This window comes from Chiloscyllium plagiosum, unplaced genomic scaffold (genome assembly GCF_037043375.1).
Source record: "Chiloscyllium plagiosum isolate Xiang-an unplaced genomic scaffold, Cpla_swu_hap1 HiC_scaffold_5, whole genome shotgun sequence".
Taxonomy (NCBI): Eukaryota; Metazoa; Chordata; class Chondrichthyes; order Orectolobiformes; family Hemiscylliidae; genus Chiloscyllium; species Chiloscyllium plagiosum.
Window position 1 is genome coordinate 101132515 of NW_028270143.1, and position 72089 is coordinate 101204603.

Here is a 72089-nt window from a genome sequence, read left to right on the forward strand (position 1 = left end):
CCTGGGATGTTAAGGAAACAAGGAGACCAATGGGAGAAATTTGACATAAGGAGAGGGGGGTGATGGTAGTAGCTGGAGATGAGTGCGTTTTCTGCAGTCATTGCTGCATGCTCTCGATGAGGGGACTGTACATCATGCTGGTGGGTATGATCAAAGTGCAGTGAAATGGTTTGGGGAGGAAGGATGAGAGTTGGACTCACAGACTGAGGTGGTGGGTGGGAGGATATGGAGGTTCAGTAGAGATTGGCTGTCCAAGAAGTGGCAGATCAAAAGGAACATGGAGGTTCCAGTGGGTGGCAAGGGGATGTGGGGGAGCTTGATGACCAGGCAAACATGGAATCTCTCATGTCGTGCTAAATGTGACCTATGAATTAAAAATGGCTGTGACCACATATGGAATGGGTGGAGTCAGTATCTGTTTGCTGTGCAAAAACATGGGCTCCATTTCTGAGTGGTGGGAGGCCCTTTGTGGCACAATTGCACTGTTCATGCTCTTGTAGAGTACAAGTTGAAGTCACTTGCAATAGTTTCATTCTACATGTGAAATGCCTGCACTATATAAGTGTGTGCAAATGCTGGTCACAAGCAATCTTGACCAAATCAGTGGTCCTTGCAGGTTGAAGACAGTCTTTTCTGTGAAGCAGAGCTAATTCCAGGCAACCAAAAAAAATGTATCTGTGAGATCCAGAGCAGCTCATTCCATACACATACCACCCTCTGCATGAAAAGTTGCCTCTTAAGTCTCTTTTATATCTTTCCCCTCTCACCATAAACTTATGTCCTCTAGTTCGGGACTCCCCAATCCCAGGGAAAAGACTTTGTCTATTTATCCTATCCATGCCTCTCATGATTTTGTAAACCTCTATAAGGTCACCTGTCAGCCTCTGACGCTCCAGGGAAAATATCCCCAGCCTATTCAGCCTCTCCCTATAGCTCAAAAAACTCAATCAAGTTTGTGAGACATGATTTCCCATGCACAAAGCCAAGCTGACTATCCCTAATCAGTCCTTGCCTTTCCCAATACATGTACATCCTATCCCTCATGATTCCCTCCAACAACTTTTCCACCATTGACGTCAATCTCACTGGTACCCCCTGGCTTTTCCTTACCACCTTTCTTAAATAGACAACAGAAAGGCTGCAATAGTGGGTACAGTGGATTCTTTCTTGATTATATGTTTTTGGAGATAAGTCTCTTGATTAAACTTAAAATATAAGCCATAAATATTAATTTAACCTGGGGAAGTGTTTGTAGAGGAATAAGACGGTGTTATTTTCTGGGTCTGTAGATTGTGAAGGAGCAAAAATGGCCTTTGCAGTGATATGTACTTCTTGTCAGATGTGGGAGTTTCAAGAGAGTTTAAGGGTTACTGCAGATTATATCTGCCATAAATGCTATTGGATGCAAATCTTATCAGATCGAGTGGATTGGTTGGAGAGACAAATAGAAGCGATGAGGAATTTGCAACAGCTACAGTATGTGATGGATGGCAGTTATAGAAAGGGGGGAATGTCTCAGATACAGTCACATAGATGGGTTAACTCCAGGAAGGGTAAGAGAGGTAGGCACCTAGGGCAGGAGTCTTTTGTGGATATACCCATTTCAAACAGGTATGCTGTTATGGAAAATGTAGGGGGTGATGGATTCTCAGGGGAACGTAGCACGAACAGCCAAGTTTCTGGTATTGAGACTGGCTCTAATGCAATGAGGGGTACGTCGGCTTCCAAGAGATCAATTGTGTTAGGGGATTCTGTAGTCCGAGGTACAGACAGATTTTTATGTGGCCAGCAGAGAAAAAGCAGAATGGTGTGTTGTTTCCCTGGTGCCAGGATCAAGGATGTCTCAGAGAGGATGCAGAATGTTCTCACGGGGGAGAGGGGCCAGCAGGAGGTCATTGTCGACATTCGAACCAATGACATTGGAAGGGAAAAAGTTGAGACTCTGAAGGGAGATTACAGAGAGTTAGGTAGAGTTTTAAAAAGGACGTCCTCAAGTGGAGTAATATCTGGATTAGTCCCAGTGCTACGAGCAAGTGAGGACAGGAATAGGAGGATAGAGCAAATGAATGCATGGCTGAGGAGCTGGTGTATGGGAGAAGGATTCACATTTTTGGGTCATTGGAATCTCTTTTGGGGTAGAAGTGACCTGTACAAGAAGGACGGATTGCACCTAAATTGGAAAGGGACTAATATACTGGCAGGGAAATTTGCTAGAATTGTTTGGGAGGATTTAAACTAGTAAGGTGGGGGGGGGGGGGTGGGACCCAGGGAGATAGTGAGGAAAGAGATCAATCTGAGACGGGTACAGCTGAGGACAGAAATGAGTCAAACAGTCAGGGCAGGCAGGGACAAGGTAGGACTAATAAATAAAACTGCATATATTTCAATGCAAGGGGCCTCATACGGAAGGCAGATGAACTCAGGGCATGGTTAGGAACATGGGACTGGGATATCATAGCAATTACAGAAACATGGCTCAGGGATGGGCAGGACTGGCAGCTGAATGTTCCAGGATACAAATGCTACAGGAAGGATAGAAAGGGAGGCAAAAGAGGAGGGGGAGTGGCATTTTTGATAAGGGATAACATTGCAGCTGTGCTAAGGGAGGATATTCCCGGAAATACATCCAGGGAAGTTTTTTGGGTGGAACTGAGAAATAAGAAAGGGATGATCACCTTATTGGGATTGTATTATAGACCCCCCAGTAGTCAGAGGGAAATTGAGAAACAAACTTGTCAGGAGATCTCAGCTATCAGTAACAATAATAGGGTGGTTATAGAACATAGAACATAGAAGAATACAGCGCAGTACAGGCCCTTTGGCCCTCGATGTTGCGCCGATCCAAGCCCACCTAACCTATACTAACCCACTATCCTCCATATACCTATCCAATGCCCGCTTAAATGCCCATAAAGAGGGAGAGTCCACCACTGCTACTGGCAGGGCATTCCATGAACTTACGACTCGCTGAGTGAAGAACCTACCCCTAACTTCAGTCCTATATCTACCCCCCCTTAATTTAAAGCTATGCCCCCTTGTAATACCCGACTCCATACGCGGGAAAAGGTTCACACTGTCAACCCTATCTAACCCCCTAATCATCTTGTACACCTCAATCAAGTCACCCCTAAACCTTCTTTTCTCTAATGAAAACAGCCCCAAGTGTCTCAGTCTTTCCTCATACGATCTTCCTTCCATACCAGGCAACATCCTGGTAAACCTCCTCTGCACCCGTTCCAGTGCCTCCACATCCTTCCCATAATATGGCGACCACAACTGTACACAATACTCCAGGTGCGGCCGCACCAGAGTCTTATACAACTGCAACATGACCTCAGGACTCCGGAACTCAATTCCTCTACCAATAAAAGCCAGTACGCCATATGCCTTCCTCACCGCACTATTTACCTGGGTGGCAACTTTCAGAGATCTGTGTACATGGACACCAAGATCCCTCTGCTCATCCACACTACCAAGTATCCGACCATTAGCCCAGTACCCCATCTTTTTGTTATTCTTCCCAAAGTGAATCACCTCACACTTAGCTACATTGAATTCCATTTGCCACCTTTCTGCCCAGCTCTGCAGCTTCTCTATATCCTGCTGTAACCTGCCACATCCTTCCTCACTGTCAACAACTCCTCCGACTTTCGTATCATCCGCAAACTTGCTCACCCAACCTTCTAACCCCTCTTCCAGGTCATTTATAAAAATGACAAACAGCAATGGTCCCAAAACAGATCCTTGCGGAACACCGCTAGTGACGGCACTCCATGAAGAAACTTTGCCATCAACTACTACCCTCTGTCTTCTTCCATCCAGCCAATTCCTAATCCAAACCTCCAACTCACCCTCAATGCCATATCTCCGTATTTTCTGCAGTAGCCTACCATGGGGAACCTTATCAAACGCCTTACTAAAATCCATATATACCACATCTACCGCTTTCCCCTCATCAACCTCCTTCGTCACCTTTTCAAAGAATTCAATAAGGTTTGTGAGGCATGACCTGCCCTTCACAAAACCATGCTGACTATCCTTGATCACATTATTCCTATCCAGATGTGAATAAATCCTATCCCTTACAATTCTCTCTAAGACTTTGCCCACAACAGAAGTGAGACTCACCGGCCTATAGTTACTAGGGTTATCCCTACTCCCCTTTTTGAACAAGGGAACCACATTTGCTATCCTCCAGTCTTCTGGCACAATTCCAGTAGACAAAGAGGACATAAAAATCAAGGCCAATGGCTCTGCAATCTCCTCCCTTGCTTCCCAGAGAATCCTAGGATAAATGCCTTCAGGCCCAGGGGACTTATCTATTTTCACCTTTTCCAGGATTTCCAACACCTCTTCTCTACATACCTCAAAGCCATCCATTCTACTTATTTGTGACTCAGTATTCACATCGACGACAATGCCCTGTTCCTGAGTAAATACTGAAGAAAAGTATTCATTCAGTGTCTCCCCAATCTCTTCCGCCTCCACACGCAACTTCCCACTACTATCCTTGACTGGACCTATTCCTACCCTAGTCATTCTTTTATTCCTAACATACCTATAGAAAGCCTTAGGGTTTTCCCTAATGTTATGTTAGGGGATTTTAACTTTCCAAACGTCAACTGGGTCTGCCACAGTGTTAAAGGTTTAGATGGAGAGGAATTTCTTAAGTGTGTACAAGACAATTTTCTGATTCAGTATGTGGATGTAACTACTCGAGAAGGTGAAATGCTTGACCTACTCTTGGGAAATAAGGCAGGGCAGGTGACTGACGTGTCAGTGGGGGCGCACTTTGGGGCCAGTGACCATAATTCTATTTGTTTTAAACTAGTGATGGAAAAGGATAGACCAGATCTAAAAGTTGAAGTTCTAAGTTGGAGAAAGGCCAATTTTGACGGTATTAGGCAAGAACTTTCAAAAGCTGATTGGAGGCAGATGTTCGCAGGTAAAGGGACGGCTGGAAAATGGGAAGCCTTCAGAAATGAGATAACAAGAATCCAGAGAAAGTATATTCCTGTCAGGGTGAAAGGGAAGGCTGGTAGGTATAGGGAATGCTGGATGACTAAAGAAATTGAGGGTTTGGTTAAGAAAAAGAAGGAAGCATATGTCAGGATAGATTGAGTGAATCCTTAGAAGATTATAAAGAAAGTAGGAGTATACTTAAGAGGGAAATCAGGAGGGCAAAACAGGGACATGAGATAGCTTTGGCAAATAGAATTAAGGAGAATCCAAAGGGGTTTTACAAATATATTACGGACAAAAGGGTAACTAGGGAGAGAATAGAGCCCCTCAAAGATCAGCAAGGCGGCCTTTGTGTGGAGCCACAGAAAATGGGGGAGATACTAAATGGATATTTTGCATCAGTATTTACTGTGGAAAAGGATATGGAAGACTTAGACTGTAGGGAAATAGATGGTGACATCTTGCAAAATGTCCAGATTACAGAGGAGGAAGTGCTGGATGTCTTGAAACGGTTAAAGATGGATAAATCCCCAGAACCTGATCAGGTGTACCCAAGAACTCTGTGGGAAGCTAGAGAAGTGATTGCTGGGCCTCTTGCTGAGATATTTGTATCATCGATAGGCACAGGTGAGGTGGCAAACATGGTGCCACTGTTTAAGAAGGGTGGTAAGGACAAGCCAGGGAACTCTAGACCAGCGAGCCTGACCTCGGTGGTGGGCAAGTTGTTGGAGGGAATCCTGAGGGACAGGATGTACATGTATTTGGAAAGGCAAGGACTGATTCGGGATAGTCAACATGGCTTTGTGCGTGGGAAATCATGTCTCACAAACTTGATTGAGTTTTTTGAAGAAGTAATAAAGAAGATTGATGAGGGCAGAGCAGTAGATGGACTTCAATAAGGCGTTCGACAAGGTTCCCCATGGGAGACTGATTAGCAAGGTTAGATCTCACGGAATACAGGGAGAACTAGCCATTTGGATACAGAACTGGCTCAAAGGTAGAAGACAGAGGGTGGTGGTGGAGGATTGTTTTTCAGATTGGAGGCCTGTGACCAGTGGAGTGCCACAAGGATCGGTGCTGGGCCCTCTACTTTTTGTCATTTACATAAATGATTTGGATGCAAGGATAAGAGGTACAGTTAGTAAGTTTGTAAATGACACCAAAATTGGAGGTGTAGTGGACAGCGAAGAGGGTTACCTCAGATTACAACAGGATCTTGATCAGATGGGCCAATGGGCTGAGAAGTGACAGATGGAGTTTAATTCAGATAAATGTGAGGTGCTGCATTTTGGGAAAGCAAATCTTTGCAGGACTTATACACTTAATGTTAAGGTCCTAGGGAGTGTTGCTGAACAAAGAGACCTTGGAGTGCAGGTTCATAGCTCCTTGAAAGTGGAGTCGCAGGTAGATAGGATAGTGAAGAAGGCGTTTGGTATGCTTTCCTTTATTGGTCAGAGTATTGAGTACAGGAGTTGGGAGGTCATGTTGTGGCTGTACAGGACATTGGTTAGGCCACTGTTGGAATATTGCGTGCAATTCTGGTCTCCTTCCTATCGGAAAGATGTTGTGAAACTTGAAAGGGATCAGAAAAGATTTACAAGGATGTTGCCAGGGTTGGAGGATCTGAGCTACAGGAACAGGCTGAACAGGCTGGGGCTGTTTTCCCTGAAGCATCGGAGGCTGAGGGGTGACCTGATAGAGGTTTACAAAATTATGAGTGGCATGGATAGGATAAATAGGCAAAGTCTTTTCCCTGGGTTTGGGGAGTCCAGAACTAGAGGGCATAGGTTTAGGGTGAGACGGGAAAGATATAAAAGAGACCTAAGGGGCAACTTTTTCACACAGAGGGTGGTACGTGTCTGGAATGAGCTGCCAGAGGAAGTGGTGGAGGCTGGTACAATTGTAACATTTAAAAGGCATTTGGATGGGTATATGAATAGGAAGGGTTTGGAGGGATATGGGCCGGGTGCTGGCAAGTGGGACTAGATTGGGTTGGGATATCTGGTCGGCATGGACGGGTTCAACCGAAGGGTCTGTTTCCATGCTGTACGTCTCTATGACTCTATAATGGCAAGGTTCTATGCAGAGTCACTCCATGGTGCTCTTTGTCTGAGTGTTCCATTGCCCATTGCATGGAGGAGAATGTTACGCTATCATTTGTAAGTAATGTGAACGCTGACAGTTTACTTCACCTGTTCAGTTCCTTACATTCCCCAAATAGTTTCCCTATAATTGTGACTGCTGGATCCAGCCACAGCTGAGATTAGCATCACTACTGCTGCAATGCCACAGAAGTGCAGAAAACTGAAGAGGAGCAGATATTTTCAAACATCCATGACCAGCATCAACCTACAGCAGATGCGAAGCCGCATCCAAATGAAGAGTTTGCAGCTGAACTCCCTGTCAGGCTGAAAATGAGAACCAGAGTCTATCAACCTCAATTTCCTCTACTGGGCAAAGCTCAGTGTCACCAGAAGCCAAGAAGGTCCTGGGACTCTTTACAAACTCGACCAAGTGTTGGAGCAGGCCCTACATCCTGAAGGCCAGTGTTCCTTCCAAGGATCCAATTGAGATCTTTGTGGGATCTCTCAATTGTCTACGCATAAATACATTGATGATTTATTTAATTTGTCCCAGATCATAGTGCTTCATTTTGTTTTACCGTGATGGGGTATTTGTAGAGTAGATGAGAAGCCTCCTCAAGATGAGGTTCCACTGCTTGGCTCAATCTCTAAAGATCTTGCAGTACAGTCCAGGCAAAGTGGACAACATAATCCCACAACCAACGGATGAGATCTAAGCTCTGCAGTTTTGGAAAAGTGGGGGGCAATTAACAAGTCACTGGACGAGGAGGTTCCACAATTAAAACACTGGCATTTGCCTTACAATGTATGTCCTATACACAAAAAAATGACAAATTCAACCCAGCTAATTGCCACCCTGTCAGTCAACTCTCGATCATTAATAAAGTGATGGAAAATGTTACCAACATTGCTATCAAGCAATACCTGATCAACAATAACCTGCTCTGCTTGAAAAAGGAGCCTCCTCTCACTATTGGATTAGAAGCTGCTTTCTGTAAGAAGGTAGCGAGTGGTGGTTGATGGAAAATATTCAGCCTGGAGTCTGGTTACTAGTGGTGTGCCACAAGGATCTGTTTTCTCTGGAGCGTCAGAGGCTGAGGAGTGACGTGATGGAGGTTTACAAAATTATGAGGGGCATGGATAGGGTAAATAGACAAAGTCTTTTCCCTGGGGTCAGGGAGTCCAGAACTAGAGGGCATAGGTTAAGGGTGAGAGGGGAAAGATACAAGAGAGATCTAAGGGGCAACTTTTCCACACAGAGGGTGGTACGTGTATGGAATGAGCTGCCAGAGGAGGCTGGTACAATTGCAACATTTAAAAAGCATTTGGATTGGTGTATGAATAGGAAGGGATATGGGCCGGGTGCTGACAGGTGGGACTAGATTGGGTTGGGATATCTGGTCAGCATGGACGGGTTGGACCGAAGGATCTGTTTGCATGCTGTACATCTCTATGACTCTATGACTGCTGTTTTTCATTTTTATACATGACTTGGACACAGACATAGGTGGATGGGTTAGTAAGTTTGCAGATGACACTAAAGTCGGTGGAGTAGTGAACAGTGTGGAAGAATGTTGCAGGTTGGAGAGAGACTTGGACAAACTGCAGAATTGGGCTGAGAGGTGGCAAATGGAATTCAAAGCAGATAAATGTGAGGTGATTCACTTTGGGAAGAATAACAGGATGGCAGAATACTGGGTCAATGGAAAGATTCATGGTAGTGTAGATGTGCAGAGAGATCTTGGACTGCATGTACATAGATCCCTGAAAGTTGCCACCCAGGTTTATAATGCTGTTAAGAAGGCATACGGTGTATTAGGTTTTATTGGTAGAGGAATTGAGTTCCAGAGTCGCAATACCATGCTGCAACTATACAAAATGCTAGTGCGGCCGCACTTGGAATATTGTGTACACTTCTGGTCGCCCCTTACAGGAAGCATTGGAAAAGGTCCAGAGGAGATTTACCAGGATGTTGCCTGGTCTGGAGGGAAGGTCTTATGAGGAAAGGTTGAGAAACTTGGGTCTGTTTTCATTGGAAAGAAGAAGGCCAAGAGGGGATTTGATAGAGACATACAAGAGGATTAGAGGATTAGATAGGATAGACAGTGAAATTCTTTTCCCCAGGATGATGACGTCACCTTGTAGGAGGGGGCATAACTACAAATTGAGAGGTGACAGATTTAAGACAGACGTCAGAGGCAGGTTCTTTACTCAGAGAGTGGTAAGGGTGTGGAATGACCTCCTGCCAAAGTAGTTAATTCAGCCACATTAGGGAGATTTAAACAATCCTTGGATAAGCACATGGATGATGATGGGATAGTGTAGGAGGGCGGGCTTAGATTATTCACAGGTCGGCGCAATCTTGAGGGCCCAAGGGCCTGTTCTGCGCTGTATTGTTCTATGCTCCACGTTCCATATTCTAAACCTATGCCCTCGCGTTTTGGACTCTCCTCTCCTGGGTAAAAAGCCTTGGCTATTCACCCGATTCACACCCCTCGTGATATTATAAACCTCAATAAGGACACCCCTCAGCATCTGGCAGTCCAGCGAAAAAAGCCTCAGCCTATTCAACCTTCTCTGTAACTTAAATCCTCCAACCCTGGCAACATCCTTATAAATCTTTTCTGCACCCTCTCCCATTTAACAACATCCTTCCGACACAGGATGAGCTAGAATTGGACACTATTCTAAAACAAGCCTCACCAATGTCCTGCACAGCTGCAACATGACATCCCAACTCCTATCCTCGATGTTCTGACCAATAAGTCAAGTGTGTCATATACCTTCTTCACCATCCTATCTACCTGTGACTCCACTTTCAAGGAACTATGCACTTGCACCCCTAGGTCTCTTTGTTCAGCAACACTCCACAGGGCCGTACTATTAACCGTGTAAGTCTCGCCCAGATTTGCCTTCCTCAAAATGCAACACCTCACATTTATCTAAATTAAAACTGTCCCCTTATACTCTGAAATAATCTTCTTCACTGCACTACCAAGGTAGTATCCTAGGTCCAACCATTTTTTGCTGATTCATCAATGACCTCCATCATAACATCAAAATTGGAAATGTTCACCAATGATTGCACAGTATTCATAATCATAAAGTCATAGAGATGTACAGCATGGAAACAGACCCTTCAGTCCAACTTGTCCATGCTGACTAGATATCCCAACCCAATCTAGTCCCATCTGCCAGCACCTGGCCCATATCCCTCCAAACCCTTCATATACCCATCCGTAAATGCTGCATTTGTACTAGCCACTTCCTCTGGCACCCATTCCATATACGTACCACCGTCTGCATGAAAAAGTTTCTCCTTAGGTCTTTTTTATAGCTTTCCCCTCTCACCCTAAATCTATGCCCACCCTCCATGGAAAAAGACCTCTTATATTTACGCTATCCATGCCCCTCATGATTTTATAAACCTCTATAAGGTCACCCCTCAGCCTCCGACACTCCAGGGAAAACAGCCCTAGCCTATTCAATCTCTCCCTTTCGCTCAAATCCTCTAACCCTGGCAACATCCTTGTAAATCTTTTCTGAACCCTTTCAGGTTTCACAACATCCTTCCGATAGGAAGGAGATCAGAATTGCATGCAATATTCCAAAAGTGGCCTAACCAATGTCCTGTACAGCCACAACATGGCCTCCCAACTCCTGTACTCAATACTCTGACCAATAAAGGAAAGCATACCAAACGCCTTCTTCACTATCCTATCTACCTGCGACTCCACTTTTAAGGAGCTATGAACCTACACTCCAACGTCTCTTTGTTCAGCAACACTCCCCAGGAGTGTTACCATTAAGTATTCGGCTTCATCCTCAACACAGCCCAGCCACCACACAAAACAGTCTCGCAAGCATGAACTTAATTTATACTTCCCGCATTATCAGGAAAGCAGGCAACATAATTGAAGGCCCCTCCCAACTCCATCAGGCAGAAGATATAAAAGTTTGAGTACACATGCGAACAGATTCAAAAATAACTTCTTCCTCACTGTTATAAGTCTTTTGAATGTTAATGTGGAACTCTCTGCACCTTCTTTGGCAGTGTTAACACTGTGATAAATCAAATCAAATCCATAGATATTGAAGCAGTCCATGTTCAAATGCAAAGTTTGGGCTTTCAAAAGGCAAGTAACATTTGTGGCACACAAATGCCATGCAATGACGATCTCCATTAACCACCACGCCTTGACATTCAATAGTGTTATCATCACTAAATCCCCCACTATCTTAGCATGTTGCATTCTGCACAACTGGAGCAGGTAAAAAGGGAATGTGGTGTGGACTGAAAAGCTGGGGAAGCAGTGTTCTACCGAGGAGAGTGCAGACATTGAGAAGAAAGAACATTACCATCAATATGATGGAGCAATGCAGCATTCAGCACATTGGCCAAGCAGAGCTTGACTGACACTCACTTTTAATAGCTGAGATCTGGGTACTGTACTCATTGACTGTAAATTTGTTGGCCCTTGAAAGGCAAGAAGTTACTTTCTGTTCAAAGAGGCTAATGCATTTTCTGTTTGTTTGATCTCTGTTCGCTATTGGTGTTGGCGAATAAAAGTGATAGTTTTAATGCAATTAATGGCTCACCAATGGCATCATATTGAACAATGAAAAGATGCTGTGCTATAGTGGACACTGAAGAATGAGTCAATGTGATTTCAAGAGGTTGTAGGATTGGCAGTAGCGAAGGACAGGTGAGCTGTGTGTCCTAGTGCTTGAAGTGCCAGCTGTGCCACCTAGTTGCCATATGAAGCATTGGTTTGTAACTGGTGTGCCACCACACTGATGGTGAAGACTGACACTGGACTGCCAACATTTACTGGGCTGCACATCTGAGGATTCAAGCTGGGGCTGGCAACAGGCATCTGAGGATATCCCATGATTCCTTCTACCTACAGGAAGTGGGAGAATTGGACTAGCATCAGATGAGAGGGGCACCACAGCTTTGTGGTATCTGTTAATGAGGTTAAGTTGGGACATGGCGCACGAAAACTTGAAAGGCCCCACGGAGAGAAACCATCCGTGAAACTCAATGAAAACAACACTTAGCTGAATTCCAGTAAAATTCAGCCCCTTGTGTTTTTTTAAAAAATTGCTACATTATAAACAATAATTTCCTTCTGTCCATTAAGGTTCATTAGTGGTATTTAATTCCAGAAGCAATTTGGCAGTATCAACAAAAATAAATGCCAACTGAATTAATGGCAAATCAAAATTGCTGGTATGCAGAAAGACTTTTATTGATGACACAATGAATATTTAAAGTGCTCCCACAGATGATCTAAGAGATTTTTAAAAGCAGGTGTAAAAAAGGTGGAGTTGGTATGATTAATCATTAGATGAAAAATAATATAAGCTTGAAGGTAAAGAACAATTTAAATCCCAGAATTATATTTCCACTATTTGAAGCACAGTGCACACAGAATAAGTAACACATGCAATATGAAGTCCGTAAAGATATCTGAAGATATGAGAAGGCTACTGACACAGTTTAAATGAGGAAAGCTTTGAGTTATTATGATAAAGAATCACTTCCTTTACTTTAAGGAGGATTCAAAGTCTCTTATTCAAAGGCTTCAAAAGCCATGAGCACATTTACAAAGTTTGATCAAATTGAAGCTTATAAAACAGCCCAGAACTGTTTCCTATCATCTATTACTTTAAATGATGTCCATTCATTCATTTTTCAATATATATTTTTATATCTGGGAGTGAATTTTCTTGGAACTTCGCTGTGTAGCTCTATTGTTTTCTGTTACATTTTCTTCTGAGTTATGTCGGTATTGCAGAAAGCAATTTGAGGCATTACATAGAAGCTGAGAATCTTAATAGGAAAAGATAACTTTGGACTTATTCTATTGGATTTGAAATGTTAACTCTGTTTTTCTCTCCATAGATGCTGCCAGACGAGCTGATTTTCTACGGTATTTTCTGCTTTTATTTCTGATTTTCAGCACAAACAGTATTTTGCTTTTATTTAGACCCATTATATAGTCAAAGAGTTGTACAGTGTGGAAACAGTCCCTTTGGACAAACTCATCCACACCGACCAGATATCCTAGATTAATCTAGTCCCATTTGCCAGAATTTGGCCCAAATCCCTATAAATCCTTTCTATTCATATACCCATCCAGATGCCTTTTAAATGTTGTAATTATACCAGATTCCACCCTTCCCCGGTAGCACATTCCACACATGTACCACCCTCTGTGTGAAAATTACCCCTTACGTTCCTTTTAAATCTTTCCCTTCTCACCTTAAACCTATGACCTCTAGTGTTGCATTCCCTTACCTTGGGAAAAAGACCTTGGCTATTTACCCTATTCATGCCCCTCATGATTTTGTAAACCTCTATAAAGGTCACCCCTCAGCATCCAACTCGCCAGGGAAAAATGCCGCAACCTACTCAGCCTCTCTGTATAGCTCAAACCCTCTAACCCTGGCAACATCCTTGAAAATCTTTTCTGAACTCTTTCAAGTTGCACAACATCCTTCCTATACAAGGAGGCCAGAACTGATTGCAATATTCCAAAAGTGGTCGAACTAATGTCCTGTACAACAGCAAAATAACATATTAACTCCTATACTCAATACAATGATCAATAAAGGCAAGCATACCAAAAGCTTTTTCTAATCACCGTGCCACCTGCGACTACACTTTCAAAGAACCAAGAACTTGCATCCCAAGATCTTTTATTGTTCCCAAGACTCCTTGTCAGTGAGATTTCCCTGTGTCTACCAAAGATTAATTGATGGCAATTGATTGCTATCATTTATCAAGAAACTTCATTGTAATATTATTGTGTAATTACCATAATGGAAGAGGGAAACTAGATCAAGTTAAGGATATTAAAAATAAGGAGCAGGAGAAGACCATACTGCTGTTGAGCATACTCAGCCATTGGCTAACCTTCTCAAACAAAAAGGGAAACTCAGCAGGTCTGGCCACATTTATGAGATTCTGAACAAGGATCACTAGACTCAAAATGTTAACTTTTCCTTCTCTCCACAGGTGCTGCCAGACCTGCTGAGTTTCTCCAGCAATTCCTGTCTTCACTTCAGACTTCCATAGTGCTTTGTTTTATTTTAGGGCTGATCTTCACCTCTATTTTACTCCTCATGTCCATTGATTGACCAAAACACAAATTTTTTTTATTCCAGCCTTAAAAATCTTTTATGATGGTATATCCACAATCTTCTGGGGTCAAGAATTCTCATGCTTCACAGCATTTTGAGTGAAGTAATTTCTGTTCGCTTCAGTCTGCGATATTCAACTCCTTATCCTGAAACTTCACCCCAATATTCTAGATTTCCCAATCATGGGCAATAGACATCAGGATCTCTGTCAAGCCTCTTCATAACCCTAAATGTTTCAGTGAGATTGCTTAATCTTCTAAACTTTGAAGAACACATTCCCAAATTATTCAGCCTTTCAGCATATGACAACGTTCTCATACCAGGATCCAATCTTGTGAACCTTCATTGTCCTCCCTCCAAGGTAAGTCCATCTATCCTTAAATATGGAGACCAAAATTACACTTAGCATTTCAGGTGTTGCCTCATCAAACGCTGTACAATTTTAACAAGACTTCTTTATTCTGATACTCCAATCCCCTTGTAATAAATACTCATATGCCATTTGCTTTACTTGATGCTTGCAGTACCTACATATTTAATTTTGGCTTGACTGAGAGTAGAGTTGGTTCTGCTATAACATGTGTTTCTTCAACGTAAATTGGCTTTAATGTGATTGAAGAATTTGAACCGTTATTTGTAGAATGCAAACTTTTCTTACCTGCATTGGCTATAACATAATTCCAGCCCCATTAGTTTAAATGGCGCACCTATTGCATGATTTTCTTCAAACACGGGATTGCATGAGAACAGAACTATTGCTTTATATCAGAACCAACTGCATATCATGTCCTTTTGAAAATCAACACTAACAAGTTTCACACCTTTGAAAAAAAAGAGAGCCTTTTTTTATCCCAATGAAGTAAATAATCTTACACATCCTTACATTACAGTCTAATTGTCACCTTGTTTCCCACTCAATTAATACATCCATATCTTTCGCAGTCTCTTCGTGTCCTCCTCATAACATGCTTTACACCTAGCTTCGTATTATCAGCAAACTAGGATACATTATCCTTTGTCTTCAATATAGATTGCAAATGGCTTACACTGTTGCACTGATCTTCCTGGCACTATACACAGTGATCCTTCTGGCACTAGTGACTGCACTGGCCACAGCATGCCAAATTGAATATGCTCAAATTATCCCTCCTCTATGCTTGCTGTCTGTTAATTTTGTCTGTCCATGCAGATATATTGCCTCCAACTCCATGAGCATCTATCCTCTGTATTAAACTTCACTGTGGCACCATATGAAACTTTTTAAAAATTAAATCCGGGTGTGCTACATCTGTGATTGTTGGATAACTTAATTGGTTTGATGGATGGTTTGGAATTCAGTGTGACACTAACAGTGTGGATGCAATTCTTGTGTTAGCTAAGGTCATCATGAAGGCCCAGACTTCTCGAACGCACCCTTCACTGAGGTGTGGTTATCCACAGGTTACACTTACCACCAAAAGAGAGAGGAAACTATGGTCCTCTGGAACAATGGTGATATCACATCACTACTGATTCCCCTTTATCCATCTACACCCTCAAAAAAGATCAAATATTTGTTTTTAAACTGAACTCCCCTTTTGTATAACAATGTTAATTTGTTTTGATTATACTGTGATTTCTAAGAGTTACTATTGATGGATTCTGCCATATTCCTGATTACTGAAGTCAAATTTATAATTTTGTCTTTTCTGTCTCCCTCTTTTCTTCAATAGTGATTTTACATTTCCTAACTTCTAATTTGATGAGACCATTCCAAAATCCAGAGAAATTTGAAAAATCAGAGCCATTGCATCTTTAGCTATGCAGTTACCAATTAAGCCTACAAATCCTGGGGATTTATCAAATGTTACTCACACTTTTCTTCAGTATTTTTCTCTGCTGATATTAATTATCTTTTAATTCTTTGCCCATCTTACCCCTCTTTTATCCTCTATGTCAAGTATGTAACTTGTGTTTTCTCCTGTGAAACTAATTGTTGCTAGACAGAATGTGAAAGGAATGATAGTCTCTGGCTGAGGGTATGGAACTTGTGGAAATTTACGAACACTGGGAAAGTCAATCTGAGGGGAATGGAAAAAAGGAATCACTGAAGTAAGCCATGCATTTAGAGACTAGTTTAACATCTCGCAAGAACTAAGGGAAACATCCTTCAACAATACTGAACATTTTGGATCAGCAAAATAAGAGGAAGAAAGCCCACTGAAAGTTGAGACTAGTATTGGATCATTGCCTGTGAAGACTGCAATTCTTTGAATGGCATGTAGCAATGTATTAATATGGTGTGGGGTTTTGAGAGTATGAAAACATTACTAAGGGTTATCTTTTCTCTATTATTGCCCACTAAATAATGTTTAGTTGATTTTAGTTTGTTTGTTACAGTAAAAGTCATGACCTTGAAATCTTGTGCAACTTCTTCAAGGTGATCATTGGGAATTCAAATCATTTATTAAAGGTTGTATCTCTTTTTGGGGATTGTAATGGCAGCCTTTAAGTCTGAGGCATAGAACCAGGTCTAATTGTACCTTCAAAGGACTCCCGTGGATCAAAAGACTTTGACTATGTTGGAATCATTCCTTTTCAAAGTTTGCACCATGACATTTAACAAAAATGCTTTTCCTCTGAATGTGAGGAAGCCTGTTAAAACGTCCGTGTTTGGTCTCCGAGCAGAAGCTCAAGACATAGGGATGTCAGATACACAATTATGTATGGGATGACAAAAATAAAAATTGTCGGAAAAGCTCAATAGGTCTGGTAGCGTCTATTCGCATGTGTATTCAAACGTTTCAAGTTGAGTGACCATTCCTCAGAACTGGATTTTTATCTTCATTTTGTATGGGATAACATTGAGTTCTGATTCATACAGAGCAAGAACATTCTAGATTTAATCCCTCATCAGTATCAAGTTTTGCTGGCATCACTGGAGGTCAATGTGGTCTCACTGCCTTTGGATATGAAGACAAAGAAAAATAACAATCCAACATACTGCCACTGTCATGTAAGAATATGTAGACAATTCATCACAAAAGCTTATGTGCATCTGATACCAAAATAATCTTAATGAGTGTGCAGTAAGAATTTATTTATTACATCTGCTTTATAGGAGACAAAAATAATCTTCACTATGCTTTCTGAAGATTAAATTACATATGCAATTATTATATGGAAGTATTGAACTAAGTACTTACTTTAGATGTTTTGCATAAATGTATGAATAATAAAGCCTGACTTGTACAGTACTGTGACTCACATTAAATCTGTGGTTGGCACTTTACTCTCCATTGGGAGGAAAGACGTTGATGGATATGTCACTTATATTTACTGTTGCACTGAAATAGAGGTCACCAAAAAACACTCTGAAAGCTCCGCTTGAAAGGCTACAATTGCTACCAATCACACTGCAGTATCTCTCAGTGTTTCCATCAGCTATGTTTCATCTCACAGCTGTATAAATAGTGCTTATTATACAACAAACAGATGAGACTTACTTTTAAAATCAGCTGTTATCTGTTGGATAAATGTCCATAAGGTCTCTCCTGTAGATCTACACATCTGCTGACAGCCAACCTAACAGAAGACAGGTGGGTCCTTCAGGTCCTGAAGAAGGGTTACTCATGAAATGTTGACTTCAGCACCTGATGCTGCCTGCCTTGTTCTATTCTTCCAGCCTCTTGTCTGTTTACTTCGAATTCCAGCATCTGCAGTGTTTTTGACTCTAAACCGAGAGAAGAGGCAGAGATACTGTTAAAAATCTGTTGATGGCACTTCCTCACCCTAATTACACTCTTTTTCCTTGGGTTCAGATCTCCAGAGCAGTCAAACCTATCAAAGGTTTCTACTTCTATGATGCAGCTTGGACTCGGATGTTATCATCAAAGTTAGCTACTATTTTAACCAGAGACATGAGCAGGAAAACTTATTGTATTTGACTTTGTAGCGAGAAGATTTAAGATTCCCCTGCCCAAAACCCTTCAAGCTCTCTCGTAAGCACTTTGCTGAGTGTAAAGGACTTAACCTTTCTTCCCTGAAAGTGAGTACCAGCTACCCAACATCCCATGTTGCTTCCAGGTGGGTTTGGGTAGAGGCGGATAGGGCCAACTCAGATGTCAACCTGGGATTTGGTATGAGTCACCACCACCTTCCCTGATTACTCTGACCCTCATAACTCCCACCCAAGTTAAAACTGAGACTGCACTTTGGGAATAGCAAGCTTCTTTCATTATTTCAGTTATTTGAGTAAGGTGGATGTAGATTTGCCCAACTGTAACCATATTTTAAAAAAGACTTTAATAAATTTGTAACCATAAAACCATAAGATTCAATGTACACAGCCATCTGTGATAAATAATTCACTAACCTCTGATGTTTAAAGAAATCCTTCACATCTCTGTGTTAACTGGGTGACCCTTGACTCTGGGATTATGCTCTCTGGTCCTGGACTGTCCCAAAGGGGAAACTACTTCTATGCTTTCAGCCAGTCATGCTCCTAAGAATCTTGTATCTTTCATTAAGGATGCCTCTCGTTCTTCTCAACTCCACTGAGTACAAGCCCAACTTACTCAATCTCTTCTCAGAAGAAAATCCCTCTGTGTCCTGTGTCAATCCAGTGAACCTTGTCTGGACTGTCTACATTACCAATCTTTCCTTAGGTAAGAGCAACAAAACTGTTCAGCTGTGGTCTGACTAACACCTTCTTTACTTTTAGCTTGCTATACTGCATTTCCTTTGAAGTAATGGCCAGCACTCCATTTGTTTTCCTTACTATTCACTAAATGTGGATGTTAATTTTTTTTGTATATTTCCCCAACAAGCATTCCAACTCATTCTGTGGTGCAGGTCTCTACAGTTTTTCTTTGTTTAAATAATATTCTATTTACTTTTTATTGCTCCTGCCAAAGAGCATAACCTCATATTTTTCCCACATTATGTTCCATCTGCCAAATTTGTGCCCATTGACTTAACCTGTCTCTGTCTCTCTGCAGACTATTTGTATCATCTCCACAACTTGTCTCCCCAACTGTTATTTTGTCATCCACAAACTTGGTGATAGTTTATTCACTTCTGTTATCCAACTCATTCATATATATTGTGAATAACGGTGGCTCTAGCACCGATACTGTGACACTTGACTCGTCACAAGTTGCCATCATGAAAATACCTCCTTTAACCGAATTCTCGGTCTTCATTAGTTAATCAATGCTCTATCTATACTACTTTGTACACCAAACTACCTCGAAGACTCTTATTAAAAAGCCTTATATGTTGTTCTGTTATGGAAATATAGAATCACAGAAAATAGGAGCAGGAGTAGATCATTCGGACCTTTGAGGTTGCTTCGCCATCCGATATAATTGTGATTGATTGTATGAATCATAAGGGCAAAAGTGAGGACTGCAGATGCTGGAAATCAGAGTCTACATAAGAGTGGTGCTGGAAAAGCACAGCAGGTCAGCCAGCATCTGAGGAGCAGGAAAATCGATGTCTCGGAATCATTCCTGATGAAGGGCTTTTGCCCGAAATGTCGATTATCCTGCTCCCGCCATGCTGCCGGACTTGCTGTGCTTTTCAAGCACCACTCCTCTCTGAACAACCCAAGCCTGCTATCTCCTGATATCCTTTAATTCATTTAGTCCTAAGAACTATACCTAATTCCCTCTTAAAAATATTGAATGTTTTGACCTCAAACACTTTCTGCGGCAGAGAATTCTACAGTCTCATAATTCTCTGGGTGAAAAAAGAAAGTATCCTCTTCTCAGTCCTATCTCGGCCAGTTTATGAGCCCTGATCCTGGACTCCGTAATTATCAGGAACATCCTTACTGCATTTATCCTGCTTAGTCCTGATAGAATGCTCATAGTTTTCTATGAGCCCACTCTGTCCAATCCTCTAAACGCCAGTGAATGTTATCCTAACCTATCCAGTCCCACTTCAAACACCACCATTATCGAACACCTTTTGGAAATCTAAATTTTATATATCTATCAGATCCCCTTTATCTATCCTGCTTGTACCTCCTCAAAGGATTCTAATAAATTTGTTTGCATGATTTTCTTTCCATGAAGCCATGCTGATTCTGCCTGATTACATTATGCATTTCTAACCGCTCTGCTATTATTTATAACATACTCTAAAATTGCCTCAATGATAGATTTTGCACGACAATTACATAAAATATGGAGGCATGGGATTGAGGGTAATTTGATGGTTTGGATCAGAAATTGGCTCGCTGAAAGAAGATAGCGGGTAGTGGTTGATGGGAGATGTTCATCCTGGAGTTCAGTTACTAGGGGTGTACCGCAAGGATCTGATTTGGGTCCGCTGTTGTTTGTCATTTTTATAACTGACCTGGATGAGGGCTTAGAAGAATGGGTTAGTAAATTTACAGATGACACTAAAGTCAGTTGAGTTGTGGATAGTGCCAAAGGGTATTGCAGGTTACAGAGGGACATAAATAAGCTGCAGAGCTCGGCTGAGAGGTGGCAAATGGAGTTTATGTGTGACATGATTCACTTTGGAAGGAGCAACAGAAATACAAATTACTGGATTAATGGTAAGACTCTTAGTAGTGTAGATGAGCAGAGAGGTCTTGGTGTCCATGTGCATAGATCCCTGAAAGTTGCCACCCAGGTTGAAGGCATATGATGTATTGACTATTATTGGTAGAGAGATTGAGTTTCAGGACCATGAGATCATGTTACAGCTGTACAAAATGCTGGTGAGGCTGCACTTGGGAGTATTGCATGCATTTCTGGTCAACACATTATAGGAAGGATGTGGAAGCTTTGGAAGGGGTTCAGAGGAGATTTGCTAGGATGCCTAGTATGGAGGGAAAGTCTTATGAGGAAAAAAATGAGAGACTTGCAGCTGTTTACCTTAGAGAAAAGAAGGTTGAGAGGTGGCTTAATTCAGACATATAAGATAATTAGAGGGTTAGATAGGCTGGAGAGTGACAGCCTTTTTTCCTCGGATGGCAATGGCAAGCATGACATAGCTTTAAATTGAGGAGTGATAGATATAAGACAGATGTCAGAGGTAGTTTCTTTACTCAGTGAGTAGTAGGGGCATGGAATGCCCTGCCTGCAAAAGTAGTAGACTCGCCAACATTAAGGGCATTTAAATACTCTTTGGATAAACATACAGATGAAAATGGAATAGTTTAGGTTGGAGGGGTTTCAGATTGCTTTCACAGGTCGGTGCAACATTGAGGGCCAAAGGGCCTGTAATGTGCTGTTATGTTCTATGTTCTATGTTTAGATGCTAATCTGTTAACAAAAGCCAATCATTACCTGTTATTTTATTCCCTTTCATGTTTTGAAGAAGGGCATTACATTGGTTGTTTTCCAATCCTCTCAAACATTTTCAGAATCTAAGCGTTGTTGGAAGATGACTACTCGCGCATTCACTATCTGTAGTTATTTCCTTCAGAATCTTGTGATGCAAACTATTAGTCCAGGAGGTTTATTGTCCTGTAGCCCCATTAGTGACCCTAGTTCTTTTTTCTTAAATTTTATTTGATTTGATTCATTTACTGTCCTGTGTATTTTGTAACAAAATGCAGTGAAAAGTGTTGCCCCTCGCTGGCACCATCTTAAAACGCACAAAAATAAACCAAATATAGAATTCAAAGATAGAAGAATAAAGAAAGAAAAAGATCGCAGCTTTGCAGTCCTTCTTGTTACGTGCTCTGCTGGAAAGAAAGTCACCACTCTTCAGCGCTATCACGTCTCCACTGATGCCCTCATCACTATGAGACCTTACTGGAACTCTTCAATGTAGATGCCGCCGGGAACCACATTGACCCAAACTGGACTCTGCCGCTGCCTCCATGAACCTGCACAGGATGCAGATGTCTCCGGGAACCCAAACTCATCTCCGCTGCAGTAGCCATGAGTCGGTGCTAGGACCGCCTCGTCAATGTAGAAGCTGCAGGGCACTCAAACTTTCTCCAATGCCACGAGTCTGCACTAGGCCCTTTCCCTGACTACCAATGAGAAAGAAACAATAAAAATAATCGAAAAGAAAAGCAAATGAAGCAGATGAGCAAATGGAGCAGACGCCCTGCTCCACTGCCATCCTAGTTATTGTATTTATTTTCTCCCCCTTTTAGCTCTGTGATTATTTCAGACTTTGGAACACCATTATTGTCTAATAATATCATTATATGTGTTGTCAACTTTGGAATACCATTATTGTCCAATAATATTATTATATATGTTATCAACATCACTCTTTCTGTTCCCATGTGAGTAGGCACAGATAGACTGGTGTTCCCAAACATTGGGTTCCCTCTCTTCACCACCTCGTTTTGTCTAACGGAAGACAGTTTTTTCAGTGAGATGATGGATTTTGTCGCTGTTTGGGTTGGACCCAGCATTTTCTTGTATATGTTTATTCCCTTAGCTTTTGACTTACTTGAGACATCCCAAGGCAGTGGAGCTAATTGCTCAATGCTGGGAGTTTGGTTCAAGATAGCCAGAATGTGTCCACATGTCAATGAGCCTCCAGATTCCATGTATGACAGCCAAACCTCCTCAGAAGCTCTTGTTTGGAGTCATGAAGGACTCTGTTCTCATGTCTAGCTGTAAGAAGGCACACCAGCAACTTGCCAATGTAAAAGGCATCTACTTTGGTTGAGCTTTTAGCATAGCTGCTGAACAGAGGTCACGGCTGAAACTGAGAAATAAACTCGCATGCAAAAGGGAGGTATTATGTTCCCTGCTTTTGTCCTATGCACAATCCATCTGTAGGTGAAAGTGAGGACTGCAGATGCTGGAGATTAGAGTTGAGAGTGTGTTGCCGGAAGAGCACAGCAGGTCAGGCAGCATCCAAGGAGTAGGAGGATGGATGTTTTGGGCAAAAGTTGAAACTTTATTGCTGGAACAGCACAGCAGGTCAGGCAGCATCCAGGGAACAGGAGATTCGACGTTTCGGGCACAGGCCCTTCTTCAGGAATGAGCAGAGAGTGTTCAGCAGGAGAAGATAAAAGGTAGGGAGGAGGGACTTGGAGGAGGGGCGCTGGAAATGTGATAGGTGGAAAGAGGTCAAGGTGAGGGTGATAGGTCGGAGTAGGGTGGAGGCGGAGAGGTCAAGAAGAAGACTGCAGGTCAGGAAGGCGGTGCCGGGCTGGAAGGATCCGGCTGAGACAAGGTGGGGGGAGGGGGGATGAAGAAACTGGTGAAGTCCAAGTTCATCCCCTGCGGTTGGAGGGTTCCCAGTCGGAAGATAAGACGCTCCTCCTCCGACCGTCGGGTTGTTGTGGTTTGGCGGTGGATGAGTCCAATGACCTGCATATCCTCGGTGGAGTGGGAGGGGGAGTTGAAATGCTGTGCCACAGGTTGGTTGGGTTGGTTCGTCCGGGTGGCCCAGAGGTGCTCCCTGAATCGCTCCGCAAGTAGGCGGCCTGTCTCCCCAATATAGAGGAGGCCACACCGGCTGCAGCGGATGCAGTAGATGATGTGGGTGGAGGTGCAGGTGAATCTGTGGCGGATATGGAAGTTTCCCTTGGGGCCTTGGAGAGAAGTGAGGGGGGAGGTGTGGGCGCAAGTGTTGCACCTCCTGCGGTTGCAAGGGAAGGTGCCGGGAGTGGTGGTTGGGTCGGTGGGGGGTGTGGATCTGACAAGGGAGTCGCGGAGGGAGTGGTCTCTACGGAAAGCTGATAGGGGAGGGGAGGGAAATATATCCTTGGTGCTGGGGTCTGTTTGGAGGTGGCGGAAGTGACGGCGGATGATGCGCTGTACATGGAGATTGGTGGGGTGGTAGGTGAGGACCAGTGGGGTTCTGTCCTGGTGGCGGTTGGAGGGGCGGGGCTCAAGGGCGGAGGAGCGGGAAGTGGAGGAGATGCGGTGGAGGGCACCGTCGACCACGTCGGGGGGGAAATTGCGGTCCTTGAAGAAGGAGGCCATCTGTGTTGTACGTATTTTGAACTGGTCCTCCTGGGAGCAGATGCAGCGGAGACGAAGGAATTGGGAGAATGGGATGGCGTTTTTACAGGGGGCAGGATGGGAGGAGGTGTAGTCCAGGTAGCTGTGGGAGTCGGTAGGTTTGTAGTAGATGTCCGTGTTGATTCGGTCGCCTGAGATAGAAACAGTAAGGTCTAGGAAGGGGAGGGAGGAGTCCGAGACTGTCCAGGTGAATTTGAGGTCGGGGTGGAAGGTGTTGGTGTAGTGGATGAACTGTTCAACCTCCTCGTGGGAGCACGAGGTAGCGCCGATACAGTCATCAATGTAGCGAAGAAAAAGATGGGGGGTGGGGCCAGTGTAGTTGCGGAAGATGGATTGTTCCACATACCCTACGAAGAGGCAGGCATAGCTGGGGCCCATGCGGGTGCCCATGGCTACTCCTTTTGTTTGGAGAAAGTGGGAGGATTGGAAAGAAAAGTTGTTCAGGGTGAGGACCAGTTCGGTCAGTCGAAGGAGGGTGTCGGTGGAAGGGTACTGGGTGGTACGGCGGGAAAGGAAGAAGCGGAGTGCTTTGAGTCCTTCGTGATGGGGGATGGAGGTGTACAGGGACTGGATGTCCATGGTGAAGATGAGGCGTTGGGGACCGGGGAAGCGGAAATCCTGGAGGAGGTGGAGGGCGTGGGTGGTGTCACGAACGTAGGTGGGGAGTTCTTGGACTAATGGGGACAGGACCGTGTCGAGGTATGCCGAGATGAGTTCGGTTGGGCAGGAGCAGGCTGAGACGATGGGTCGTCCGGGGCAGTCAGGTTTGTGGATTTTGGGCAGGAGGTAGAAACGGGCGGTTCGGGGTTGTGGGACTATGAGGTTGGAGGCGGTGGATGGGAGGTCCCCTGAGGTGATGAGGTTATGGACGGTCTGGGAGATGATGGTTTGGTGGTGGGGGGTGGGGTCATGGTCAAGGGGACGGTAGGAGGAGGTATCTGCGAGCTGGCGTTTGGCCTCAGCGGTGTAAAGGTCAGTGCGCCAAACTACTACTGCGCCTCCCTTGTCAGCTGGTTTGATGGTGAGGTTGGGGTTGGAACGGAGGGAGTGGAGGGCTGCGCGTTCCGAGGGTGAGAGGTTGGAGTGGGTGGGGGGAGTGTGGGAGTTCAGGTAGCGGTTAATATCGCGGCGGCAGTTTGCTATGAAGAGGTCGAGGGCAGGTTTTGGGCAAAAGCCCTTTATCATTCCTGATTAAGGGCTTTTGCCTGAAACATCGATTCTTCTGTTCCTTGGATGCTGCCTGACCTGCTGTGCTCTTCCGGCAACACACTCTCAACTCTAATCTCCAGCATCTGCAGTCCTCACTTTCACCTACAGATGGATTGTGCATAGGACAAAAGCAGGGAACATAATACCTCCCTTTTGCATGCGAGTTTATTTCTCAGTTTCAGCCGTGACCTCTGTTCAGCAGCTATGCTAAAAGCTCAACCAAAGTAGATGCCTTTTACATTGGCAAGTTGCTGGTGTGCCTTCTTACAGCTAGACATGAGAACAGAGTCCTTCATGACTCCAAACAAGAGCTTCTGAGGAGGTTTGGCTGTCATACATGGAATCTGGAGGCGCATTGACATGTGGACACATTCTGGCTATCTTGAACCAAACTCCCAGCATTGAGCAATTAGCTCCACTGCCTTGGGCTGTCTCAAGTAAGTCAAAAGCTAAGGGAATAAACATATACAAGAAAATGCTGGGTCCAACCCAAAACAGCGACAAAATCCATCATCTCACTGAAAAAACTGTCTTCCGTTAGACAAAACGAGGTGGTGAAGAGAGGGAACCTAATGTTTGGGAACACCAGCTTCTTCATAAAGTGGCTATCAAGTTTTCCCAGGCTTGTATGACCAGGACATTCCCATTTCACTACAGGAGCACTTTAATAGAGGTGGGTTGATTGACATGACTAGCTTGTGAATAATGGCAGCTTATGGGGTTGAGGAAACTGAGAAAATCAGAAACAGAAGACTCATGACAGAGAAAGAGGCCGCTCAGCTCACTGCTTGTGTCTGTACAAAAGAGTTAGCTAAACTAGTGCTATCCTCCGTGTTGCCATGAATTGCCATGGAGATTAGATACTTCAAATGTATCTACAGTTTTCTCTTCTGCGCAATTAGTATTTCTCTCTTCGCCACTCATGTGGTGAGTTTCAGATCTCTACTTTCTTCTGGATGAAAAATAATCTTCTCAGCTTTCTGTAGTTTTTTTAGCAATTATGTTAAATTTATGCTGTCTAGCTTTTGATTTCATTGCTAACAGAAATAGGTCCTTCTCATCTATCCTCTCTGAACCATTAAAATAGGTGCCACATTGTTCACTGTTTTCCATGTTCCAAATGGAGATCACCCATTTAATTATAACCATTTTATCAAAGCACATACAATAATCCCTTTATTCTTGTTGCTCCTACATGGACTTCCAAGTAGTCTGTGCAGTATATTTTAACCATAATGAAAGTCACGCAGAGGAGGGTGCTGCAGTGTACACAAGGCTTCTCAGTTGATGTCCACTCACATGAGTATATAGCTTACAGACAATAATAGTCACCTATTTTCTCTCAAAAGGGTGGTTGTGATTTTTTTCCCAACTCAAGGCATGAGTCTTACTTGCCTGCTCTTGTTGGAGGGGTTTCCAACACCTTCTGAATTGTCAAAATGTCTTCAAGTCTTCAAATTAAACTCTAGAAAACTGCCAAGAACCAACAAGATGAAATTTCATGGAGCTGTTTGAAAATTATTTTTATTTTTGGACAGTTTTATTGATCAGTCATTATTGATCAGTCATTATTGATCAGTTTTATTGATCAATCATTTAGGGAATATGTGGATTGGAAGTAATGACAGCATTTATTTCCCATCTCTAGTTACTCTTGAAGGTAGTGATGAGCTGCCTTTTTGAATCACTGCAATTTATCTGCAGTTGATATTCCCACAGCACTCTTAGGAAGTGAGTTCTCGGATTTTGACCCAGTGACAGTGAAGGAACAACAAAACAGCTCTAAGTCAGAGTGGCGTGTGATTTCAAAGGAAACTTACAAATGGCGGGGTCTCCATGCATCTGTTGCCTTTTCTCTTCACGGTATCACATGTTTGGAAGCTGTTGTTGAAGGAAGTTTGGAATCTCTTTGACTAGAATGAGCATAAGAAAACTGACAGCTTTCCAACTAAAGGAAGAAAGTGTTGCATCATACAGATGGATGTATCAAGTAACAACTGGTGGTCATGTGGCTGTGTGACGGTTGGAATCTGGAGGTCATGTGATATTCTCTAAGGAATAAATCTAACCAGAAGCTTTGTTATTTGTTTGTTGGCTTTGGATGCTGCAGGCTAGATTGACATTTATTGCCCTTGAGAAGGTGATTACCTGTCTTCCAAAATCATTGAGGTCATTGAGCTATAGGCACACCCTTTGTTTCTCGGGAGGGATTTCTGAACCAAAGGGATGCTATTCTGATCTATGTCATATCCATGGAGAAGGACAAAGCATGAGAAACTGGTCGGACTAAAATATCAACCATCAAATAGACGATGGTGAGGCGGGGGTACTGACCAACAGGGTATACGGATAAATTCAGTGGTCCCAGAGGTCAGCAGGTGTACACAACACGTGGTTCTCATGTGCACAGGTGTCCACCACAGTACCAATGGCTCGAATGTTGTAATGCAAAGCCTACAATCCTACGTTGTTTCAGATCTCACATGAATGTTAGGGTTATGCCAAAAAGCAGAGGCATGGAGACACATGGGGCCCAGCCTCTGAGGAGGAGCAGTAGGAGTGAACCTCAGGTGGTGCAGAATCACATCTTGCTCCTTTGCCCTCCACCAGTCTCATGTTGCTGCATATCCACTTCTGTGTAGATTCAGTGATCCAAACTGGTGAGCACAGTACAAGTTTGTGCAAGCTAAGGCAATCTTATCACAGCAGAGGATCTTCCTTTTCATGTCCAAGGATGAAGTGAGGATTGCAGATGCTGGAGATTAGAGTCGAGAGTGTGGTGCTGGAAAAGCACAACAGGTCAAGCAGCATCCAAGGAGCAGAAAAGTCAATTTTTCAGACAAAAGCCCTGCATCAGGAATGACAAAAAGCTGATGATAAGTTGCCATGGCATAAAAAACAAATTCAAATTCGGCCAATCAGTTTAAATTAAGCCCCAGAGACCAAAATGCAATTGAATTTGAATTTTACTGGTTGGGATGGCATCAAACCAATGAAATGCCTAGATGTTTTGGGGTATAAAAGCGGACATTTTGAACAGTTAGGGGGAGAATAGTAATGAGCGCCGACAGACTGCTAGCCGAATAATTCTCTGAAAGGATTAGAGTGGTGCTGGAAAAGCACAGCAGGTCAGGCAGCATCCGAGGAACAGGAAAATCAATATTTTGGGCCGGAGCCCTTCATCAGAACAGGTTTCCTGCTCCTCGGATGCTGCCTGACCTGCTGTGCTTTTCCAGCACCACTCTAATCTTGACTCTAATCTCCAGCACCTGCAGTCCCCACTTTCGCCTAGTTCTCTGAAAGGTATCTGTCTATAAGAATTTTGTGCAGCAGAACATCAAAGTCGACTTGGGGGAATTTACAGAGAAAGTTTGACATCTGAAGAGTATACCTGGGTTTGAAATTGATTGTGCTGTAAATGTAAGAGGGAATTTATCTGACCAGTATTGTAGAGTGGGAGGTAAAAGATAGGGTTAAGAGAAAGGAGTTGTGAATAGCTGTTGTTTTAATGTTTTCTGTTGGACTTAAAGAATAAAATTGTTCATTTTTACTTCAAATAGTGACCCCTGGGATAGTCCTTTGCCTCTTGAAATTTAGCTGATTGCAGCACAAGGTGAGCTTCCCTGTGTGTCGGGTTTAAATTAGCAGAGGGGTTGACCCTAGCTTGTAACAGGAAGGATGAACAGGCCGTAATGGCATCTTCTCAACTTCCTGCACCCTGGGCTGTTAGCCTGGCATCACGAGGAATGAAATCCACATGAGTTCCGTGTAGGAATGCAACAGCCTTCTGAACTCAATATCGAGCACAACAACTTGCGGGCTTGAGATCTCCCATGCCCTTACCCCAACCCCGCACGCAGCAGGTCTTGTTATCACAACGCCTGCTATTACATATAACCCATTATTCAAAGTTTGGGAGAAGATTTGTAGCTCGGGTGCTCGTTGCTTTGGTTCTGTTCGCCGAGCTGGGAATTTGTGCTGCAGAAGTTTCGTCCCCTGTCTAGGCCACTGCAGCGGACAGCTGGAACTGACAACCGGAAGCGGCAGGTACAAATCACTATAAATGCCGGAGGAAAGATCACAGAAGCGCTTCTCAGGAGGCTCCCAAGCACTGAGACAGGGGATGAAACATCTGCAACACAAATTCCCAGCTCAGCAAACAGAACCACAATAACCCATTATTAGTCACTAATAGTCCCTATGAATAGCTATTCATCCTCCTTGCTGAGTTATTATCCACTCTTTTGACTATCCAACTATTCCTCTCTCGAAGTAATCTAATCTAATCCAGTCTAATCATTGGGCTCGATCCTACCTATTGTTTGCTCCCTGCTCCCTCCCCTCCATCTGATATTTTGCATATAAACCAATATTTTCCTAGCTAGCATCAGCTCTGAAGGTCACTCAACCTGAAATATTGACTCTGATTTCTCTCCACCGATACTGCTAGACCTGCTGAGCTTTTCAAGCAACTTCTGCTTTTGTTTCAGATTTACAGAATCAGCAGTTCTTTCAGTTTTTAATGAGATAGATATGATTGGTTTGCTTCCTTGCATGAAAGAGGAAAAAAACTGGGTCAAACATACTTCAGGTCAAACCATTACAACTAAATGTGCTAAAACACACCCATATTCAGCTGTTCGACTATAAATAAAAGATGCTGTACCGACTCCAGGGGAAATTTGGCTGTTGCTTACAACTTTTAATGTACACTGAGGAAGTTCATAAATGATCAGTTGTCAACATTTTATGATTGGATTGATTGAAGTTTTAAATTTACATGTTGCACTTGGATAAAAAATTCTCAACAATGGCCATGATTGAGGTGTGAAGTGATGCATTGAAATTAATATCCATGTGAAAATAATTCCCAAAGGCACCTTGATGGTTAAAGAGTGAAGATACTGTGTATCAGAAGGATGTTGTGAAACTTGAAAGGGTTCAGAAAAGATTTACAAGGATGTTGCCAGGGTTGAAGGATCTCAGCTCTAGGGAGAGGTTGAATAGGCTGGGGCAGTTTTCCCTGGAGCATCGGAGGCTGAGGGGTGACCTTATAGAGGTTTATAAAATCATGAGGGGCATGGATAGGATAAATAGACAAAGTCTTTTCCCTGGGGTGGGGGAAACCAGAACAGAGGGCATAGGTTTAGGGTGAGAGGGTAAAGCTATAAAAAAGACCTAAGGGGCAACGTTTTCACACAGAAGGTAATACACGTATGGAATGAGCTGCCAGAGGAAGTGGTGGAGGCTGGTACAAATACAGAGGAACCTCAATTATCCGAATACCAATTATCTGAAAATCGGATTATCTGAAGGAGATCTCAAGTTCCCGATAGAAACATTACATCAAAGATGTATTTCCAGCAGTGATCGCATCTTTTGTGATTAAACAGGCATCGTCTCCAAATGACTAACCTCACACCCTCTCTCTCTCCCCTCACTTTCCATGGAGTTCTACAGAGGGGTGTACCCTAAACCCCCCTTCCCCAGATAATCTCTCCAACATTGTCCTGTACAGGGCAGAGGTGGAACCTGTCAAAAAGTTGCAGAATAAGTTGTGACTGTGCGTGTGTGTGTGTGTGCGTGGTGGTGACTTACACCAAAAGCAGCAGCAGCAGCAGCAGGAGCAACACCAGCAGTCTTGTTGTTGGTGTACAGTGCAGCTGTCCCAGAGTGGACGGGGGCTCCGCACGGGGTGGGGGGAGGGGGCAATGTTGTACGAGGTTGGGGGGAGGTGGGCGGGCAAGGGAGTGTGCAGGGGAGTGGTGTTGGATGGGTTTAGGGGCTGGTAGCTGGGCTGGGGGGGGGCGAAGTTGAATGGAGCGGGGGAGCGTGCAGGAGGTGGTGTTGGACAGGGGTGGTAGGTGGCGTTGGATGGGGCAGGGGGGCAGTGTTGGACGGGGGATGGGGCGGGTTGGTGCAATGTTAGATGGGGGAGGTGGGAGGCGGTTTTTGACTGAGGGGGACACGGCCTGCAGTCACTCTGCTCCTGCTCTGGCTCCATTAGTGACTGGGTTCCAGGTCACGGCCCGCGCTCACTCTGCTCCCACTCCGGGATCCAGCAGGGATACGTTTCCGGGACTCGGCCCACGCTCAATCTGCTCCCGTTTTGGGATACAGAAGCAACTTGTTCTGGGATTCGGCCCATGCTCACTCTGGTCCCACTCCATCCAGGAATCATTTAAGGGATTAGCCTCCAATGTTGGCCTGGCTTGGTCTGCTCCCACTCTGTGCCTAGCCACGACTCGCTTCCCATGCTGGCCTGCTCTGTTCTCCATTCCTACATCAGGCATTTACAGTTCCATTCACAATCAGAGTGGCTCTGGTCTAGGCAAAAGCAACAACCAGAATATTAAAATTGGCCTTGGGAAGGGAAAAAGAAAGGAAAAATCCAAAAAGCTTTCCAATATATTTTCTAATGTTCCTACTTACAACACTACACTTAAAATGTGCTTCATTTGGTGCAAAAGACATTTTGGGGTCCTCAGATCATTTGTTTGCTCAAGAATAGTAAGGTTGTTCCTTCATTTGATGACTAGAGACAATAAAAAATTTCAAATTAATTCAAAGCCTAAGAGATACCATTTGCAATTAGGAAAAAAAGACTTACACATACTTACGGTCCTTTTCACAATCTCAGATATTTCAAAGCAATTTACAGTATATCAAGTACTTGTGAAGTGTAGCTATTGTGCAATATCACATACAGAACATTACAACAATTGCTCTCCACTGCTCTAACAACAAATTAATCCATCAAAGAATTAATTTCCTTAAAATGTCTAATGAATATGTTAACTTTTCATCACAGTTATTTTCCCCATGGCTTACTTTATAGGGTCCGAGAGTCATACTGCATAGAAACAGACCTTTCAGTCCAACCAGTCATGCCGAACATAATCCCAACATAAACTAGTCCCATCTGCCTGCTCCAAACCTTTCCTATTCATGCACTCATCCAAATGTCTTTTATAATTACACCTACATTCACTACTTCCTCAGGAGATTCATTCCACACATTAACCACTGTCCGCATAAAAAATTTGGTCCTCATGTCATCTCTCTCCTCTCACCTTCAAAATGTGCACCTTAGTCTTGAAATCCTCCCATCCTGTGGAGAAGACAGCTACCAGTAATTCTATATATCCCTCTCATTATTTTGCAGACTTTGATCAGGCCGCCCCTCATCCTCCTACACTCCAGTGAGAAAAGCCCCGGCCTACTCAGCCTTTCTTTATAACTCAAACCTTCCATACCCGGCAACATCCCGATTAATCTCTTCTGAACCCTCTCCAGTGTAATTATGTGTTCAAGGTTCTGCAAAATTACAAGTTGTTGTGGAATAAGCTTTCATTGTAGTGATTCTCAGAGATAAAGGCTCACGCGTGTAGAATGGAGGAACGAAGAAAGTGACACTAGTGTGCTTATCCTTATTGGTGCTTAATGTCATTACCTAGAAGACATGGCATGTACATGGTGACTCCCTAACTCCATCCCTTTGTGAAATGTGATGTGCAGTGTTCCGATGGTCACATCTTAAGACGTTATCAGAAATAGTCAGAGAAAGGAATGGTCTTATCATAGAAATGGGAGAAACTGAGCACTGTAGATGCTGGAGACCTGAGTCGAAGAGTGTGATGCTGGAAAAAGCACAGCTGGTCAGGCAGCATCTGAGGAGCAGGAGAGACGACGTTTCAGGTATAAGCCTTTCACCAGAAATCCTGATTCCTGATGAAGGGCTTATGCCCGAAACATTGACTTTCTTGCTCCTTAGCGAGTTTTGAGAAGATTTGTAGCTCAGGTTGAGGTTTTGGATATAGGTTTGCTCGCTGAGCTGAAAGGTTCATTTCCAGCTCGGGAACACGTAACTATTTCCTGCTCCTTGGATACTGCCTGACTGGCTGTGCTTTTCCAGCACTACACTCTTCAATATCATAGGAGTGGTCAAAAAAGAAACAAAACAACATTGTGTTTGGAAGTGTACTTGAGATGCCAAGGCAAGCAAGGCAATGGTTCAAGTGTTTGGGAACAGGATTAGAATAATTAGGTGGGTGCTTTTGACCAAGGCTGATATGTTGGACCAAAGTGCTGTAGATCTTTATATGTTTCCCAAGTACTTTTGTTATTTAAGAGGACGGACCCATGTTGATAACTCATTAAATAATTATTTATTAACGGTATGCATATAATTACTTTCCCAATATGTCACATTGACAATGCTTCTCCAGAATTCAGGAAATAATTTGTGTAATTATGCAATTAATTATCCCATTAAGCAACAATTATCCTTCTTGAAATGTTATGCTGATTTCCTGTTTGAGTGACTCAGTGCCTATAACTACTGAGAAATGTGTTAATAGTTTCAATTATTGGCTTTGCCCAATAGTTTAGCATATTGCCTATGTTCCAGGTATGTGTTCTTGACAAACGTCAGGCATTCCCACTTCTCAATAAACCATACTTGGCCTGAGACAAAACTTCATTCTTATTTTTCAGTGCAGCACTCCACACATACAAAAACAAACTCAAAAAATCAATAACATGCACAGCATACAAACTATACTCAATATACAAATTAGTTTGATGAAATGTATACTCACTTGCCTTTCATGTGAAGCATCTGAAAAAAGAATGACTGATCAGGATCTCTACATTAATATGTTGGCTGTTTACTCTACCATGTATCAGATATTAAAATCTAATATTTCAATTCTTTGTTGCTTTATTCATCAAAACAAAAGCAAAAATGTTGCGGGGTAGGATACTAGGATTAAGTTCAGCAAATATCACCAGATGTAATGTTACTAGGTTTGGAAAAGCCTGTATACACGTCTTTGTTTGTATTGTCTAATGGCTAGATCATTCTGAAATTATGTTGTACAAATGAATGTTGCATTCATATTCTCAATGCTCATTCAGCGTTAACCATTACTTCTTTACTTCTCTTATTACATTTCCTTCTTTGCTGAGAATGATGACTGCGGTAATATGAATCTATAGAGGATGCAAATGCTAAACCAGAACCTGTTCTCATGTGTGCACATGTGGGCCATTCTGACAACAGGCAAGGCAGGGATTATGCAGGTCAAGGTCATGTCTTTCTTCCATGTGTTTCTTCCACTGAGGGGTTGATGCTGCCCTGGGATTCTCATGGCATGTCACCCTTTTGGCATCTTTCACTTCCCTTATGTCTTTGTTTGTTGTTGCCCTTGTCAATATACACACCTTGGCAAAGCAGATTGACTCTCTCAATGGTGGCTGGAAAGAAGTTGCACTGGATTTTCACTTGCTTTCCACCTGCTCTTATCGAACAAAATTGAGAAATTCAATCTGGTTCCGTGTAGCATAAGTGCAATGCAAACCCCCTCATAAAATTGCTCTTAATTTGACAGTTAATTGTCTTAATTATGTTCCTGTTATGTCAATGTACAAACTTCACCCACAATGTCAGCTGAAGAGACAATGTGATTTGATACACCACCCTCACTACATCTACCGTCCCCACCCTGCCACCTCCCCTGCATCCATCCCAACACCATCCCACATCCCTCTGTTCCCAAAGATATTGTAAAATGTTGACCTTCATACTTGCCTTTATGACGAGACACCCTATAGCCAAACACCACATGGTAAAAGAAGGAAGTCTTGCACTTTTACAGTGCAGATGTTTTTGGTAAGTCTTTGTTACTGTTTTCTGAGACAGGTATTTCCTGTTTCTGCTAATTAAGGTATTTATAGTCTGAAATAGAAAGGGAAATATTGTTAAATCTGTGAAAGGTCTGTCGAAGAGTTCCAGTAGCTTTATTTTATTGAATGCATGCAACACTAATCTTCAGTTTTATCCTGGAGATAGTACAGCTTAAACGAAACCATGCAAATTAGTTCATGCTTACAGAAGCAATCCTGCTGAACAGTACTGACTGTAGACAGGCAGGATGCTGGAAGAATACAGCAAGCCAGGGAGCATCAGGAGGTGGAGAAGAGGTACAGGAGGTAGAGGAGATAGAGAAATCAACATTTCGGTGTATCCCTTCTTCAGGACTGGGTGTGGGTGCAGGAGAAGCTGCAGATAAAGGGGGTGGCAGGGGCAGGATGGTGAAGTGGGGGGTAGGTGACAACAAGCAGAGGGTATAACCTGGTTGGTCAATGGGAGGAATGAATCCGATTGGTGGCTGGGAGGAGTGAAAGGGAGGGGGAGGGGCTGGGAAAGGAGTCGGGGGCTGGGAATGGAGGTTATTTAAGATTGGAGAACTCAGTGTCGAGTTCTCCAGGCTGTAGGCTGTCCAGGTGGAAGATGAGGTTTTGTTCCTCCAATTTGCAGTTTGGTTCGTTGTGGCAATGAAGGAGGCCAAGGATGGTCATGTTGGAAAGGGAGTGGGAGGGGGAATTAAAATGGGCGGTGACTGGGAAGTCCAGTCGGCCTCTGTGGGGTTGGCTGCAATGTTCGGTGAACAGTTCCCTAATTTTACAGTTGGTCTCCCTCTTGTAGAGAAGACTACATAGGGAGAACCTGATGCAGTAATCTAGGCTGGTAGAGAGGCAGGTGAACCTCTGTCTCACCTGGAAGGACAGTTTGGGGCCCTGGATGGAGGTGAGGGGAGTAGTGTATTGGCAGATTTTGCATCTTTTCTGGTTGCAGCAGAAGGTACCCACTACCTGCCTGCACCTAGCCCCACTTCACCACCCTGCCCCCGCCACCCCCTTTATCTGCAGCTCCCCCTGCACCCACTCCCAGTCCTGAAGAAGGGTTACACCCGAAATGTCGACCTCTCCACCTCCTGATGCTGCCTGGCTTGCTGTGTTTTTACAGTTCCTGCCTGTCTACTTTGGATTCCAACATCTGCAGATTTTTTGCCTTGAACATTAATCATTGGCAACTTTTACATTTATGAGGTAAGACAACTGTTTAACCAAAGAATCCTGACAGATGATTCAGCCCATCAAGTCCACACCACCCTCCAAACAGCATTCCACCCAGATCCATATGCCCCCACCCTTTTCCATGGCAAATCCACCTAAACTGCACAAACTTTGGACCTGGGCGGGGGGATACCGGAGCACCCAGAGGGGACCCACACATACACAGGGAGAACGTACGAACTCCACACACAGACAGTCACCCGAGGCTGGAACTGAACCCAGGTCCCTGGTGCTGTGAGGCAGCAGTGCTAATCAAGGGGCCACCATGCCACAATAATTGTGAGTCTTTACACTGTAAGCTAACCCCAGTATAGTTTCATTAGTACAAACTAAATATGATTATATGCTTGTTCAAAAAGTACAGATTTTGTGAAATGATACACAGCAAAACTAGCACTTGAAGATTCTTTTTAACTGCAATTACAATCTTAAACATTGACCATGTTAACTATAGGGAGAATGTTGTGAAACTTGACAGGATTCAGAAAGATTTACAAGGATGTTGGAGGGTTTGAGCTCTCACAAGAGGCTGAATAGGCTGAGATTATTTTCCCTGGGGTGTTGAAGGGGTGACCTTATACAGGTTTATAAAATCATGTGGGGCATGGTTAGGGTAAGTAGACAAGGTCTTTTCCCTGGGGTGGGGGAGTACAGAACTAGACTTTAGATTAGATTAGATTCCATAGAGTGTGGAAACAGGCCCTTTGGCCCAATAAATCCACAGTGACCCTCTGAAGAAGAAGGCATAGGTTTAGGGTGAGAGGGGAAAGATTTAAAAGGGACTTAAGGGGCAACTTTTTCATGCAGAGGGTAGCACGTGTATGGAATGAGCTGCCAGAGGAAGTGGTGGAGGCTGGTACAATTCCAACATTTAAAAGACATCTGGATGGGTGCATAAATAGGTAGGGTTTAGAGGGGAATGGGCCAAGTGCTGGCAAATGGAACTAGATTTGTTTTGGATATCTGGTTGGCATGGATGAGTTTGATCGAAGGGCCTGTTTTCATGCTGTACATCTCTACGCCTCTATGACTGCAACTCTTTGTGATCTATTTCTGAAAATCATCATTCTGTGGGTTGGCAGGCAGAATGAGGTCTGAGCGCCAATCATAGATTTGAGTGATTCAGTCATGGATTTGTTCCAAAAGATATATCCTTACTGATATTATTTGTATACTTTTCCCTCCAATCCATATGCCCAGAAGGAGTAATTATGGTATATTTTGATGTACTTTAGTTTCTTTGCTCAAGGCTACGTTGCATAAGAATTGATGTAACTCCTTACAGCAGCAATTAAGAATTCAGGAAGAAAAGAAAGTTTTTGCTTCAATAAAACTGTTTGTTTTGAATTGAACTCAAACCTGTTTTCTCAATTTATCTTATACCTTGTTATGAAGATGTAGGTGTACTGTACCTTTAAGAAAGTCAAACACTAACAGAACTACCTGACAGCACCGAGTGTTCTGAACAGGATACAATGGTTCAGCAGCTAGGGTAACTGGTTGCCTGGAGACAGAAAAAATAAATTTGAGTTAGGCCAATCAGTTTAAATTATACCCTGGAAAATACCAAACTCTAATCAAGTTTGATTTCAGTATGTTGATCAATGACACAATTCGATGTTTTGGGGGTATAAGACCGGGAAAAATTGAATAACTGGGGGAGAACTGCCAAAAGACCAACATATGTAGGCTGCTAGTAAAAACTCTCTGAGAGGTTTCTGTCTAGAGAAGGAGTTTGCATAGAGAAAACATCAACACCGACCTAGAGAGCAAATCTACAGAGGAAGATAGAGAAGATTTGACTGCTGGCTGGTTTTGAAATTTGAATTTTTCAGTAAATCTGAATCGGGGGTTTTAATGGACTAGTATTATAGAAGGGAAAGTAAAAGATAGGTTAGAGGAAGGAGTTGTAAATAGTTGTTAGTTAATTATTCTCTGTTATACTTTAAGAAATAAAGTTGTTAATTTTTACTTTAAATAGTTCTTAGTCTCTCGAATTTTCACAGATTACTGCATGGGATAAATCTTTTCTGTGTTGCTGATTTAAATAAAGCAGGAGGGCCTATCCCATGTCATAACAACCTTCAGCTGGAAACAGAAATAAAAAGCAAAACAAACAAAAAACCAAACATGATCCTGGAAATACCCAATAGGCAAGGAAGCATTTTTGGAGGAAAACTGATGTAACAGTTCAGGTCAAGATGACCTTTCATCAGAACTTTCATCATGACCTGACATCTCTGGCCCAGAATCCTAGCAAAGTCGGGAAGGATCCAGAGCTAAGACATAACGGCACCAGAATTGGGAACAAAAAGGATTGCAAAAATCCTGCCCTGTACCTGAACCCCCATCATTTTTACAATTTGGAAGAGGGTGGAGGAGTATGGAGGAGAATTAAGGTGAATTGTAGTTCGCACTTTTCACAAAGGATATAGAAATTAAGGTAAAAAAGCACAAGTGTGCTTATGTGAGGTTTTATATAGAAAATACCATTGAGAGCCAAAAGGAACACAGTGGATCAGAGGAGAAGTGAGAAAGCATAGTCGAGAAGTGAGGAGATATTATTAGAAAAATATTGATGTCCAAAATAAAGGGGAATTGTTATATTTCTAGAGACCGATAAATCATAAAACGGTGGTCTAAGGAGGATGAAGGCTGAGAAGGGTTCTGACAAGTTAAATATACCGAAGATGTTTCCTCTTATGAGACAATCTAGAACTAGAGGTCACTGTCTAAACATCAGACATGGCACATTTAAAATAAAATAAAAAGCAAAGCAATTTTGTCTTTTTCCTCAGAGGATTGTACTTGTTTGGAACTCTACCTGAAAAGGTGGTGAATAATTTTAAGGCTGAAGTATTTAGATTCTTATGAATCCAGGCAGATATGCAGATTGTAAGTTCTAACCTCATCAGCCATAATCTAGGTGAATGGCGGGGAAGTTTTGAGAGGATGAATGATCAACTTTGGTACAAAGTTTGTATGTTAGCATGTTCATATCATACAGTCATAGAATCATAGAGATGTACGACGTGGAAACAGACCCTTCGGTCCAACCCGTCCATGCCGACCAGATATCCCAACCCAATCTAGTCCCACCTGCCAGCACCCGGCTCATATCCCTCCAAACCCTTCCTATTCATATACCCATCCAAATGCCTTTTAAATGTTACAATTGTACCAGCCTCCGCCACTTCCTCTGGCAGCTCATTCCATACCTGTACCACCTTCTGCGTGAAAAAGTTGCCCCTTAGGTCTCTTTTATATCTTTCACCTCCCACCCTAAACATATGCCCTGTAGTTCCTGTCTCCCCCATCCCAGGGAAAAGACTTTGTCTATTTATCCGATCCATGCCCCTCATTATTTTATAAACCTCTACAAGGTCACCCCTCAGCCTCCAACGCTCCAGGGAAAACAGCCATAGCCCTTTCAACCTCTCCCTATAGCTCATCCTCCAACCCTGGCAATGCCCTCATAAATCTTTTCTGAATATCATTGTATAGGGATATAAAAGGGAATCTAAACATTAAGGCATGGGCACGGCTGAGATCTACTTTGCATGTGTGCTTAACAAGGAGGTGGATGCTACCCAAGTCATGGTGACAAAGGAGAAGATGCGTCCACTAGAAAAGTTCAAAGTTGATAAGGAAGCAGTCTTAGAATGGGCGATTGGTACTTAAAGATGTCAAGACACTGTATGAGATGCATCTATGGATTTTAGGGAAATGAGAGTGGAAATTGCAAGGACACTGGCCAAGATCATTCAGTCTTCCCGAGACTCACCAACTGAAGGAAGAACACCGCATCTTCCGCCTTGGGACCCTTCAACCATATGGCATCAACATCGACTTCACCAGTTTCCAAATATCCCCTGCCCCCCTCCAACACTTCAGAACCAACCCTCCAACTCGCCACCATCCTCTTGACCTGTCCTACCTGTCCATCTTCCATCCCACCTATCTACTCCACTCTCCCCACCGATCTATCATGATTACTCCCTATTTGCATCCAACTATCGCCTTCCCAGCTACCTTCTTACCACCCCCATTCCCACCCTCCTATTGATTTCTCAACCCCCTTCCCCCTCCACATTCCTGATGAAGGGCTGGAACCGGAAGCATCAATTCTCCTTGGATGCTGCCTGACCTGCTGTGCTTTTGCTGCACTGTGCTTTGTCAACTCTGTCTCTTCAGCATCTACAGTCCTCATTTTCTCTCAGGTGAGAAACCAAAGGACTAGAGAATTGCAGACATTATACCCTTGTACAAAACAGGTTTTAAGGATAAGCTCAGTTACTACACGCCAGTCAGTTTAACTTCCATGGTAGAAAAGAATCCAGAAACAATTATTTAGGATAGAAAGGTCGGTCGACTCAGAAGATTACTAAATGGTGAATCAAATTTAACTGATTTACTTAATTTTTTTCAAGAGGTAGCAGAAAGGATCAATGAGCATAACGCTGTTAAGGTGAAGTATGTGGACTTTCAAAAGGCATTCAATAAAGTGCCACATAGCTGACTTGTGGACAATGTCATAGAGTCATAGTCATAGAGGTGAACAGCATGGAAACAGACCCTTCGGTCTAACCCGTCCACACCGACCAGATATCCCAACCCAATCTAGTCCTAACTGCCAGCACCCGGCCCATATCCCTCCAAACCCTTCCTATTCATGTACCCATCCAAATGCCTCTTAAATGTTGCAATTGTACCAGCCCCCATGGCTCATGAATAAAAGGGACAGTATCAACATGGATACAAAGTTGGCTGAATGATATGAAACAGAGAGTTATGGTCAGTGGGTATCTTTCAGGCTGGGGTTTTGGTCCAGGGAAGACTTGGAGAAAGTGAGGAATGCAGATGCTTGAGATCAGAGTCGAAGTGTGTGGTACTGGAAAAGCACAGACAGCATCCAAGGAGCAGAAGAGTCGGCGTTTCGAGCATCAGCTCTTCATCACGAATGTCTTTAAATGAGGACTACTGGGGAGTCTCCATGTTGCTCAGCACAAAACAGCATCTCAGGACATGATCAGGACATTCATCCCTTATCCACATACACAATTCAGTTTAGTACACAATCTGAGCAGGCAATGAAAAAATGTGATAGATGTGAAGGAATTGGAGTAAAGGGAGGAGTCTACCGAGGAGGAGTTCAAGGACATTGGGGAGGTCACATTCGTTTCTGGCAGAAACCAGCGTTTACAATATGCTGGCAGCATTATCATACAATCTTATTTAAATGGTGAAAACTACTGTACAGAGTGAAATGGGAGTCCTCATGAATGGATCACAAAAAGCTAGCATACAAGTTCAGCAGGTAATAGGGAAAGCAATGGAAAGTTGGTCTCCATTTCAAAGGGAATAGAGTATAAAATTAGGGAAGAGGAAAAAATGAGGACTGTAGATGCTGGAGAGTCAGAGTCGAAAACTGTGGCATGGAAAAGCACAGCAGGTCAGGGAATATCCGAGGAGCAAGAGAGTCAACGTTTTGGGCATAAGTCCATTTCTGATGAAGGGCTTATATCGGAAACGTCGATTCTCCTGCTCCTCGGATGCTACCTGACATACTATCCTTTTCCACACCACACATGTCAACAATAAACTGAGGGAAACCTCACTACAGCTCAGCAAGCCTCTAGTCAAAGAACAGCTGGAACACCTTTCAAAGGAAAGATATATTGCTACTGGAGGCAATCCAGAGAAGGTTCACTCGGCTGATCCCAGGTACGGAGGGACTGGCTTTTTGAGAAGTGATTGAGTAGGTTTGGCTTGTCCTTATTAGAGTTTAGAAGAATGAAAAAAGTAGGCCATTCAGCCTTGAAACTATTGAAACATGTAAGATTCTTTGGAGACATGAGAGGGTGGATGTAGAAAGGTTCTTTCCCTTTGTTGGAAAGTCTCAAAGCAGAGTGCTTAATTTCAGAATAACTGGGAGCCTATAACAGACTGAGATGATTTAAGATATCTCCTCTCTCAGAGGGTAGTGAATTGTGCAATTCATTACAGTTGAGGGCTATCAAGGCTGGGTCATTAATTGTATTCAAGGCTGAAGTACGCAGATTTTACATCAGTAATTGAATCAAATATTATGAGGAAAATCCAGCAAAGTAGAGTTGAGGGTTATCAGACCAACCTTGATCTCATTCAATGGTGGACCAGATTCGACGGGCTGAATGGCCTACTTTTTGCATCTTAATGTCTTAGGGTCTTACAACATGACAAGGTAATGAAGTGGAGAGAGTTAAGGAGGAAATGTACAGATTTTAATGGCATGGTTAGCCATAGCCTTGTCTGGCAATGATGTGGAAGTGCTGGACTGGGGTGGACAAAGATGAAAATCAGATCATATCAGGTTATAATCCAACAGGTTTATTTTCAACCTCAAGCCTTTTGAGCCCCAGCTGCTTCCTCAGGCAGCTAGTGAGAGAGTGAGTACATTGGACGCAGAATTTTTAAGTAAAAGGTCAAAGGGTCATACAACTTATGTGAATGCATTGAACAAACCTCGTTATTAGGTGTTTAATCAGTTAGAATGAAGGTGCAGGTTTCAATTGATTAATATGTAAATCCCAAAATTTCTTTCAAATCACTACCCCAAGATAACTTCAGGTTTTATCAGAATAAAGGTGATACCTCAGGTCAGACAATGCATTTCAGGTGTGAGGCCTTGTTGAAGTCTGTTTGTATCTGAAACTGGAGTCAGACTGGCTTTATTTCCAAAGTAGGAATTTATAAAATGCCACATTGACTGACTGTCTATGAATCAGGTGCTTTTTTAACAAAATAGTATGTATCTCCACATACAAATCAGCAAATACAAATTCACCTCACAAATTAAATGTACGTATGTGTGCATGCGCGTGAATGAAAGAGTGCGTGTGTGAGGGAGAGAGAGGGAGGGTGTGTGTTTGAGCACAATCTTGACAGTGTGTGTCGTGTATGCTTGAGAGGGAGTGTATGTGAGTGTGATGGAGTATATGTGTGTGTGAGCATGTATGTGAGTCTGCGCAAGCGTGTGTGTGTTTGAGAGAGTGTGCATGAGTGTAAGCGAGTATATGTCTGTGAGAGTGTGAGTGTGCATGTATGGGAAAGGGTCTGTGTGAGTGTGTTGTGTGAGAGAGTGTGAGTGTATGTGTCTGTGGGTGTGTGAGAGTATATAGTGTGGTGGGGTCACTTGTAGTATGACATGAACCTAAGATCCTGGTTGAGGACGCCCTCACGGGTACCAAACTTGGCTATCAACCTCTGATCGGTAACTCTGTGTTCTTGAGTGTCTCAAAGTCTTCCTTGCAGCATGTTTACCCAAAGAATCGAGGATGAATGTCCTTGACTGCTGAAGTGCACCCCAATGGGAAGGAACATCCCTGTCTGATGATTGTTGCACAGTGTCCATTCTTCCATTGTCATAGTGTCTGCTTGGTTTCACCAATTTACCATGCCTTGGAGCATCTTGCAGGCAGCGTATGAGATAGACAACATTGGTCGAGTCACATGAGTCAGTCATTATGGCATTTTATAAATTCCTACTTTGGAAACAAAACCAGTCTGGCTCCAGTTTGAGATACAAACAGACTTCAAACATGGCCTCACACCTAAAATGCATTGTCTGACCTGAGTTATCACCTTTATTCTGATAAAACCTGAAGTTATCTTGGGGCAGGGATTTACATATTAATCAATTGAAACCTGCACCTCCATTCTAAATGATTAAAGATTTAATAGCTGTCTACGTTAGTTCAATACATTTGTGTAACTTGTATCACCCTTTGATCTTTTACTTATAAATTCTGTAATCAATGGATTCTCTCTCACTATCTGCCTGAGGGAGGAGAGGGGGTTCTGAAACATTGCAGCTTCAAATAAACCTGTTGGACTATAGCCTGGCGTCATGTGATTTTTGACTTTGTCTGGCAATAGCAGAGCAATTTTAAATGTGCCTGTGGCAGGAGTTGAAAGAGCATTGGAAACTGAATGGGTTGTAAGACTGGAGAAGCGTAATAGCACATATCCCCTATTTGAAGCATTGAGTGAGGGTTATCTGTTATGATCTCTAGTTATCTTAGATATTTACCTCAGCAGGAGAAAATGCAGCCTGGGCTGCCAGAGAATATGTGATTCATTTACAGTAGTAGCGCGAGTAGTTCTGGACGATTGAAAAATTCCAGGCTAGTAACTCAAAATCATGGCACTAGATTCTTCAAAAAGCTTGCAAACCTATCGATTACTACTATCATTGATTGTGCAAATATGACGCATTCACCTGAGAACTGATAGTTTGAACTGTCTTAAGCTCTTACTAAAATTATGTTACCTTTCCACCAAGCCTTTGGGATGACAGGGATTTTAACAGATTCACACTTTGTACTGATCCAACTAGATTTGCGATGATTATAAGGTACAATAAAAATAAATTGAATACTCAAGTTAAATCCAGTTTACAAGCGATGATAAGTCAACTGGACATGTCCTAGATCACAACATTAATAACATTAAGTGCTTATAGAGGTTTATGTTCTGAAATGTATTATCTTGAAAGATCTATTTTATTTGTTGGTCCACCATAAAGAAGCACTAAAGTTCACAATCAAACAAAAATATTAAACTGAACATGAATAAATCTGAACCACCTGGCTATCAATAGTCATAGAAATATAAAAAGAGAAAGGTGAAAATGCTGCAAATTTGGGGAAAGAGATCATCATATAAGGAAAGGATAGTTACTGCCTCAGCAATGATTATATAGAATGTAGACCCTTCTTTATATCTGTTCGTAAGGACTGCACACAATAACTTTGGCTTTAAATTTGCAAATGCAGACCTCACTTTCTCCTAAACGCTCCAAAAAGACCTGTAATGTATTTGAAGTGCTTTGTTATGGAGGAAATTGTTAGCCAAGCAAATACATTGATCCTGAAAGGTACTTTCTTGAGAATTAACTGTCAACCAAGTCCTGTGCACAGCAAACAGCTGCAGCCACTGTGTGCAATATTTAATGATGGCTGGTTCAATAGATTTATTATTTACAGTTCACTCTGTTAAGTGATCAGCTTGTTTGTAATAGAATGTTTTGGCTAACAAAGCATAGGTTTTAATGTGTGGCAATTTTATTATTGGCAGCAATAAGCCTAACTATAAGCCATTTATATGTTAACCCGTCAACAATGGCAATGACATCTGCCTAATGTATTTTCCTTTTCTTGGCGTTGTGATGCAGACAAGTCTGTATGTACTTTTCTGTTAGTTGTCAGAATCTCAAATGATGTTTTTTATATATATATATATAAGTGAAAATATATGGGGTTCTTTAAAAGACCTCCATCTCAATCATGTTTGTTGAAGATCCGTGTTTGGTTTGAAGTATTGTTTTATTGCAGCACTTAGCATGATTCAATATAACATTATTGTTGTTAAATTTCCTCTTCATTTCAGCTGTAAACTACAACTATTTCCCTAAATTGGCTACCTAAGGCAAATAGAGACTCTTCAGAATTGACTGCACAATGATAAACAGTCAAGAAGCAGTTGCCCTGTGAGTCCTCAACATTGACTCAGATCAAACACGGGCAGGAAACCTCCTGCTGATTACCATATACTGCCTCCTTCATGGAATCATTTCAGCTCCATGCTGGTCACTGCTTGGAGGTTTAAATGAGGGTGTCAAGGGCAATGCATGCACTCTGGGGTGGGGGAGAATTCAATGTCCATCCCTAGCAGTGGTTTAGTTGCATTACAATAAACCAAATTCCTGATTCTTAAAGGACTTAGCTGCAAGGCTGGGCTGTGGCAAACAATGAGATATTTGAGTTCATCCTCTCTCATTCCACCTGTAGCAGATATATCCATCCATGAAGGTGTCAGTACCAGTGACCACTGCACAGTCATTTCTGGAGACAAAATCCCAACTCCATATTCAGGATTCCTCCCATCATGAGTAGAGCACCATCACCATGTTGAATAGCATAGATTTCAAACAGAACGAGCAACTGGCTGGGAGGTAGAAAACAGAGAGTGGCGGTGGAGGGTTGCTTTTTAGACTGGAGGCCTGTGATCAATGGTGTGCCACAAAGATCGGTGCTGGGACCACTGCTTTTCATTACTTACATAAATGCTTTGGATGTGAACATAGGAGGTATAGTTAGTTTACAGATGACATCAAAATTGGAGGTGTAGTGGACAGCAAAGGTGGTTACCTCAGAGTACAACAGGATCTTGATCAGATGGCGAAAGTGAGGACTGCAAATGCTGGAGATTAGAGTCAGGATTAGAGTGGTGCTTTAAAAGCACAGCAGGTCAGTCGGCATCCGAGGAGCAGGAAAATCGACGTTTCGAGCAGGAGCCCTTCATCAGGAATCTGATCAGATGGCATCATGATCAGATGGGCCAATGGGCTGAGGAGTGACAGATGGAGTTTAATTTAGATAATTGTGAAGTGCTGTATTTTGGAAAAGCATATCAGGGCTGAACTTACACAATTAATGGGACATTCCTGGGGAGTGGTGCTGAACCAAGAGACCGTGGAATGCAGGTTCATAGCTCCTTGAAAGTGAAGTCACAGGTAGATAGGATAGTGAAGAAGGTGTTTGGTATGCTTTCCTTTCTTGGTCAAAGCATAAAGTATAGGAGTTGGTAGGTCATGTTGCAGCTGCACAAGACATTAGTTAGTTGCATGCAATTCTGGTCTCCCTCCTAAGGGAAAGCTGTTGTGAAACTTGAAAGGGTTCAGAAAAGATTTACAAGGATGTTGCCAGAATTGGAGGGTTTGAGCTACAGAGAGAGACTGAATAAGCTGGGGCTGTTTTCCCTGGAGTGTTGAGGCTGAGTGACATTATAGAGGTTTATAAAATCATGAGGGACATGGATATGGTCTTTTCCCTGGGGTGGGGGCATCCAGAACTAAAGGGCATAGATTTAGGGTAAGAGGGGAAAGATTTAAAAGGAACCTAAGGAGCAGCTTTTTCATGCAGAGGGTGGTGCGTGTATTGAATGAGCTGCCAGAGGAAGTGGTGGAGGCTGGTACAATTACGACAATGAAAAGGCATCTGGATGGGTACATGAATAGGAAGGGTTTAGAGGGATATTGGCCAAGCACTGGAAAATGGGACTAGATTAGGTTAGGATATCGAGTCGGACAGAAGGGTCTGTTTTGATGCTGGACATCTCTGTGAATCTATGACCCTATGAACTAAATTACTCAGCTTCCTTGATATACTGTGGATCATCAGCAATTGCAAAATTGTATTTGACCATCACTGCAACTTCATGACTCAGTAGATACCCAATCGTATCATTAACACCAAGCCAGAGGATCAGTGCTGGTTCAATGATGAGTGCAGGAGGCCATGTCAGGAGCAGTACCAGGCATACCTAAAAATGACCTGTCAACCAATGAAGCTACAGCATTGGACTGCTTAGTGTTAACAGGAGGCAATAGCCTGGTGGTATTATCGTTCGGCTATTAATCCAGAAACCCAGCTAATGTTCTGGGGGCTCAGGTTCAAATCCCGCCACAGTAGATGGTGAAATTTGAATTCAGTTAAGAATCAGGAATTAAGACTTTAATCCACTGTCCACTGTCAATCCACTGTCAATTCTTGGAAAAAAAAACATCTGGTTCACTAATGTCCTTTCGGGATGGAAGCTGCCATGCTTCTCGGATCTGGCCCCCATGTGACTCCTAATCCACAACATTATGTTGACTCTTAACTGTCCTCTGGGCAATTAGGGATGGGCAATAAATCCTGGCCTAGCCAGAGATGCCCACATCCTGTGAGTGAATAAAAAAGAACAGTGAAAACAGCAAATGACAGACAGAGCAAAGTCATCCTTCAAAAAACAGATCAGATATAAGCTTTGTAGATCTACCACCACCAGTCTTGAGCAGTGATGGTCAATTTAACAACTCACTGGAGGAGGAGGCTCCACAAATATGTCTTGTCTCAGTGATGGGATGCCCAATACATCAGATGCACTTACAAGCATCTTCAGCCAAAAGGCCCAAGAGAGTGCTTCATCTCAGCCTTTTTCAAAACTCAAGAGGGGAAGGAAAAGTGACCTCCCATGATGTCATGACAGCATTTGATTGCGTGTGCCATTAAGACACTCCAGTAAAACTAAAGTCAATGCGAATTGGTGGAAAATCCTTCACTGGTTGAAGTCATAGGAACACAAATGTAGATGGTAGTTTTTGGAGGTCATTATAGGGAGGTAGTAATGTTGTGATAATACCAATTGGATGATAACCCAGAACTAGGAGATTGTGAGGACTGCCGCTGCTGGAGAGAGTCAGTGTCAATAAAGTGTGGCCTGGAAAAGGCATAGCAGGTCAGGCAACGTCTGAGTAACAAGAGAGTTGAAGTTTTGAGCATAACCTTGCATCAGGATTCCCTGAGGCTAATGTTCTGGGGATATATGTGAAATCTCACATGGCATATGGTGAAATTTGAATTTTAAAAAAATCTGGAATAAAATGTCAGACTAATGCCGACCATGAGACCATTCCAAAAACCCTTCGGGTTCATTAATGTCCTTTAGGGAAAGCAATCTGCCTTCCTTACCTGATCTGGCCAATGTGTGATCCAAAATCCAATGTAATGTGATTGACATTTAACTGTCCTCTGGCTATTTCGGGATGAGTGATGTGTTGGTTCAGCTAGCAATACCTCCATCTCGTGAACAAATAAAAAAATTGCTTTTTTTACAGGACCTCTCTGGAGAAACTCACAGACCTGGCAGCAACAGATCTGAAGAAGAATTGAATTGCGCTGGAAGCATTCACTCTGTTTCTTTTTCTATAGATGCAGCAAGACCTGTTGAGTTTCTCCAGCTCTGTCTGTTTTTATTCCTACTGCATAGATACTATGGCTAAAACAGCAGGTTAGAAGCTGGGAATTCTGTAATATTTAACTCACCTCATGATATCTCAAATTTATCAACATCTACAAGGGTCAAGTAAGTAGTGCATTGGAATACTCCCCATTTCTTTGGATAAGTGCAGCTCGAATAATGCTTGAGATACTTGACACCATCTAGGATGCAGCACTCTCCTTGTTTGACATTTAAAAGCTTCCACATTCACTTCCTCCACTTCTGATGCACAGTGGCATCAGTGTGTACTATCTATAAGATCAGGTTGTAAATTTGCTCGCTGGTAGATTTGTTCTCAGACGTTTCATCACCATGCTAGGTAGCATCATCAGTCAGCCTCCAATGAAGCGCTGGTATTTTGTCCCGCTTGCTATTTATCTGTCTTGGTTTGTTGTGGTGGGTGATATCATTTCCAGTTCTGTTTCTGAGAGGTTGGTATATGGGGTCCAAATCTATATGTTTGTTAATGGAGTCCCGGTTTGAATGCCAGGCCTCTATGAATTCCCGTGTGTGTCTTTGTTTAGCCTGTCCCAGGATAGATGTATTGTCCCAGTCTGGAACTGGCCCCTCTTCATCTGTGTGTATGGATACCAGTGATAGTTGGTCATGTCTTTTAGTGGCTAGTTAGTACTCATGTATCCTGGTGGCTAGTTTCCTGCCCATTGTAACGTTTGCTGCAGTCCTTGCAGAGCATTTTGTATGTGGCATTAATTCTGCTGGTTGTTGGTATGGGGTCCTTTAAATTCATCTGGAGCTGTTTCAGCGTGCTGGTAGGTGTGTGGGTTGCCATGATGCCTATAGGCTGAAGTAGTCTGGTCATCATCTCCAAGATGTCTTTGATGTATGGCAGGGTGGTTAGAATCTCTGGCCGTCTATATGATGCCTGGCTACAACTCACCAAGGCTCCTTCAACAACACCTTCCAACCCCTTGACCTGTATCACTTAAAGAAAAAGAAGTGGATAAATAAGACCCCGGCCATCTGCAAGTTCTTCTCCAAGCCACACACCACCTTGATATCAAACTACATTGCCATTCCTTCATTGCCTCTGGGTCAGAATCAGTGAACACCCTTCCTACCAGCATTGTGGGGATTCCTACACTCCAAGAACAGCAGCACTTCAAAAACATAGCTCCACACCACTTTCTCCAGGACAGTTAGGGCCTAACCACCAGTGCCCACATATCGTGAATGAATAAACAAAAAAAACCTCCTATATCTTTTGAAGTATTCACAAGCTTTTTATGTCTTTGACTTTACACTTGCTTCTTTGAATTGTCTAATATTATTTCTTGTCATCTGCTGACAGTCATGCTGTCTAGTCTTGATTCCGCTTAGGTACTTTACAAATCATTCTATTCCTATCCTTTTATATACGTTTTCCTATCCATTTACCTTTTTTGGAACTAAAATATCTTCCAGTGCAAATGAAGAATTATTCTCTCTGCAGATGCTGCTCAACCTGTTGAATGCATGCGGGATTTTAAGTTTTTGTTCAGGTTTGGATGACCTACGATATGTTGGTTTTTGAACAGGTCTATGTCACCTTGAAGATGTATAATCACATCATGATCTGTTTAGTATCAATAGTGGAGTAATTAAGTGACTCAACACACCCACCCATATATTGAATGTGCTTTCTCAAGTCCTCCCAGTGCAATTGTCTTCATATTGTGAAATATCATTGCTTAATACAGATTAAACCACAATAAGTAGATTAGAGACATGGCATGTGGTTAGCTGGACTAAAAATTAATCAAACAGTTATCAAATTCTGCATTTATTTAACAATAAAACTCATGTCTTGTTGAACAGGCCATGTGTATATTCGTCATCAAGCTTTATGCTCTGTAATAAATACCAACAGATGGCCTCTCAACATGAAGAAGCATTTGAGAGGAAGGTAAACAGGAATCTCCTTTGGGCCTCCTCACCTCTACTTCATACAATCCTTCACAAATTTACTTTCAGTTTCTAGTAAATCCAATCAGGCAACTAAGACTCAGAGTGAAAATTGCTCTGAGGTAACCATAAGCTGGATTTTACAGGAACATAACTCTCTACCTACCCATTACTGCCTCCCACACTCCACTAACATAAAGGAAGACAGGCTAGTAAGATAAAGTGAATGTCCTTCCCACTACCTGCCTGCCCACTGCTGATCTGTCTCATACATTGTAGTGGATGAGGAAGATATCAGGCAGCATGCCTGCTCTGAGGACTGAGGCTAAATTCTTTAGGCAATGCCTCATAACTAAGGGCTACTTTCTTCCACTTGGGGATTTTGGCTGAATCCCATACTCTGCCATGACTGGGGAAAGTGTGTTTTAAAGCGGTGGGATACTTGTTTCTTATTGCATGCTCTTTCCATTGTTTGTGCTTTCCCTTACTCAGGCCATTTGAAGATGTTCAGGTTGATTGGCAACTTTGTGAATGCCTCTTCTACTGTTTGGGTTGTCTTGGCAGAGGGAATCTCATGAGTCAGTGGGCATATTGCTTTTTTTTCAGAATGCATTGAGTAATGGTGATGAAGATTCGTAATACATTTGTAATTTCTTGGGAACTCCAGTTTTAAAATTGTGGAAGAATTGTTTTTTGTTTAATGACCATAGCAATGTTTCTTGTTGTCGTAGTCATTCATAGTACAAAGGAAAATTGCTGTGGTTGTGGGAAGTCTGTCATCTCAATTCCAGAACATCTCTGCAGGAGTTCCTCAGGGCAGTGTCCTCAACTCAATTATCTTCAATTGTTTCATCAATGACCTTCCCTCCATCATAAGATGGAGATATTCACTGAAAATTGCACAATGGTCAGCTCCTCAGATACTGAAGCTGTCATGTCCAGATGCAGCAAGAATGGAACAATGTGTAGGCCCGAGCTGACAACTGGGAAGTCACATTGGCACCACATAAGTGCCAGGCAATGACCCTCTCCAAAAAGAGACAATCTTACCAACCACCTCTTGTTATTTAATAGCTTTACTATCTCTAAGTCACAAGTGCACCTGGAGGATCATAAACTCAGTGAAACATGCTCTTTCGTCTGCCCAAAACCTGTAGGCCTTGCAGTATTAAAAGTGGCAGACTGGCTCAGCCTAAGGTCCAGAGCTACATGCAAAGGGATTCACAAAGCTTAGGGCAGCTGCTACCAAGGTGGCAGTGGAGAAAGACCATCGTCTAAGGTCTTTCTGCCAAAGAGTAACGAAAGTCTATCTAATTATCAGACCCTCTCTTTGCCTCAGAAAATACATAAATAGTGTCCTCCAAGAGTAAGAAATGTCTTTGGTTTTTGCAACTGCAGTGAAGGTCAAATTCCAATGCTTGTTTTTTTCTTTAAATGCAAACAATATCGAGAACTGCTTTAGTACCTGCATATGTACATGAAGATAATTTTAATGAATAAAGTCAATTTTTGCAATTAAAAAAACCCAGTGTTTCAGCTGCAATAATATGTACTGACTGTTAAGTTGAGCCTGATGTCTCATGAGAGACAATTACATATTTCAGAGATAATGTTACTCACTGTTAGGTAATATGTGTCATGCCATCATGGAATCAAACATACAGAAGGGACCCTTCAGCCCATTGAGTAAAAATCTAAATCAATACTCGTCCCAATTTCTAGCACTTGGCCCATAGACTTAAGTATTATGATATTTAGATTAGAATCCCTACAGTGTGGAAATAGGCCCTTCAGCCTAACTAGTCCATACCAACCCTCTGGGGAGTAACCCACCCAGACCCCTAAATTTATTCCTGACTAATGCACCTATCACTATGGGCAATTCACCTAACCTGTACATTTTTTGGATTGTGGGAGGAAACCCATGCAGACACAGGGAGAATATGCAAACTCCACACAGACAGTCACCTGAGCTGGGAATTGAACTCAGGCGCTATGAGGCAGCAGTGCTAACCACTGAGCCACCATACCACCCCATATTGCAGGTGCTCATCCAAGCACATTTTAAAGGTTGAGAGATTTTCTGCCTCAACCACCATCCCAGGCAGTGCATTGCAGATACCTACCAATCCCCGGGTGAAAAACCTTTTCCTCAAACCCCCTGTAAACCTCCTGTGTCTCATCTTAAAATTACTCCCCCTTATTATTGACCTTCATGTAATAAACCTTTACTGTTTATCTTGATTGAGTCTATCTTCTGTTAAAACTTTTGTGTGGTCCTCCTTCTATACATGCTATCAGTGACATAAATTAATGCCAAGAAGGATTGGTGTGAGTGAATCTATTTAAGAGATTTTAGATGGTTCCAGAGAACGCAATCACACAAATTGATCTGGCAATCCTAGTTTCAGAACCAGTAGTAATCTCCACTGTCGTATAGAATATGTTTGCAGTGGTGAGTTCCTGAACAAATTTCTGTTCTAATAACGTCACAGCCATCTGAGAAGAAGAAAAAAAGAATTCAATAGAAAACTGAATGTGTGTCTAAATACTCAGCATAAAAGCACAATAAACTTGGAAAAGCAGTGGCCAGGAGTGAAAAAGAATCAACACTGATAGCAGTAATAAACCTGGCTCTACAAGCTTAAAATGGTTAGAAATAGTAATTTTTTTTAAAAATTGAGATTGTGAATCCCATGCTGTTTACCACCAAAGCGACAAGGGGACTAATCTAAATCTTAAATCCAGGATAGCTGATACCTAAAATAAGCAAAGTCCCTTTGAGAAAGAATGGAGGCTGAGAAACTTAAAGATGGTTTAAATTTCTACATGTAATAAATGTGCGTTGTTCAAATCATTTAAAATTTTCAGGAAAATCTACAAAGAAACTTTGAAAAAAGTTTACATATTTAAAAATGTTTAAAATTGCAGCATAATTGCTGCATCTTGGAATGGCAAATCAGGGCAGGAGTGATACACTTAATGGTAAGGTCCATTGAGTATACAAATTGAGATGTCATTTTGTGGCTGTACAGGACATGGGTTTGGCCACTTTTCAAATACTGCGTACAGTTCTGGTCTCCCTGCTATAGGAAGGGTGTTGTGAAACTTGAAAAGGTTCAGAAAAGATTTCCAAGAATGTTGCCAGGGTTGGAGGGTTTGAGCTAAAGAGAGAGGCAGAATACATTGGGGTTATTTTCCCTAGAGCATCAGAGGCTGTGGGGTGATCCAAGAGAAGTTTACAAAATTAGAGAGTGCATGAATAGGTAAATATCTTTTCCCCGGGGTAGGGGAGTCCAAAACTAGAGGGCAGAGGATAGATTACTTACAGTGTGGAAACAGGCCCTTCAGCCCAACAAGTCCACACCAACCCTCTGAAGAGCAACCCACCCAGACCCATTCCCCTACATTTACCCCTTCACCTAACACTACAGGCAATGTAGCATGCCCAATTCACCTAACCTGCACATTTTTGGACTGTGGGAGGAAACCTGAGCACCCGGAGGAAACCTACGCAGACACGGGGAGAATGTGCAAACTCCACACAGACAGTTGCCTGAGGCAGAAGTTGAACCTGGGTCTCTGGCGCTGTGAGGCAGCAGTGCTAACCATTGTGCCACTGTGCCACACACTGCCACTGTGCCACCCACACAGTTTAAGGTGAGAGGGGAAATACATAAAAGAAAGACCTAAGGGGCAACTTTTTCACACAGAGGGTGGTGAGTACATGAAATGAGCTGCCAGATGAAGAGATGGAGGCTGATACAATTACAACATTTAAACAGCATCTGGATGGGTATATGAATAGGAAGGGCTTAGAGGGGAATCGGCCAAATGGGACTAAAATAGTTTAGAATATCTGGTCGGTATGGATGAGTTGGATCGAAGGGCCTGTTTCCGTGTTGTACATCTCTATGACTCTATGTTCAACTAGACTTAAAAAACATTGAAGGCAGAAGATAATTCATTAAAAATTATCTTTGAAGAAAAATATAATTTTATTGTAAAATTGAAAATATTCTTAAGGACATGATAGTAATGTAATTCCTTTTTTTTGCATCTGAACTGATGTGAATAACATGAAGATGAAGCAGAAAGTACACCAATCACCTATGTGGTTAAAAAGGGCATGAAAGCTACTAAGAAGAAAGAGAAATTGGCAAATTAATTTCCGCTGTCTTTGGAGAAAATAAAGAAGTATGTAATATTTTCATTTTAAAGTATTTCAATATCCTTTAAGTGATTGAAAATAAATCAATGAAACTCTTGAAATTGTTTGCACAAGACACCAATCTGTAAAACCAAATACATCGACAATCCCAGAATCTGCTGAGCCTGTGGAATCTGAGACCACAGAAAAGAGCTGAGGCCAAGACGTTGTTTGATTTTAAGGAAGAGTTGAATATTCAAGATTTGCATAAAGACTTGTAGCTCAAGTGCCGGTTGCCGTTGCTGTGGGTATGTTCTCTGAGCTGGGAAGTTAAGTTGCAGGTGTTTCATCCCCAGTCGAGATGACATCGTCAGTGCTTTGGAGCCTCCTCTGAAGTTCTGTTGTACTGCGTCTTCTGGAATTTATTCGACAACAAATTCGACTGGGACAACACTACTATAGTAGGACAAGCTAAACAGAGGACAGCCAGAGAATATTTAAAGGCATGGCACACATCCATTAACAAACACATTGACCTAAACCCAATAAACCGACCACTACAGGAACAACTGGAACAGGAAACCGGAAGCAGCCGGAACAGAACCAAATAAATTCCAGAAGACACAGCACAGCAGCACTTCACAGGAGGCTCCAAAGCACTGATGATGTCACCTGGACAGGAGATGAAATGTCTGCAAATTAACTTTCCAACTCGGCAAACATACCCATAACCAGGGCAAGTGTTGAATATAGCACTTGGGGCCAAGGCATAATAAGATATGGAGGGAAGCAGGATCAGGTTATTGATTTCAATGATCTGTCATGAGCATAATGAAAGGTGGAGCAGGCTCAAAGAGATTAACAGCCTACTGTTGTTCCTATTTTCTGTGTTTCCATGTTTATTCTCTTCAAAACATTCTTACAATAGTTCTTTTTCAATAGCATTTATATATCATGTTAATAGAGAAAGATATTACCTCCTTACAGATTGTAAGTTACAAATCCTTTGGACAGAGAATGGAACTAAATCATATGGAAAATACAAATTATGTGATACAGAATTGTTTCAGGATTATTGGAAGGATGTTGTGAAACTTGAAAGGGTTCAGAAAAGATTCACAAGGATGTTGCCAGGGTTGGAGGATTTGAGCTATAGGGAGAGGTTGAATAGGCTGGGGCTGTTTTCCCTGGAGTGTCAGAGGCTGAGGGGTGACCTTATAGAGTTCTATAAAATTATGACGGGCATGTATAGGATAAATAGACAAAGTTTCTTCCCTGGGGCGGAGGAGTCCAGAACTAGAGGGCATAGGTTTAGGGTGAGAGGGAGAAGATATAAAAGAGACCTAATGGTCAACGTTTTCATGTTGAGTGTGGTATGTGTATGGAATGAAGTGCCAGAGGAAGTGTGGAGGCTGGTATAATTGCAACATTTAAAAGGCATCTGGATGGGTATATGAATAGGAAGGGTTTGGAGGGATATGGGCCAGGTGCTGGCAGGTGGGACTAGATTGGGTCGGGGTTTCTGGTCAGCATCGATACGTTGGATCAAAGGGTCTGTTTCCATGCAGTACATCTCTATGACTCTACAGAAAAAGCCTAGTGGGCGGCACAGTGGCACAGTGGTTAGCACTGCTGCCTCACAGCGCCTGAGACCCGGGTTCGATTCCCGCCTCAGGCGACTGGCTGTGTGGAGTTTGCACGTTCTCCCCGTGTCTGCGTGGGTTTTCTCCGGGTGCTCCGGTTTCCTCCCACAGTCCAAAAATGTGCAGGTCAGGTGAATTGGCCATGCTAAATTGCCCGTAGTGTTAGGTAAGGGGTACATGTAGGGGTATGGGTGGGTTGCGCTTCGGCGGGTCGGTGCGGACTTGTTGGGCCAAAGGGCCTGTTTCCACAATGTAATGTAATGTAAAACTGAACACATTTATTCTGCAAATCAAGTAACACATCAGAAAATACAGTACTGCAATGGGTGTAATATTTTGATTGGTTGATTTATTGTTATCACATGTACCGCGATACAGTGAAAAATGGTGTTTTGCATACTATGCAGCAGATCATACCATACAAAGGACATCAAGATACCAGCACAGACTGCAGAAAACAGTGTTACAGCTGCGGAGAAGGTGCAGCAAGAGAGCAGAACTAGCATTTGAGAAGTCCGTTCAAAAGTCTGACAACAGCAGGGAAAGCTGTTCTTGAATCTATTTATACATGCATTCAGGCTTTTATATCTTCTGCCTGATGGGAGATGATGGAAGAGAGTATAACTGAGGTGAGAGAGATCTTTTATTATGTTGCTTGCTTTCCTGAGGCAGTGGGAAGTATAGGTAGAGTCAATGAATGGAATGCTGCTTTGCGCGACGGACGACTATAGTCGCGCTCTCTGTAGTTTCTTGAGGTCTTGGGAAGATCAATTGTCATACCGCGCTATGATGCATCGAAGTTGGATGCTTGCTATGGTGCATCCATAAAAAATGAAAGAATGTGTAGCTTCCTCAATCATTTTTGCTACAAGTTTTGAAAAAAATTGAAGTAAATCAAATATTGCTTGTCCCCTTGTTGCATTCAGGATTTATTGCTGAAGGAAATTATTCCTGATGAAGCTGGTATAATTACATTTAAATGGCAGCTGGCTGGATACATGAATAGGAAGGATTTAGAGGAATATGGAACAGATGCTAGCAAATGGGATTCGATTAATTCATGATATCTGGTCAGCATGGACGAGTTGGACCAAAGGGTTTACTCTATGGCTGTATGAAATTCACTACCTATCTTTAACATGGATTACTAAAACTTTATAACAATATGTATTACACTTCGTAATCCTTTGTCATTTTTTTCTATAATTTTAAAAAACATTCAAGTTTTAGAAATCCATTTAAAGATAGGTAGTGAACTTCTGAAGTGTATCTTGGATAATTCCTACAGCAATATTGTCCAAGGCATACAATACTGTATTTAGTAATGAGCCATGAGCTGGATTTAATTAGTAACCTAATTGGGTGTGAACATTTATCAAACAGTGATCATAACATGATCAAGTTCAATGTCGCATTTGAAAGTGATAAGCATGAATCAGCTACTCGAGGTTTAAATTTCAGCAAAGTCAACTTTAATGAGATGAGACAGAGACTGTCCACAGTAATTTGGAAAAGTCTGTTACTGAGTAAAACAACCAAAGATTAGTGGTGATGCTTAAAGAAACGTTTAACAGAATACAAAACCAGTTTATACCCCTGGGAGGGAAATGCTCCATTTCACAGAGTGAAAAACAAATCCATGGATAACTAAAGAGATAAAGGACAGCATTAACCTGAAAGAAAGGGTTATATGAACAGATAAAGAATCACAGATCCTACTAAATAAGAAAGATATATAAACCAGCAAAGGGGCACAAGCAGCTTAAAAGACTTAAATAAAAGAAATAAAAAGAAAACTTACCAGAGACATCAATGTCAATAAAAAGAAATGTTATACTTACATAAAGGGAAAGTGGGTGGTCAGGAGTAATGTTGGCCTACTAAATCTGAAAGTTTTGCTTTGCCTCGGTATTTACAGTACAAAAGGAAGATATTCTGCTGAAAGTCCCAAAGAAATTACTAGTGGATCAGGCAGAGACGGAACAAAATTAATGGTAAGTAAAACAGCAGTAACGAGGAAACTAATGAAATTAAAGAGTGACAAATCCCTGGCATTTGACAGTTTCCATCCCAGTGTGTTAAAGGAAGTAGGGGAAGCACATTGTAGATGCCTTAACTATAATCCTTCAGATTCCCGATGTCCAGGAGTTGTCTGGAAAATTCTCACTTTTTTAAGAAGGATGAAAGAGGAAAACCAGGGAATTACAGGTAGTTGGCCTAACATCTAGGGAGTCTATAGTTGAAAATATTCAAACCAATCACTTTGAATATTTTCAATTGAACAGTAGAGCCAACATTAGATTAGATTAGATTACAGTGTGGAAACAGGCCCTTCGGCCCAACAAGTCCACACCGACCCGCCGAAGCGAAACCCACCCATACCCCTACATTTACCCCTTACCTAACACTACGGGCAATTTAGCATGGCCAATTCACCTGACCCTGCACATCTTTTGGACTGTGGGAGGAAACCGGAGCACCCGGAGGAAACCCACGCAGACACGGGGAGAACGTGCAAACTCCACACAGTCAGTCGCCTGAGGCGGGAATTGAACCCGGGTCTCAGGCGCTGTGAGGCAGCAGTGCTAACCACTGTGCCACCGTGCCACCCACAAACATAGATTCATGACAGGTAGGTCATACCTGAAAAACCTCATGGGATGTTTTGAAGGGGTGACTAAGGTAGTGTACAAGGGAATGTCGATGGGATTGTTTATGTGGACTTCCAGCAGGCAATTGATAAAGTCCCACATAATGAGATTGTTAATTAAGATAGAAGCTCATGGAATTGAGGTCAAATTATTAACATGGCTGGGAAATTGGTTGAGTGACAGGTCTCAGAAAGTAGGGATAATGAGCAAGTAATCAGGAGGATGGCCAGTGGTGTCTCACAAGGGTCTGTTTTAGGGCCTCAATTTTTCCATTATTAATTAATGACTTGGATGATGGCATTGAAATTCATATATCCAAATTTACTGGTGACATAAAGTTATGTGGCATTTTAGATAGTGCAGATCATAGCATAAAATTACAAAAGGGATATTGATAGGCTAAGGAAATGTGCAGAAATGGTTGTAGATGGAGTTTAATGGAAGCAAATATGAAAGTATTCACTTTGAACTGATGAAGGATAGATTATGATACTTTCTAGAAGGTATGAAGTTAAATACAGTGGCTATACAAAGAGTCTTGATAGTTCAGCTGCATAGATCTTTGAAATATCATGAACAGGTACTGGAAATAATCAAGAAGGCTAATGGATTGCTAGCTTTTATACTTAGAGGACTGGGGTACAAAGATGCACAAGTTATTCTGCAGTTATTTCAAAACAATGGTTTGACACCACTTGGAACACTGTGAGCAGATCTGGGGACCACAGCTTAGGAAGGATGACTTAGTCTTGGAGGAAGTACAATGTAGGTTTACAAGAATAATCACTGGACTTCAGGGGTTAAATTATGAAGAGAGATTAGAAAAAATAGGCTTATTTTCTCTAGAATTAGAAGGGTAACTCGTGATCTGATTGAAGGCTTCAATGTTAACAGTAAAGACAGGTTAAATGAAGATAAGCTACTTCCACAAGTTAGAAGTTCTACAGCTGCAGGCATAGACTGAGAATTAGGGCCAGACCGTTCAGAAGAGATGTTTAGAAACACTTCTACACACAAAAGGTGGTAGAGGTTTGGTACTCTCAACACAAATAGCAATGAATACTGGATCAGTTGTTAAGTCTAAATTTGAGAGAGGTACATTCTTGTTAAACAACGGTATAAAGGGATATGGGCCAATTGCAGGTAAATAGAGTTAGGTCACAGAGTAGCCATAATGTCATTGAATAGTGGAACAGACTTGAGGGGATGAATGGCCTGCTCCTGCTACTATTTTTCCATTTGATTGTGGAAGTTGGATAAAAATCAAATTATAAAAAAAATCTGTAAAGGAATGTTTTATCAATTCAACTTGCTAATTTTCTTTCATTACATGACAAAGGAAGTTGGCAAATGCATAACAAGGCGTGTAACATATTTGAATTTCAGTAACAATGTTGATACTGGCACATTGGCTCACATTTTCAGGACCTTCAACATAAAATATGTAGTGAGCTTTATTTGGGACATAGCATCCAGGAAGGGACTGAAGATGAAAATCATTAAGAACTTTGCTACAAGTCCTGTTTCCCTATCACCCTGTACATTCAGACTTACATTGGCTGTGAGTCATGCAAAGCTTTGATTTTAAAGTTCTCCTCCTTGTTTGTAAATTTGTTATGGCCTGGTCTGTCTCTATCGCTGTATCTTCTCCAGCCCTACAATGTGTTACTCTGGACACTTGTGCATTTTAAACGAGATTGCTCCACCATTGTTGGCCATATCTTCAGTTGCCTTGGCCCCATTCTCTGGAAATAACCTTCCTACAGTTCCTGAGCTTTCCAGCTTTTCTCATTTATGAAACTTCTTTAATCCTACCTTTTTCACTAGGCAGCTATTTGATACAATATCTCCTGATATGGCTCAGTTTTGAAAACCTTCTTTTCAAATACTCCAGTGAAGCAGCTTAAGTTTCATCGCACTTATACAAATATAAGTCATGATTGCTTATAATAAATTGAAGCAATTGCAATTATTGTCAATGAAAGCATGGAAAGAAAAGTGGTTGTTGGGATGTGCAAAAGAAAAGATTAGTAATGAGTCTAAATAATGAGGTAATCATAATCCTACAAGTCAGTAGTGATTGGAGAATTGCATTTGTGTGCTGTACACTTTGGCTTGTCATACTCAGGTGAAGGCCTTCCAGTTTAGGGAGAGTCTATTAAAACATAATACCAAAAGTGCCCAGCTAAAACTGTATAGATTTTCAGAGTTATAAGAGAGCCAGCTACTGTAAGAATCAACAAGAGTTAAAACAGCAGGTTATTACTTTGAATTTTCAGAGGTCACTGAGTTGCCAATAACTGATGCAATGGAAATGAAAGGTGATATGAGACAGAACTGGAGTTTCTTCTGTGTCAATGGCAAAATTTTGAACGAGCAACTGAGTTTGAAAAAAAAACTGAAAAAAACAGCATTGCCAATTTGCCATCAATGCTGAGAAGGAATGTTACAGGTTGTCTGCACCCTGCAGAAGAAAAAAGTTAGATTGAAGACTTTTATGTTATACATTTATGATCTGCATGAAGGAACTGAGGACATTGTTGCTAGATTTACAGATGATATAAAGATAGATGGAGGGATGGGTAGTGTTGAGGAAATGAGAAGGCTGCAGAAGGCTAGCACAGTGGGCAGACAGGTGGTGGATGGAGTACACTGTGGGAACAAACTGAGGTTTGGTAGTTCCAATTAATATGTGCACTATTTTTTCAATGAGGAAAGGTTTCTGAAGTCTGAAACATAAAGGGACTTGGAAGTCCTAGTTCAGGATTCTCTTAACATGCAGGTTCAGTTAAGAGGAAGACAAATGTGACGTTAGCATTCATTTCAAGGTAGCCAGAATACAAGAGCAAGGACGTACCGTTGAGGATGTACATGGCTCTGGTCAGACCTCATTTGGAATAGTGTTAGCAGTTTGGGTCCGATAGCTAAGGGAGAATGCATTGGCCTTGCAGGGGGCCCAGAGGAAGTTCACAAGAATGAAGGACTTGTCATATGAGGAGCAGTTGGGAATTCTGGGTCTGTACTCAATGGAGTTTAGAAGCATTAAGGAGATATCATTAAATTTATAAAATGCGGAGGAATTGGGTAAAGTGAACATGGAGAAGGTGTTTCCATGAGTAGGAGAGGCTAAGACCTAAGGGCACAGCCTCAGAGTGGAGGAATGACCCTTTAGAACTGAGATGAGGAAGAATTTTTTCAGCCAGATGGTAGTGAATCTGTGGAACTCATTGCTGCAGAGGGCTGTGGCAGTAAAGTCATTGAGTGTTTTTTAGAGAGGCAGCTTGGATCTTGATTAGTAAGGCGATAAAGGGTTCTAGGGACAATGCAAGAGAATAGGGTTGAGAAACATATCAGCCATGATGAAATGGTGGTGCAGACTCAATGGGTCAAATGGCCACTATCTTATCTGCTCTATTATCTTATGCTATTGTAACTGAAGTCTTTCACACACATTTCAGTAAGACCTGCTCATTCACTGTTGATGAGAAAGATATGATGTCTCCAACTTCACAGAGTACAGATCAATCACCAGTTTCAGATTTCTCTAACAGGGACAATATATCAGAAATCAACAGTTACCAAAGCAACTTAGCATGGGAATGGCACTCTCTAGCTAAGTGACATCACTCCAGGAATGGATAAATACCAGAAGAATAGCCAACAACATTAAGCACACATACCACTAGAAGAGCTGCACAACTGAAAGAGATTAAGTATGCAAAGCATGTGCAGAGAATGACAGAAGTGGACTTTTGGTCAGAAATACTTTTGGTCAGAAATGATCATTTTCTTTATTGACCATATATATTGACAGTCTAAGGGTCAAAACCTTAGAACTTCCACCACAACGGTATTGTGGATGTCCCTATACAAAATAGACAGCAGTTTAAGAAGGCAGCTCTCCACCACCACCACTATCGCCTGTGCCCACAGCTTCTCCTTCATCTCCATTCAAGGTCCCAAAAGATCCTTCAACATCTGGTAGAGATTTTCCTGCACCTCCAAACAGCTCATCAGCTATGTCTGTTGCTCTCAATGAGGTCTCCTTTACATTGGGGAGACAGGACGCCAAATTGTGGAACAGTTCAGGGAATATCTTTGGGACACACGCACTAAACAATGCCACACTCTGTGGCCGATCATTTCAACTCCCCCTCCCACTCCACCAAGGACATGCAAGTCCCAGGCCTCCTCCACCGCTAAACTCTAGCCACCCGAGGAAGAACACCTCATCTTCCGCCTTGAGACCCTCCAACCACACTGAATCAATGTCAATTTCACCAGTTTCCTGATTTTCTCTCCTCCCACCTTATCCCAGAGCCAACCCTCCAACTTGGCACTGCCCTCTTGACCTGTCCTACCTGTCTATTTTCCTTCCATCTATCCATTCCACCCTCCTCTCCGACCCGCATTCCGAGTTACCTTCCCTCCAGGCCTCCCCCCTCCTGTTTATCTCTCAGCCCTCTTGAATTGAATTGAGTTTATTCTCATGTGTATCGAGGCACAGTGAAAGGTTTGTCTTGCAAGCAATACAGGCAGTTCACAGAGTTAAGTAGCATAGATAAGTAAATAATAGGTAAACAGTGGCAAAAACAAAAACACAGGTACAGGCGAATGTTCAGAGTTTGTGAGTCCATTCAGCATTCTAACAACATTAAGGTAGAAACTGTTTCAAAACCAGCTGGTGCATGTATTCAGGCTTCTGTACCTTCTCCCTGATGGTAGAGGTCATAGAAAAGCATTGCTAGGATGCAAAGCATTCTTTGAGAATGCTGGCGGCCTTTCCTTGACAGTGGGCCTGGTAGATGCATTCTATAGATGGGAAGTTGGCCTTTGTAATTGTCTCGGCCACTCTCTGTAACCATCTCCGATCTTGAAAGATACAATTGCCATACCAGGTAGTGATACATCCAGACAGAATGTTCTCGATGGCACACCTATAAAAGTTGGCAAGGGTATTCACCGTCATGCTAAATTTCCTCAGCTGTCTGAGGAAGAAGAGACGTTGTTGGGCCTTTGTAACCAGGGCATCTACATGAAGCGACAAAGAAAGCAAGTTGTGGATGACCACTCCCAGGAACCTGATGCTTTCCACTTGTTTCACCTCTGCACTGTTAATGTGTAGGGGGCATGAGTAACATCCTGCCGAAAGACAAGAATGAGTTCCTTGGTTTTGCTGACATTGAAGTTAGGTTGTTCTCAGTTCACCATTTTTCCAGGTCTTCTACCTCCCATCTGTTGTCTGTTTCATCGTGTGGTGTAAAATTCCAAGCAGTGGAATGTGGTGAAACGGTTAAAAATTATGTCCCAATACATGTGTGAATCTAACCAGAATGGAGGTGTTGCTTAGTCCCGTGTGAATCTTCTTATCTGTATGTAACCAGAATGGAATGTGTTTTTTAGCCTTGCTCTGCTGTTCACATGAATGTTTATATCTGGAAAAGAATAAAAAGCTGGAAAAGTCTCCAGTTCGGTGAGTCTGCTCCGGGGTTACGTTTAACCGCCGAGCGTGGGTTGTTGGCAACCGCTCTACAAGAACTGACGGCTCCCAGTTTTTGTAACATGTAGAGTGAGCATAAACCAGACCCGTTGTGCGACACTGCGGGGAATAAAATGCCCATATTCTAGCAGTCTCGCCTCTTGGTCGTTTGTTCTGTGTCAGACTACTCTCCTACGAACCTGACCTTGAGAATTTTTTAAAACATTTGGCGTAGTCGGCAGGATCAATCGCAATTGAGGAGAGATTTTGATACAGAACAATGTTTTGGAAAACGACTAAGAAACCAGAAGAACAAACTGTGGAGGTCCCGACCGTCCCGGGATGGCATGGATGTGGGCATGTACGTGGCAGTTTGTTTGAGAAAGGATCCCAGTCCTGCCGAAGAACCCCTTGCCTGGGGTACAGCGGAGGATGTGGGCATGTCCAAAAGGCTGAAGCGGAGTTAACAGAATTGAATGGGATTGAACTGAACTGAACTGAGTGGAACTGAAGTGAATCGAATTGAACGGAACAAAATGGAACTGAGCTAAATTGAATTGAAATGGACGGAACTGAATTGAATTACACTGAATTGACTGAACTGAAATTAACTGAAACGAATTGAACTGAATTAAGCATAATGTAACACATGTATTGGGCCAAGCAGTGGAATGTGGTGTAAAATTCCAAGCAGTGGAATGTGGTGAAACGGTTAAAAATTATGTCCCAATACATGTGTGAATCTAACCAGAATGGAGGTGTTGCTTAGTCCCGTGTGAATCTTCTTATCTGTATGTAACCAGAATGGAATGTGTTTTTTAGCCTTGCTCTGCTGTTCACATGAATGTTTATATCTGGAAAAGAATAAAAAGCTGGAAAAGTCTCCAGTTCGGTGAGTCTGCTCCGGGGTTACGTTTAACCGCCGAGCGTGGGTTGTTGGCAACCGCTCTACAAGAACTGACGGCTCCCAGTTTTTGTAACATGTAGAGTGAGCATAAACCAGACCCGTTGTGCGACACTGCGGGGAATAAAATGCCCATATTCTAGCAGTCTCGCCTCTTGGTCGTTTGTTCTGTGTCAGACTACTCTCCTACGAACCTGACCTTGAGAATTTTTTAAAACACATCGCCATCTGAGATTCGACTGATTATGGTGGTGTCATCAGCGAACTTGTAAATGGCATTAGTCTGGTATTTGGCGACGCAGTCATGGGTATACAGTGAGTACAGTAGGGTGCTAAGTACGCACCCCTGGAGCGGGGTGGGGGCTCCAGTGTTGACTGTTAGTGAGGATGGAATTTTGTCCCTAATCTTCACTGACTGTGGCCTGTGGGTCAGGAAACTGAGGATCCAGTTGCAGAGAGGGGGGCTTAGTCTGAGATCACTAAGTTTAGTAATCAGTCTTGAGGGGATAATAGTGTTGAAGGCTGAGCTGTAGTCAATGATTAGGATTTTTAAGTAGCTGTTCTTGGTGTCAAGATGTTCTAGGGAGGAGTGAAGAGCAAGTGATATGGCATCTGACGTGGATCTGATGGTCCTTTGGCAAATTGGAGTGGGTCAAGAGTAGTGGGGAGGCTGGAGTTGTTTAATACCATCACCAACTTTTCAAAGCACTTCATGGCCTGATACCATCTGGTGTGGGGCCCACCCCCCCATATTCCTGATGAAGGGCTTATGGTTGAAACATCGATTCTCCTGCTCCTCGAATGCAGCTGACTGGCTGTGCTTTTCCAGCACCATGCTTTTTGACTCCGACTACCTTATCAAAGGCAACTAGAAATGGCCAATAAATACGAATATAGCCAATGAAGCCCACATACCCACAATAGATTTTTTTTAAAAGGCAGAAAAAGCAAAGGTTTAATGTTTGCCCAGTGAGACACCACCTTCAACATTACAGCATTCTCTCAATGGTGCATCAGAATGTCAATCCAGTTCTTTTTCCTCAAAGCTCTTGAATAAGGGCACCAACCAAATGCATTTGTGAGAAGCTGGTTACATCTGCCTGACAAGTTTCAAACAAGTGCTTGTCAGTGATATAATGATTAACTAGTAATCATACTTTTGATCAAGATAAATGGGATTCATTTGAAATCAATAGTAAACCAGAAATTGCTGGAAAATCTCAGCAGGAATGGCAGCATCTGTGGAAGTAAATTAGAGTTATCACTTTGGATCCGGTGACCATTCTTCAGACTAGAATCATAGAATCGCTACAGTGTGGAAGCAGACCATGAAGTCCACGTCAACTTCCAAAGAGCATCTCACTCTGACCAACTTCTGTACCCTATCCCAACAACTCTGCATCTTCCATGGCTAACCTATTTACCTGCACATGCCTGGATACTAAGGGCAATTTAGCATAGCCAATACACTGAACCTGCACATCTTTGGATTGTGGGAGGACAGCAGAGGGTTTTGTTTTTCCTATGGAATCAAGATAACTCCAAAGTGAGAAGGAGATTTTGACATAAAAACTTACTACCTGATAATTGATCTAGTCAGCTCCATAGAACTGGGGTTGGGTGAGTGACTGGCTTACAGATTGAGGAGAGTAAATCATAAAAATTGAAACTTTATCACTTTCTACAGGGAAAGCAATGGCTTTGATTGATAGACCCATCCTTGGTGGCTGACTATACAATGCAGTACAGGACACGAACAGGCCCTTCGGCCCACCTGTGCTGATTCCTAATCCTTATTAAGGCCTGCTACTTATTGCCCGTGTGTGTGCTATCTCTCTGTTTGCCTCTTACTCATGCATCTATCAAGATACACCTTAAACATTGCTAATGTGCCTGTATCCCCTACCTCCACTGGCAGTGCATTTCAGGCACCCACAGTGTGAAAGATTTTCCCACACTTCTCCCTTGAACTATCCCCATCTCACCTTGAACTTGTGCCCTCTTGTAGTTGACCTTTTCACCCTGAGAAAATGCCTCTGACTGTCCACCCTATCTGTGTCTCTCATAATTTTGTAGACCTCTATCAGATCACCCCTCAGCCTCCATCTTTCCAGTGAAGATAATCTGATTTTATCCAACCTTTCCTTCGAACTAAAACCCTCCAGAGCAGGCAACATCCTGGTAAACATCCTCTGCACCCTCTCCAATGGGAGAAACAGAGACTGAGAAACACAGGCTGGGTAGTCACTCTGTGGGACAGAGGAGGCAATGGTATGTGTGGTGAACAGAATTATGTGCAATATTCCAAATGTGGCCTAACTAAAGTTTTATACAGCTGTAACCAGATGCAAGGATTTATTGAGTTATGCTTCAGCTATACACTTTGAATACAGCAATTTGCAGGTAGACATGTAAAATCAAAACCATTAGAAATACTTGAGAGACCTGGCAACATTCTTGAAGAGAGAAATAGATTTAACCTTATTAGAACAGTAACCTTTCATCAGAACTGAGAGAACTTAGAAATGTGAAAGGATTGGGGCAAGTGAAGGTGGGAGAGGCTGCTCCAAAGACCAAAAAGTAAACACCCTGATAGAAGGCCAGGAAAGATTAAAGGGTACAGGGTACAAAATCAAAGGGAGTGGGAAAAAGATGAGTGAAGAAACTAATGACAAGATGATGTCCCTCTAGATTTTATTGAACTTCATGGGAACACTCTTAGGATACTGCAGGGCAGCAATGTCAGTGACAGCAAGGTGGGAGATTGAAAGGACTTAAAGCTAGGAAACATGGTTTAAAGGGAGATTTTTTAAAAAAATCATTCAAAAGACATGGATGTCTCTGGTCAGGGCAGTATGTATTGCCCATCCCTAATTTGCCCAGAGGGAAGTTGAGAGCCAACTATATTGCTGTGGGTCTGGAATCATATGTAGTTAAGGATGCATATTTCCTTCGCTAAAGGACATCAGTGTACCAGATGGGTTTTTCCCCTGATAAGCAGCAACAGTTTCATGCTCAATATTACACTCTTAATTCTAGATTTTTATTGAATTCAAACTTCACCACTGCCATGACAGGACTTGAACCTGTGTCCCTCGATTAATATTCTGACATTAATACCACAAGGCCATTGCCTCCTCTATTCCACATAGCGGTCACCCAGCCTGTGTCTCTCAGTCTCTGTTTCTCTCTTGCTGTTTCTCGTAGTCTCTTTCTCCCAGACTCTTTCTCATTCACCGTTCTCCCATTCCTCTCACTGAATCTTGGTCTCTGTTTCTCCATCACTGTTTCTCTCATTCTGTTTCTCCTCTCTGTTTCCCCCATTCTGTTTCTCAATCTCATCATGAGCAGCGATCAATGTACAGTATCAAATGTAAAGAAGTGCAAGAAATACTTGTTTCATCTGGAATGCAGTCTTTCAAACATTGGACAGGAAGGAAGGAGGAGGTAAGAAGGTTTCTCATGCCTTGTGTGTTTGTATGGGCAGGTGCCCGTGGGAAGGGGGTCGACTCTTGAGTAACTGAAGAGGGAGAAACAGTACCTTCTGGATGCTGAGAGCAGTAGGGAAGAAGGTGTGCTCAGTGGTGTATCATGCTGAAGATGGAAGAAATGACAGGAGATGATCCATTGAGTATGGAATTTGACAGGATGGAAAGTAATGACATGGAAATATTGTCCTGATTTTGGAAGGCAGAGGAATAAAACAGAAAATATGTGTGAAATAGAACAGACAATTTCAAGAAGGAAGCAGAAAGCTCCATGACTATCCTGAGGGGGGATGGAGCAGTAGAAGAATTGGACCCTCATAGTGAAAAACTATTGTTGGATTTAGGTAAATAGCATCTCTATAGACAACATATATCTACAATGTATATAAACATATATCTAGGTCCATTCCTGGAAAATAACGACTCGACGTCTGGGGATTTCTCAGTTTTAGGTTACGGAGAGGGTGGTTTGCGTGTAGAATGAACTTCCTGGGGAAATGGTGGATATGGGTACAATTACAACATGTAAAATACATTTAGATAAGTAAATGAATAGGAAAAATTTGGAAGGATTAAGGCCAGAAGCAAGAAGGTGGGACTAGTTTAGTTTGAGATTATGTTCAGTATGGACTGGTTGGAGTGAAGGGGAGAAAACGAGGACTGCAGATGCTGGAGAGTCAAAGTCAAAAAGTGTGGTGCTGGGAAAGCAGAGCCGGTCAGTCAGCATCCGAGGACCAGGACAGTTGACATTTCAGGTATAAGTCCTTCATCAGGAATGTGAAGGGGAAAAGGGGGCTGAGAGATAAATAGGAGGGTGGGGATGTGGCTGGGGAGAAGGTAGCTTGGAAGGCGATAGGTGGATGTACGAGGGGTGTAATTTCAATGGGTTGGTGGGGGGGGGGTGGAGCGGATAGATGGGAAGGAAGATGAACAGGTAGGTCAGGTCAAGAGGCCAGGCCAAGTTGGAAGGTTGGATCTGGGGTGAGGTGGGGTAAGGGGAGATTTGGAAACTAGTGAAGTCAATGTTAATGCCATGTAGTTGAAGGGTCCCAAGACGGAAGATGAGGCGTTCTTCCTCCAGGCATCAGGTGGCTTGGATTTGGTAGTGGAGGACGTCCAGGCCTTGTATGTCCTTCTTGAAGTGGGAAGGGGAGTTGAAGTGGTCTGCCACATGGCAGTGGGGTTGTTTGGTGTATGTATCCCAGAGATGTTCCCTGAAATGCTCTGTGAGTTGGTGTCCTGTCTCTCCAATGTGGAGAAGACCACATTGAGAGCAACAGACACATTAGATGAGGTGTTTGGATGTGCAGGAAAATCTTTGCCAGATGTGGAAGGATCCTTTGGGACCTTGGACAGAGGTGAGGGGGGAGGTGTGGGCACAGGTTTTACACCTCTTGAGGTGACAAAGGAAGGAGCCAGGAGTGGAGAGTGGGTTGGTGGAGGCGTGGACCAAATGAGGGAGTCATGGAGGGAATGGACTCTACAGAACACAGATAGGGGTGGTGAGGGAAATATGATCTGGTGGTGGGGTCTGACTGTAGGTGGTGGAAATGGTGGAGGATAATGCACTGGATCCGGAGATTGGTGGGGCGGAAGGTGAAGACCTGGGGGTTCTATCGTTGTTGCGGTTGGAGGGGTGGGGTTCAAGGACAGGAAGTGGAGAAGATGTGCTGGAGGGGAAATTTCAGTCCTTGAAATAGGACGCCATCCGGGATGACCTGGAGTGGAATTACTTCTCCTGGGAGCAGATACAGTGGAAGCGGAAGAATTGGGAGTAAGGGATCGTGTTTTTACAGGAGGGGGGGAGGGGTGGGAGGAGGTGTGGTCAAGGTAGCTGTGGGAGTCGGTTGGTTTGAAATAGACGTCTGTGTTGAGTTGGTCACCAGAGATAGAGTCAGAGAGGTCCAGGAAGGGGAGGGAGGAGTCCGAGATGGTTCAGGTGAACTTAAGGTCAAGGTGGAAGGTGTTAGTGAAGTTGATGCAGAAACAGTCATCAATGTAGCGGAGGAAAAGATGGGGGATGGTGCCGGTGTAACTGCAGAAGGAGGATTGTTCCACATATCCTACGAAGAGGTAGGCCTAGCTGGGGACCATGCTGGTGCTGTTGGCTACCTCTTTGATCTGTAGGAAGTGGGAGGATTAGAAGGAGAAGTTGTTGAGGCTGAGGACCAGTTCCGTCAATCGAATGAAAATGTCGGTGGAGGGGCACTGTTTGGGTCAGCAGCAGATGAAGAAATGGAGGGCTTGGAGACCTTCGCTATGGCAGATGGACGTGTACAGGGATTGTACGTCTGAGTGATGATGATGATGTCCATGGTGAAAACAAATGTTATGGAGGCGGTGGAGGGCATGGGTGGTGTCCCAAATGTATTTGGGAAGTTCCTAGACCAAAGGGGACAGAACAGAGTCGAGATATGAGGAGATACATTTGGTAGGGCAAGAGCAGGCAGAGTCAAGGGGTTGACTGGGACAGTCAGGTTTGTAGATTGTGGGTAAGGAACTATGGGGTTGTAGGTTGTGGATGGGAGATCCCCTGAGATGATGAGGTTGTGGATGGTCTGAGTGATGATGTTTTGGTGATGGGAGATGAAGTCATGGTTGAGGGTTCAGTAGGAGGAGGTGTCCGTGAGTTGTTACCTGGCTTTGGCGACGTAGAGGTCGGTGCATCAAACTGGGTCTGTATCCATATTGCATGATCCTATGATTCTATAGCCTTATAACCTGGTGTGTGAGGTTGGAGAATAGA

The 72089-nt window shown here is 42.7% G+C and overlaps 1 long non-coding RNA gene across 1 annotated transcript; it reads right to left on the reverse strand.

The window, feature by feature from the left end:
- Window positions 1-17711: 17711 nt before the first annotated feature.
- LOC122550315 (uncharacterized) lies at window positions 17712-31876 on the reverse strand. The gene is made up of 3 exons (XR_006311819.2): window positions 31775-31876; window positions 31497-31669; window positions 17712-17907 (listed from the first exon to the last, which is right to left on the reverse strand). It is a non-coding gene; the product is annotated as an uncharacterized LOC122550315 (long non-coding RNA).
- Window positions 31877-72089: the final 40213 nt, after the last annotated feature.